Source organism: Lynx rufus, unplaced genomic scaffold (genome assembly GCF_022079265.1).
Source record: "Lynx rufus isolate CCGP_SWC_20201006 ecotype Redwood Valley unplaced genomic scaffold, mLynRuf1.p SCAF_2, whole genome shotgun sequence".
Lineage (NCBI taxonomy): Eukaryota > Metazoa > Chordata > Mammalia > Carnivora > Felidae > Lynx > Lynx rufus.
In genome coordinates this window covers 204,157,982-204,228,786 of record NW_025814834.1, presented here as the reverse complement: position 1 = coordinate 204,228,786, position 70,805 = coordinate 204,157,982, and the positions used below count along the sequence as shown (strand labels likewise).

At 44.8% G+C, this 70,805-nt stretch overlaps 1 protein-coding gene and 1 long non-coding RNA gene across 6 annotated transcripts; both read left to right on the top strand.

Moving 5' to 3' along the window:
• Positions 1-15,039: 15,039 nt before the first annotated feature.
• Positions 15,040-46,783, top strand: SRRM1 (serine and arginine repetitive matrix 1). Of its 5 annotated transcripts, none has more exons than XM_047083229.1 (18): positions 15,040-15,142; positions 18,032-18,121; positions 18,375-18,497; positions 20,625-20,795; positions 21,365-21,480; positions 22,804-23,007; positions 23,647-23,841; positions 24,164-24,283; positions 26,132-26,406; positions 31,570-31,650; positions 32,666-32,749; positions 35,238-35,382; positions 35,772-35,813; positions 39,531-39,641; positions 41,969-42,433; positions 43,008-43,203; positions 44,715-44,924; positions 45,736-46,783. In XM_047083229.1, the coding sequence occupies exons 1-18, from the start codon at positions 15,122-15,124 to the stop codon at positions 45,838-45,840; spliced, it is 2,754 nt and encodes a 917-aa protein (XP_046939185.1). In that variant the 5' UTR covers positions 15,040-15,121; the 3' UTR covers positions 45,841-46,783. The 5 variants fall into 5 exon arrangements, with proteins under 5 accessions (XP_046939185.1, XP_046939184.1, XP_046939182.1 ...); XM_047083228.1 differs by having other exon boundaries at positions 32,663-32,749; XM_047083226.1 differs by lacking the exon at positions 35,772-35,813.
• A 5,761-nt stretch (positions 46,784-52,544) lies between these two features.
• On the top strand, positions 52,545-56,305 carry LOC124514521 (uncharacterized). Its single transcript, XR_006962622.1, has 3 exons — positions 52,545-52,615; positions 55,483-55,815; positions 56,188-56,305. It is a non-coding gene; the product is annotated as an uncharacterized LOC124514521 (long non-coding RNA).
• Positions 56,306-70,805: the final 14,500 nt, after the last annotated feature.

Sequence of the window (70,805 nt, the reverse complement as noted above, 5' to 3'; positions counted from 1 at the left end):
CTGGCACAGGTCCAAGCGAGCAGTGGGAGATGGGCGGGGAAGAGAAGAGAGGCTCCAGTATGAAGGATCTTCAGTGCGTGGTTATTTTAAAGGCAGTGGGGAGCCACTGAAGGTGCTTGAGCATTGGAGTGACAAGATCAGATCTGTGCTTTCGGGAGACTAATCCTGCTATAGTGTGCAGAATGGGTTGGCGTGGGAGAGACTGGAGGCCGGGAGAACAATTTCGAGTCCATTGCAAGAAGTAACAGGCGCATCTGTGTATCTGTTAGTTTTTAAATGCTTTTTCTAAATAGCCCTCTAATTGTAAAGCTTCGTGCTTTTCCCTTTTTTAAGTAGCTCTTCGTGGGTGTGCAGTAACCCAACAAAAATGTCTCCAGGAATTGCCTGGGGCCCACTGGATGGGAGCACACAGCAGGGGCATTGTGTCAGCTCTGTAGCCTTTTGTCCCAAGACACCCATTCCCTGCACAGAAAATTTCCTGGCAAAGAAGAAAACTGCTGTGGTTGAGCAGATAGTACTGTCCCGGACTCTGACAGTCAGCCCACGTTCGGGTGAAGCAGGTAGAAACATGACTGACCTTCAGATCTCTAGTGATATGAACCCCTCGGTCTGGGGACAGCCCAGGTACTGTCAGAGAGCGTTCCCTCCCTGCTCAAAATCTCCTCTTGAGTGAATTTTAGTGGGGCCCCTTCAAGAATGCTGTGATGCCTTAATGGATCTCCAAGAAATGTAATTACCAACTTATTCCTTCTTTGCAGCTTTCCAGTTCTTGCCTTGGTAGTCACTTGAAAGTAAAAGAGATTTACAAAAAATATTTTACACATTTATTTATTTCTGAGAGACAGAGAGAGACAGAGCACAAGCAGGGGAGGGGCAGAGAGAGAGAGGGAGACGCAGAATCCGAAGCAGGCTCCAGGCTCCGAGCTGTCGGCACAGAGCCTGAAGCCCACTTCAGATTCTGTGCCTTCCTCTTTATCTGCCCCTTCCCCGCCCGTGCTCTCTCAAAAATAAACATTTTTAAAAAATTGTTTTAATAAAAACAGAAATTATCCTTGCCAGATCCACTCCTTGTTCATCTCCTCTACTCACAGCAGGATGAGGGATGGCCTATCACTCCTTCCTGCTGGAAATACTTTCTCACTTGGCCCCCAGGAACCTTCCCTCTCTTAGTTCTGCCCTCAGCGACCATTCCTTCCCCGTCTCCCGTGCTGGCTCCTCATAACCTTCTTTCCTTCTTCTTCTTCTTCTTCTTCTTCTTCTTCTGTTTATTTATTCTTGAGAGAGAGAGACACACACACACACAGAGACAGCACAAGTGGGGGAGGGGCAGAGAGAGAGGGACACACAGAGTCCGAGCAGGCCCCAGGCTCTGAGCCATTAGCACAGAGCCCGATGCAGGGCTTGAACCCACAAACCGTGAGATCATGACCTGATCTGAAGTCAGGCGCCCAACGGACTGAGCCACCCAGGTGCCCCCACCTTCCTAACTTCTGAATGACGAGCGCCTCAGGGCTTGGTCTCAGACTTCTTTGCCGTCTGTCCTCACTCTCTCGGTGACTTCCTCTGATCCCGTGATGTAAGTACCATCTATATGCCGCAACTCTCAACTGAGCCTCATCGGACCTCCCCCCAGATTCTAGACATAAATGGCCAACAAACCACGTAATAGCGCCACTTGGATATCTAACGCGTATCTCAAACAGCCCAAAGCAAACTCTTGCTTTTCCACCTAAAGCTACTTCTCCCCAGTCTTTCCCATCCTGTGAAGAGCAACTCGGTTCTCCCAGTTGTTCAGGCCCAAACCCTCAGCCACATCCCTGATTCTTTTCTTTCTCTCACACCCACCCATTAGTAAATCATCTGCTCTATTTTTAAATTGTGTATCTTTTCCCACTTTGCAACTTGTCTTTTTCCTCTTTGTGGTATCTTTTGATGAACAGACTGTAGTCATATTTATCAATGTCTTTTTTTTTTTTATGGCTAGCACTTTTAAAACCATCTTGTTTCAAGAGGTATTCCCTATCCCTAGTCTTTAAAGATACTCTCCTGAAGCTTTTTTTTTCTTTTCTCTTCTTTTTTTTTCTCTTTCTTTTCTTCTTTTTTTTCTCTTCTCTTCTCTTCTCTTCTCTTCTCTTCTCTTTCTTTTCTTTTCTTCTCTTTTCTTTTCCTTTCACCTTTGACATCTTTTCCATAACCCTACTCTAAATCACCATCACCTCTGTCCTGGGTCACTGTAATAGCCTCCTCCCCGCTCTTCTGGCCTCTAGTCTTGCCTCTGCACAGTAACCACGATGATCTAAGGCTGGATCGCTTCAGTCCCCTGCTAAAAAGCCTCTAAGGGATTCTCATTTCATTCCAAGCAAAATCCCGGCCACCGTAACCTCTCTCACTTCCCGTAGCTCCCTCTCTCACTCCACTCCAGCCACACACTGATCTCCTTAATGCTTCTAAAACATGTCAAACACACGCCCATCTCAGGACCTTTGCACCTACTGTTCTCTTTGCCTGGAATTCTCCTCCTCCACATAGCCACAGTGTGGCTCCTCCTCTCAAAGCAGACTCAAAGGTCACTTTATCAGAGAGGACTTTCACGGCCACCCTTTGTCAAAACAGTACATCTTGTTCATCAACAGTGTCCGTCTCGTGTACCTCATTAATTCTTCCTGATTATCTGTCTTCTTGCAATAGAAGCTCCACAAAAACCAGAATTTTGTTGTTTGCTGCTGTATTCCCAATGTCAAGGGTGGTGCCTCACATAATAAATAACGAAAAAATACTTAACGAATCCATAATTGAATGAATGAATGTGCCTTAAAAAAAATACAATGTTCTTTTTTTTTTTAAGTTGTATGTATTTATTTTTTAAGAGAGACAGAGAGAGGAGCAGGGGAAGGGCAGAGAGACAGGGGACAGAAGATCTGAAGCAGGTTCCAGGCTCTGAGCTGTCAGCACAGACTCTGACACAGGGCTCGAACTCACAGACTGTGAGATCGTGACCTAAGCCGAACTCACGGACGGCGAGATCATGACCTGAGCTGAAGTCGGACGCTTAACCCACTGAGCCACCCAGGCGCCCCTTCTCATCCATCATCTACACAGTTTGCCTCAAGATCCAACTACACACACAAAATAAAAGAAACATTCTCAAATATACACCCTTACTCATCTGTATGTGAGGTCTTTTTGGTATGGGGGTGGAGAAGGGGGAACATTTTTATGCCTTGGCGTAGAATTGCTGAGTCATAGAACACACATTATATTTAATTTGACTAAGTACAGCCAGAAGGCCTTCCTTTTAGAAAGGCACACAGTTTATACCTCCAGGTATAAACAGGGAAAAAGCACACACAGTTTCTACCTCCATCAGCAATTAGTGGAAAATACCCTGTTTCCTCCATATCCTTATGGGCCCTTTGAATTATCTTGGGTTTCTAATTTTTTGGCAATATTATGGTTATAAAATATTATCTAATTGCTGCTTTAGTTTGAATTTCTCTGATTACCAAGAAAGGACACTTAGAGTTTTAGTTCTAGAATCTGTGATATTTTAGATTTGGGGGGTGGGGGTGGGGAGGAGTTCAAGTTTTTAGACACTAATAAAATTGTTTAAGTCATTTATTCGCCTTTACCACCCCCCGCATATGTCATTGCTTTCTTCTGCATTCAGTTCTCTTCTTTAGGAGTGATTTCAAAGAAGGTTTTTATGTGGCAACATTTCTGAGGCCCTGAGTAAATATTTATTTTACTCGAGTATTTAAATGACAGTATAACTAGAGATAAAATTCTAGTTTCAGAGTTCTTTTCCTCCATTACTTTGGAATATTACTCCATTGTGTTTTTGCATAGCAGCTCTTAAGAAGTCCTTCTGTCAACAATCTAACCATATTGCCAGGAGTTTCCCCCACCCCTGCCATACTGTGTCATATTTGTAAAATACCAAATAAAATATGTAACATTAAAAAAAAAATGGCTCTGAACACACTCCACTCAACTCCAGAGTTGGAGCATTATCAATACTGTTTAATAATTTACTTCTGTGTTCTTTCCCTATCTCCTCCTCCATTCTGACCCCGGGGGGGAACCACTTTCCTGAACGTTCTTCACCTTAAAAATAATTTTGTCGTAAGGGCATGCTTCCCTGAAACAATAGGTTGTTGAGTTTTGCTAGCTTTTTCTTTTTTTTTTTAATTTTTTTTTAATGTTTTTATTTATTTTTGCGACAGAGAGAGACAGAACAGGAGCAGGGGAGGGCCAGAGAGAGAGGGAGACACAGAATCGGAAGCAGGCTCCAGGCTCTGAGCTGTCAGCACAGAGCCCGATGCGGGGCTCGAACCCACAGACTGTGAGATCAGGACCTGAGCCGAAGTCGGACGCTTAACCGACGAGCCACCCAGGCGCCCCTTGCTAGCTTTTTCTTTTCATTTTTTGATAAATGAGCTCACACTGTGCATAGTCTTTTGCAACTTGTTTTGTTTTTTTCAGTCTCAATTTAATTTTTTTAATGTTTATTTATTTTTGAGAGAGAGAGAGAGAGAGAGAGAACAAGCAGGGGAGGAGCAGGGAGACAAGGGAACAGAGGATCTGAAGCCAGACACGGGCCTAGCGGAAGACGGACATGCGACCGACTGAGCCACCCAGGTGTCCCTTTCCAGTCAATTTTAAAGTTGTACCTATTTTGTGCCATGCACCTGTACTCCATTCCATTTCCTTTGAAATTCCATTTTAAAAACATACTGCCATCTATTTATATCCATGATCCTGGTGACAGACACTTATGTGATATCCGGTTTTTTGCCAGTAGGAAAAATACTGCTTTGCATATTTTTTTTTTAATTTTTTTTTCAACGTTTTTTATTTATTTTTGGGACAGAGAGAGACAGAGCATGAACGGGGGAGGGGCAGAGAGAGAGGGAGACACAGAATCGGAAACAGGCTCCAGGCTCTGAGCCATCAGCCCAGAGCCCGACGCGGGGCTCGAACTCACGGACCGCGAGATCGTGACCTGGCTGAAGTCGGACGCTTAACCGACTGCGCCACCCAGGCGCCCCACTGCTTTGCATATTTTGCACATGGCCCCGGTACACACATGCACTGTTTGGAGTGGAAATGCTGGGTCATGGGGTTTGCACATCTTTGATTTTATTCGATAATGCCAAATGACGGATAGTATTTCACAGTGTGGGCACCGATTTACTCTCCTGCCAGTAGAATATGAGAGTTCCAGTTAATCTGCATCTTCGGTAACACTTCGTATTACCAGACTTCTTAATGTGGAAGAGGTAGTCCAGTACATATCAATTGGCATCGTGTGATCTTGATTTGCTTTTCCCAGATCGCTAAAGAGATTGATAGACTCTTCTGCGGAACGCTGGCCGGTTCAAGACTTTGCCCATCTTTCCATTGGGTTGTTGGCTTTTTTCTTACTGGCGTGTGACCTTTTTGAAAGAGTGTATTCTACCTACGAACCTTTTTTCAGTTACAGTGACATTGTCACAAATGTCTTCTCCCAGTTTGCAACTTGTCTTTTTTACTCTGTGGTATCTTTGGACAAGCAAACATGCTTTAAAGTCAATGGACATTTTAAGAATTTAAGAACAAAAAGTTGGCTTTTAATTTTTTTGTAAATGCTTGTTTATTTTTCAGAGAGAGAGAGAGAGAGAGGGAGAGGAGCAGAGAGAGAGAGGGAGACACAGAATCCAAAGCGGGCTCCAGGGTCTGGGCTGTCAGCGCAGAGCCCGATGTGGGGCTTGAACTCACGGGCCATGAGATCACGACCTGAGCCAAAGTCGGACGCTTAACTGAGTCAGCCACCCAGGCACCCCAAGTTGTTGCTCATTTTAAATGAAGTCAAGAATGATTTGAATCACTGATGGCTTAGGGCCACTACTGCCCTGATGGTCCAGGGCCCGACACAAAGAAAATTCACCCAAGCTCCTCTGGCTTTCCCTTTCTTTCACCCAGTTTGGGCGCAGACTGGGAGGCATTTGATGACCGGCTACATTCCCTCCTCCAGTTATTTGTTTAAACGCCTACAGATAAGCCATTAGTGATGTCGTGGTCCCAACTCTCAGCAGACAGACCAGACCCTAAAAGTGAGTTCTGTCGTATGCGGCTGTGTGACTTTAGGTAACGCACTTCTCCTTCCTGGGCCTCCTTCCGCTCATTTCTACAATTGGGATAGCGATGTATTAATTTTCAAGAGCTGCTGTAACAGATGACCACAGACTGGGCGATTTGAACCACAGAAATTTATTTTCTCACAATTCTGGAGGCTAGAAGTACAAGGTCAAGGTGTTAGCAGGGTTGGTTTATTCCGAAGACTGTCTCCTTGGTTTGTAGATGGCCGCGTTCTCCCTGCACCTTTGCATGGTGTTCCTGTCGTGTGTCTGTGTCCTGATTTCCTCATGTAAGGACCCAGTCGTATTGGATGAAGGCCCACCTAGTGACCTCACTTTAACTTAATTACCTCTCTAAAGACTCTATCTCCAAATACAGTCACATTATGATGTACCAAGGGGTGAGGACTTCAACATGTGAATGTGGGGTAGGGGGACACAATTCAGCCCGCAACAGCCTACGAGGTATTATTGTTAGGACTGAGTTAGCTAATGCGTTTAAAGCGCTAATGATGGGGTTTTTGGGGTGATGGTGGGGGTTCGGAGCTGACGGCCAAGAAAGAATTCTTGAAGACGTCTTTGGTGCAAAAGGGTGATTTTATTAAAGCACGGGGGATTGGGGCACCTGGATGGTTCAGTCCGTTGAGCGTCCGACTTCGGCTCAGATCATGATTTCGCAGTCTTTGAGTTCGAGCCCCGCGTCGGGCCTTGTGCTGACAGCTCAGAGCCTGGAGCCTGCTTTGGATTCTATGTCTCCCTCTCTCTCTGCCCCTCCCCCGCTCATGCTTTGTCTCTCTCTCTCTCTGTCAAAAATAAACATTTAAAAAAAATTTTTTTTAAAAAGCACGGGGGACAGGACAGAAAGAGCTGCACCGAGGCTGTGAAGGGTGACTGATTACACACCTTCAGGTTGGGAGGCGGTTAGGGATAGCATAAGTCTCAAAGGAATTTTGGAAACAAGGTTTCCAGGACCTTGAGGGGGGTAGGTGTTGTTAGGAAAATGTCATTTATTACTGTTTAGTGAAACCTCAGTCATGAGACCCTTCAGATGTATATCAGGGGCCATATGCCTGGAGTATAATTGCCAATATATACTTGGGGGCTAACGATAAAGGAAGTTTGCAAAGGAATTTTTATGTGTTTAGGGACACTCACGGGATCCTGGGGGCGTCAGGATAATGTTAAGCCAAGATTCCCTTTTGCCCCTGGCAAGGTGTCATCATCGAGGCAACTGAGCTCCTAGAGGGAGGCCACTCTGCCTGTTTCAAGGACTCCTCGATGGGCTGTAGGCAGTAAGGGAACTTAATTTTTCATTTGCCTTTGTTTCTCCCATCACCGTGGCAAGCACCTAAACCCCCTTCCATCTTGATGAGGGTGATATGAGGCCTCCAGGAAACAGAGCCTACGGGTTTCTGGAGAAGAGGCTATGGATAAGATTGTCCTTTTCTTGCCGTTTACTAAGTTATCCGTAAACTGAAGGAGACTTCCGTCCTGCGTGACTGTGATCTCTGACGCGGGATCGTGGGGCAAGCTGAGGGCAAAGTACAGGCTAAGAGCACCTCCCCGCCAACACCACGTGGGATACATGTGATATTCCTCAGACACTCCTGGCTGCCCAAGGACAGGGGAAAGGAAAGAAAGTAAATGGTTGACTGACTCTTTTAAAAACATGCCAACACAGGGGCACTGGGTGGCTCAGTCCGACTTCGGCTCAGGTCATGACCTCACAGTTCATGAGTTCGGGCCCCGAGTCGGGCTCTGTGCTGACAGCTCGGAGCTTGGAGCCTGCTTCAGATTCTGTGTCTTCCTCTTTGACCCTCGCCCACTCATGTCTGTCTCTCTCTGTCTCTCTCAAAAATAAACATTAAAAAAATTTTTTAAATAAAAAAATAAAAATAAAAATAAAAGTAAAAATTAAAATTAAAATTAAAATTAAAATTAAAATTAAAATTAAAATTAAAATTAAAATTAAAAAAATATGCCAACACAGGGGCACCTGGGTGGCTCAGTCGGTTAAGTGTCCAGCTTCGGCTCAGGTCATGATCTCACAGTTCGTGAGTTCGAGCCCCACCTCGGGCTCTGTGCTGACAGCTCCAAGCCTGGAGCCTGCTTCGGATTCTGTGTCTCCCTCTCTTTCTGCACCTCCCCCGCTCATTCTCTCCTTCTATCTCTCTCTCTCTCTCTCAAAAAATATATAAACATTAAACAATTTTTTTTTTTTTAATATGCCAACACAGTGCCTGAATATAACATCTGTGGGGGAACTTTCTACGGGATGGAAAGCAAAGCAGGCAGTTACACTGTGGTTATTACATGTGCCTGTTGCTGTTATCTTTCTGGCTATATTATAAGCTCCCTGAGGACTATCTTAAAACTTCCCTTGTTATACCCACGAACTACATGGTGAGCACATAGTCAGGGCTCAGTAAAAACCAACCAAACCACAGTTGTCTTTATGATAGTTTACTTCCTTCTGAGAGGATAGAACGCCATCTAGTGAATCTTGTATTAGACTCAGAAAGTGAGATTCAGAAAATCCCAGACTGTTGTTCCATGTCTTACATAGCTGATATTTATATATGCAAAAGCAACTAGAAATCTCTTATAGTTTGAGCTTGATATTTTTTCATTTATTAGTTCCCTAAAATTTACATCCAAATTAGTTAACATATAGTGCAATAATGATTTCAGGAATAGAATTTAGTGATTCATCACTCACATGTAACACCGAGTGCTCATCCCAACAAGTGTTGGAATGCCCCTTGGCCATTTAGCCCATCCCCCCCACCCACAACCCCTCCAGCAACCCTCAGTTTGTTCTCTGTATTTAAGAGTCTGTTATGGTTTGTCCCCCTCCCTGTTTTCATATTATTGACAGCTTGATATATTAATGACAAATTCAAGTAAGCTTTTATTTTCCTTTATTGCCAAGAGATTTCCGGCTTTCGTAGAGTTAACCTCATAGTGAATCTGATTATTTATAGAATGGAAATGCCATAAATAAAAGTGTCATGCAACTATGAATGACAATAAAAAAAAACATGGAGACGGCCATGAGAAATTCAGCAATCATAAAGTGTCCATTTAGTATTAAAAATGTGCAGCATAGGGGCACCCGACTGGCTCAGTCAGTGGAGCATTCAACTCTTGTTCTCAGGTTCATGAGTTTGAGTCCCACATTGGGTGTAGAGTTGTTTTTTGTTTTTTTTTTTTTAATGTGCATTATAGTGAGTGCAGGAACACTATAGTGCCAAGAAGCTATTATTCCTGCCTGTACTATGATGCCAGACTTAATTTGACTACTAAAGACTTTAACAATAAAGTTGTAATTACAGCTGTTGTCAAAATTTTATACTTTCTTTATACAAGTTTATTCTGTATCCAAAAGTTTGCTCTATGATGGCAATCTTCAGCTTTAGCAGAATATTGTTTTTAATACTCAACTATTGTGCATATGGCCAAAGTGTGTATTTGATGCACATATACTTAGAACCTATTATTTGTCAAACTCTGTTTTGGGCACTGATGATAAAGAGAGGAGACATAGTTCCTACCTTCAAAGAGTTTTGTGTGGTGGTAGGGGGTCGATGGGGTAGGAGTAGAGATGAACACATACGTGATTAGAATATAATGGAAAATATGCTAATAGGTAGAATATGAGGAATCTGTTTGGGAAGGTCTACCATTGGGGTTTTGGGGGCTCAGCAACCCCCTAAAAGATACTCAGATGGAAAAAAACAAAACAAAACAACTCAGATGGCAAGTACTAAGTCCCACTACCAGAAATGCTTCCTGGAAGAGATTACATCTAAATTAGAAGGGCGCCTGGGTGACTCAGACAGTTAAGCATCTGACTTTGGCTCAGGTCATGATCTCGTGGTTTGTGGGTTCAAGCTCCCTGCCAGGCTCTGTGCTGACAGCTCAGAGCCTGGAGCCTGCTTCAGATTCTGGGTCTCCCTCTCTCTCTCTGCCCCTCCCCCACTCATGCTGTCTCTCTCTCTCTCTCTCTCTCTCTCTCTCTCTCTCAAAAATAAACATTAAAATTAATTAATGAATTAAACCCTAGAGGAAGAATTAGAGCTGGCTAGTTAAAAAGGATTAAAGGTAGAGGGACAAGGTGGGGAGGGCAAGGGAAAGCCTGGAAGGGAGGTAACAGTGGTTCTGGATCAAGGGAACAGAATACGTGCAAAGGTTTCTGAGGAGAGAGAAAGAATGCAATCCTTTCTAAATCAAGAAGTATACAAACTCTTGTACTTACATATTCTTTTTTATTTTATTTATTTAAGTAATCTTTACACCCAATGTGGGGCTCAAATTCATAACCCTGAGATCAAGAGTCTCATGCTCTTCTGACTGAGCCACCCAGGTGCCCCTACGTTTGCAACTTACAAATACTTATCCCAGTAGCCAGCCTCCAAGATGGCCCCCAACGATCCGCAGCTGCTAGTATCCACACTCTTGTGCTGTCCCCTCCAAAACCGATTACGAGTAACCTGTGTCACCAATAGGATAGTGTGGAAACTATGGTGTGTGTCTTCTGAAGTTAGGCATTAAAACACACCATGGCTTCTGTCTTGCTCTCTTTTGGATCATTTGCTCTGGGGGATGCTACCAGGTCATGAAGACACCCAAACAGCCTATGGAGAAGTCATTGTGGCAAGGAACTGGGGCCTCATGCCAATAGCCATGTGAGTGAACCTTCTTGGAAACACATTTTCCAGGCCCAGTTGACTGTAACCTAGGCCAATATCTTGACTACATTCTCTTGAAAGGCCTTGAGCCAGAACCATCCAAAGAAGCCACTCCGGATTCCTGATGCACAGAAATAGTGCATGATAGATAACAAATATTTAATGTTTCAAGTTGCTAAATGTGGGGAATTATTCGGCAATAGATAACTAATACACTCACTGATGTGCTCAAAGACCCCTTCCAGAGCAAAATGCATCAGCTTTTATCCATCAGGCATTTTCATTTCAGTTATGGGATTATTTTAGTCCGTGGCTTGTTTGCTAAATTTGCACTTGGTTTTTGAGATATTTTGTGAAGACCGTTCATCTGTTTTATCTAGGAAACACAAATGCAGAGCTGAAAGAAAGAAGCAAATGACAGAGACAGATGTAGAGACGAGAACAAAAGCTGAAAGGGGTGAGAAAATCACACAAGATGCACCTCCTGGAGGGATGGTTATCTTCAGGACCAGTGGCTTTAAAGGACAGAGGGAATAGGGACCAGGTGAAACACTTCTATCAGGAACAGCAATCAATGAACAATGAGGAAAAGTGGTTGATGAAATGAAGAAGTCTTGGACTCTGGGCCTAGAGGATCAACACTCAGGTTGGCTGCCCATTAGCTTTTAGAGGCTCAGAACATATTTGAGGACTTAAAGACCAGACCTAGCAAAGAACCACCAGAGGCTCACTGGGGATGGCTTCTTGGCTTTAAGACCCATTTTGATCTGCACAGCATCAAAGTGAGCAGGAGATAGTGTCTGCAAATACCTTCACTGCCAAGTACTTCTACACTGCACCTTCTGGGAGAAGGCTTATTTGCCTCAGCAGAGTTTTCAATGTGGACTCCCCTTATAGAATCAAAGGTTACTATTTCAAAGAACAGACTCACTCATTGGTAGAAATGCCTGTCGTTACTGGTCCTGACTCTTACTCATGCATTTATTCACCAAATATTTACTGAGCTCTAAGAATGTGGCAGATACTCTTCTAGACACTAAGGCTTTGATGGTGAACAAGAAACTCATAGTTTCTTCTTCTTTTTTTTAATGGGGGCAAAACGGTAAGCATGTAAACAAAATAGATAACAATGTCAGATACTATTAATTGCTATGAAGAAAAAATAAAGCCAGGTATGATAGAGTGAGTGGGGAGAGGGTTCAGCTATTTTCAGAAGGCTGGTCAGAAAAGGCTCGTTTGAGGAAGTGATATGAGTCACCTCCTAGTAACTTTAGATTTACCAACATACAGACAAGAAACTGACTTTTGAAACCTAACCTGTTCGTAATTAGACCACATCTGTAGTTCAGTGTGGCTGCAGCTTAGAAGTGAAGGATGTGGCCAGGAAGAGGATTGGTCCATGTGATGAGTCTGAAGAAGGGAGCAATAAACAAATCATAAAGGGTTTTGTAGGCCACAGTAACTAGCTTGGGCTTTATCTAGAGGACAATAGGGAGCCACAGAAAGGTTTTCAAATTGAAGGGTGAAAGGATTAAGACTATTACCTTAGAAAATCACTCTCAATATAGGGTGGAGACATCAACTCTGAAGGGAGGGGAAATCTTAATAGGTTGTGGCTGCAATGGCCCAGACAGTAATCCAAATTAAAGAGGCAATGGGGCAAGAAGGAGAGCAACAGAAATGAAAAGGCAGGAGTCTGAAGAGTATGAATGATGACAGATAGAAAGGTAGGCTCATTCATTGAAAAATGGGGGAAAAAAAGGGTTGAGGCAAGTAAAAGAAGATGAAGACATTTTGGGACATGTTGAGTGTGAGGTACCTATAGGACGTCCCAAGTGAATGTCAACAAGAAGTTGCACATATGGGTCTGGGGCAGAAATTTGTCTCAAATATATAGGCTTGGAAGATGAAATGGTCATGGAACCAAGAGAAGACAGATAGGTCATCTTTGCTGAGTAAAAAGTAAAAAGGGTCAATGGCAGGACTGTAAGAAAGCAACATTTATGGGATTGGCAGCACAAGAGCAGAGACAGTAAAGATAAAACACAATGACTGATCAGAACCACAGATCACAGTGAGATTTCATAGTTCCAACTGGTCAACTGGCTTGTTCTGTGGAAGCCAGTTAGCTCCCCATCTTTGATGCTTTGACAATGCTGTCATTCATTCAATAAATTTTATGCAGGGGTGCCTGGGTGGCTCAGTGGGTTAAACATCTGACTTTGGCTCAGGTCATGATTTAATGACTCATGGGTTCCAGCCCCCACATCCGGCTCTGTGCTGAGAGCTCAGAGCCTGCATCCGATTCTGTCTCTGTCTCTCTCTGCCCTATTCTGCTCATGGTCTGTCTCCTTCTCTCAAAAATAAATAAACATTAACAAAAAGTTTAAAAAGTAAATCTTATTGAGCCTCTACGACCTGCCAGACATTGTCCTAGGTGCTAGGGACGCATCAGTGAGCAAGAAAGACAAATGCCCTGACTTTAAGGAGTTTACGTTCTAGTGTGGGGAACACACAATAAACATTAAAGATAGGTAAATAAATATTACAGGATGGTAAAAGCTATGGGAAAAAGCAAAGTAGATTAGAGGCATCAGGGTTCTGGAGAGTGTGTAAGCAATTTCCAGGAGGATAGTCAAGGTAGACCTCATTGACTAGGTGATACTTGAGTAAAACCCTGAAATTTACCAAGTAGATATCTGATGGTAGAGCGTTCTAGGCAGAAGTTACAACCAGTGCAAAGGTTGTGAGGCAATAGCAAGCTTTTAGAAAGTTCAAGCAGTGAGCAGTGTTAGGGCCCCAGGAAGAGGATCACAGAAATAGGGGAGCCATCAGGTAGGATTTTAACCTTTGTTCTGAGAAAAATGAGGGACTTTGGGGAGGTTTGGGGCTTAAGAGCGACATGACTAAGGGTTTCTAATAGGATCACTCTGACTGCTGCATTTAGAAAAGATGCTCAGTGACAAGGGTAGAAGAAGGGAGACCAGTTAGGAAGCCGGTGCGGAGGTTCGGGCAAAAGATGACGGCACCTCGAGCCAGGATCATAGCTGAGTGGGTTTCCCGGCAGTCTGGAAGTGGGGTGAAAGAGAAGTCGGGAGTAACACCAAGGCTCGTGGCCTCAACACAGGAAAGATGTTGCCATCTACGGAGGCGGGGGGACCTTGGGAAGGGCAGGTCGGTTTTCTGGGGTGCGTGAGGAGTGAGGGGGAGAGAAGGGTGGGCATCAGGGGTTCGGTTCCGGGACACGTTAAGTTGGGGATGTCTCCAAGTGGAAATGCCAAGCAGGAAGCTGCCTGTACCAGCGGGAAGACCGGGAGAGGAGCCTGAGCTCGACTTTTGTTAGCACAGAACTCGTATTCAGAGCCGCGGGAACGACATCCACACGGTTCGGGGCGTGATGCGAGCCATGGCAGGGCGGGCAAGGAGAGCGTGAGCGCGCAGGGAGAGCTAACTTTATAAAATATGGCCAGAGGGACACGCGCCTTCCCGCGCTGGGCGGCGAGCCGGCGGAGCCCTGCCCGACCCGCAGCCCCGGGCCCGGGCGCTCTCGTCCGCTTCCTGCCCGTCGGCGTGGTTACCGGGCGGCCGGAGCCGAAACTCCTCCGACGGGCGTTTGCATTTTCGGCCAGCTCCCAAAACGAGGCAGGTGTGCGCCGACCAGGGTTGGAAGCCCAGGAGACCGGGGCCACGGGGCGGACTTCATTCACACTACACAGCTCCACCACGTTAGAGCCGATCTTAGTCACCCGTGGACTCGTAAAACCAACACAATCACAACTTTCAGGATGACAGGAGAGGCCGGCAGGCTTCTCTTCCGCGCGCGGGCCGCGCCGCCCGCGTCACTCTGAGGTAACAGCCTTTCTCTTCAATCGCTCCATGGAGCCCCCAGGGCGGGAGGCCTCCTCCACTACGGGTCGAAGGATGGGTCAAGTGGCGCTGCGCGAACAAGGCTGATCCAGTACCACAAAAGGATTCGCAGGGCGGGGCTACCCAACTCTCTCTCTCCCTCTTTCTCTGTCTCCCTCTCTCTCTCTTTTTCTCTCGTTCTTATTGGCTGCGGTCGCGAGACTCTCCTCCCCGGCCTGGCTACTCGGGAGTCTCGGAGTCCGGCAGCGGCTCGCCCCTTGGGCGCGCATGCGCACGCGTGGCGGCTGCTCCCCGCACTGAGCAGGCGCGGCCTCGTGTCGGCCGAAGGGGCGGGTGGAACGGCGCGCACTGCGTCCCGGCGCTCGGCTTTCCCTGCCGGTCCCGCCCTCCGTCGCGGCGGCGCGGTGTATCTTGGGATAGGGAGCGATCTCCGAGCGAGGCAGCAAGATGGACGCGGGATTCTTCCGCGTAAGTAGAAGCGCGGGGATCTGGGGTGAGGTGAGGGCCTCATCGGTGAGGCCCGACAGGAGGCCTAAACTCGGGACGGTGTGGCCACCGAGGGGAGGCTTCGAAGATCCTGACGGCCCTCCGTGCCGGCGGACGCTCCCCCCTGCCCTGCGGCGGAGACCGGTGCGCCCCTGCGCAGTCTCCTCCTCCGGGATCGTCCCCCCTACGCGGCAGCGACGGTCGCCGGAAAATGGCGGCGGGAATGGGCCAGAGCCGTACCTCGGCGCTCGCCTGCCTAGTGGGGCCTGCAGGCCGAGCCGCGCGCGCCGCCGGGTCCTGGGGCCTAGTTGGGCCGCGAGGAGGAAGTCCCTGGGGGGAGGCCGGAGGGAAGCCCTGAGGTGACTGGCGGCGGGAGGATTCTGGAGAGTACGGGCTAGGGGTACCGCCCCAGGAGAGCGCGTTAGAGAGAGGAGAGGACAGGAAACGGCGTTCAGCGGCTTCTCTCTCGAGAGCGGCGCCAACCACCCCCTCCCCCGTCGTCCCTCCTGGTCCTAAGTCTTCGCGAAGGCGCGGGGTCAGAGTTCGCGGGAACTCCCGCCCAATTTGATATCCCTTTAGGGAGGGGAACTCAGATAATACGCCGTTGGAACGTTTGAATCTGAGACTCTAAGGGCAGCGGGTGCAACAAAAAGTGTGCACGTGTATGGAGGCAGGGGCACGGGGTAGAGCCCCTCTCCCTCCCGCACGCCGCTCCCCACCCCCCACCCCCCACCCCCGTTTGTTTCTTTCTTTTGAAGTCCGCTGGAGAAAAGGGGCCCCTTACCTACCTAGATTGTCCCAGGGCCACGCTCCCAGCACCTGCGGGCGGGGGAGCTACCTCGTCGAAGTTGGTGCTCAGGGCCCAGACTTTATCCGGCTGGTACTGCAGGGCCTGTTTGCCCCGTATTCCGCTTCTGTAGGAAACGAGTACCTAGGAGAGACCTAGATGGATGGGAAGTGACACTGATAGGACTAGAGTTTGCAAATGCTTTTCAGTGCCGAACCGACCCTATAGAGACCGGTGGTTTTGGTCAGAATCCATACTTTGTGTAACATACGTTGCGCCTCGCTACTCCCTGGGGCGTATAATAACGCAGTTTGCATGTTTTTAAAGGGAAAGTTGAAAGAGGGGAAGACCAGGACTTGAGAGAGCATAACTCTGGACACTCTGAAGCCGACGTTGAGATTCTTGAATTGGCTTTAAATGTGCCGATGAGTTTTTCATCAAAAGTTGCAGTATTATTCCCAGCCAGTTATTTGACTTCTTAAGTTGTGCGAAGGATAACTGCAGTTATTTCCATAATGATAGTTTGAATTGAGAGTACTTACCACATTTTCATGCTGTTAATGAACTCTATTTTCTAATTTTCATAAAAGTATTTTGTAGTAAGTACTCAATATTTCCTGTGATCCAATGTAATATTTTGACACAAAAGCCTATTTTGATTTTTTTTTCTTGTTGTTATGAACTTTAGTGGAAAGGAGTTCCAACAGAAAAAGAACAAGGTGGTTCATAAATAAAAAAATTTTTTTTTTTAACGTTTGTCCATTTTTTGAGAGAGAGCCTGAGTGGGGGAGGGGCAAAGAGAGAGGGAGACACAATCCAAAGCAGCCTCCAGGCTCGGAACTGACAGCACAGCCCCCCGCCCCCCAATGTGAGGCTTGAACTCATGGACCGTCACTACCTGAGCCAAAGTCGGACGCTTAACCACCCAGGCACCCTAGTGGTTGATAAATTTTAAAACAAAGTTTGCTTTTGGTGTTACTAAAAACCTGGACGAAAGGAGGGGGAGTTATATACTACCTATAATTTCTTCAAGGAGTTGACTGGATTTAAACTGAGTTGCAAGAATTTAGGGCAATTACTTTTTAGTACACTGCCAACAAGATAGTAAACTGAATTTTTCATTTAAGATCAAAATGATGGCTTTCATTTGTTGAACTTCTGGCACATGCCAGTTACTTTACATATATTATTTTGAGTTATACGGCCCTGCAAAGTAGATTTTAGCAAGTAAGAAAGCATTGTAAAAGAGGTTAAGTAATGGGCTTTGAGTCATGTGGCTTAAGTAGTGGCAGAATTGGGATTCTAATCCAGGTTCTTTACCTTCCTAAACAAAATTTTCCCGATCACTTTCCAAGGGACAGTGGCCAACTCCGTGAACCAATCAGTAGATTTCACATCACATAGCCAGTTATTTTTTTATTTGGTCCACTTGGAATGAGAAAATGCAGATTAACTAGTGATCACTTGATAATCTCATGTAGTATTTGTAAGCTCTCATTTTTCCAAATTTATTGCTGAAATTAAGTTAATTATTAGGGTAGACCTGTAACAGATTCCATGTTCTCAAAGTTATGAAAACCAACATACAGTCCCAGGGTGTTTTCTTTTTCCTTTTCCGCTTGTTCATAGGCATGACCATAATTTGCAAGCATGCTACTGGTTTTCAGAAGAGGATGAAATTTAATGGTGTTGTTTGGAAGTATATTAAGTATAGTAAATATTTCAGTGTGTTCTTATTTACACAAAAAAGCCTTAAATGTCTTTTAACATAGAAAAAGGTGTAAAAAGATACACATCAAACTTAACTTGGTTATGGGGGAGGTGCTAGCTTTATGCAATATTGCCATATTGACCTGTTACAACAAGTTTATGTTTTGTAATTTTTAAATACAGTCAAATTTTTAAAATGTCAGCTTCATTGGGAAAAAAGTATGCATTCTGCACCTATGAATATTAGCTGTGGTGTGAATATTAGCTGTGGTCTTTACCCTATTTCTACTGTAAAGGTCATGGCCATGATTAACTGACAAAAATCAGGAATTTAACTTTGAACTCTTAATTAAAATGTGTTTCTCTTCCCACAGGGAACAAGTGCAGAACAGGATAATCGGTTCAGCAACAAACAGAAGAAGTTACTGAAGCAGCTGAAATTTGCAGAATGCCTAGAAAAAAAGGTATTCTTCTAGATAAAACTGTTTTTGCACCTTTATAGCACAGTTGGTTCATTCTGGGACTGTTAAACATTTTCCACATTTTAGCAACAACAACACAGAATAGCACAGCCACATAAGAATGAGCCATATTGTAGCGTGTCACACCAAAAAAATTTCATAGGTTAAAAGGAATTTTGTTGGGCAAAACTCTTCAGTGAGCTTTCTTTTAGGATTGTGAACCCTGTACTCAGTCATTTCTTGTATGCTTTATCAGGTGGATATGAGCAAAGTAAATTTGGAGGTTATAAAGCCTTGGATAACAAAACGAGTAACGGAAATCCTTGGGTTTGAAGATGATGTTGTGATTGAGTTTATATTCAACCAGCTGGAAGTGAAGGTAATAATACACAAATGGCTCTTATTTCTGAATATGTGACATAATTTTGTGAATCTATGGAAACTGAATTTTTCTATGGAGTGCAAATATAGGAGGGTTGTTTTACAATGTTTGTTGTGAAAAGAATTCACTTTGTAAACAACTATTAAGGCTGGAAGTTTAGTGAAGGTACATAGTTTTGAAAGCTACACAGGTGAAAAATCAAACTTATTGTTTGTAATTTTGCTGTTACATGTTAAGTTACTTTGACAGCAATTTTCTAATGATAATGTGATTTATGATTTAAAAGGCCTGAACCAAAATGGAAGTTATTCCTTGCGTCTGAAGTATAGCACCATCACCTTATTAGGTCACAGCAGAGTGAGTGTCCCAATGTCGCTCTGACCCAACTCCCTTGATGATGCAGTGTGTGTTTGGAGGTGAGTTGTGTAAAGTGGCCGAACATCAACAACAACAACAACAAAAACACAAACAGGAAAGAGCAATTGGGTAAATCTATACACTGCTCTTTAAAAATACTATTATGAGATGGACGTTTATGTGAAGCATGAGGGGCAATTCTGATTTGATTGGATATTGTTTTTAAAATAATCAAGTAACTGAAGTCTTTAGTTGTAGCTGCATGTCAGCTAGTCATCGATTAACATTTTAGGCACAGGCTTTTTGTTTACATTATGCTTAAACTTCAGGCTGAAATAAATTGGCAGCATTATTAGAACCAGTTAATATAATCATTCCTTTCTTCATACGTGAGATAATATGAGATGATGATAGAACTGATGTTTAAAAACGATTTTATCATAAGATAGTTTGTTATTTTGCCGCAACAACCCAAAGGATAGTAAGATATACCATATGACCTTTTGGCAAATATACCAATGTGAATTTACCTTTACGTTAATCCTTTTCCCAAAGAGTTCGCCCTTGTGTTTTGACAGAACAGTTGGCATTTCAACTGATAAGGTATTTCTATTTTAAAAATAATTTGGTAATTACATTTTGTTGTGAATATTTTTAAAGATTAATTTTAAGAAAGCACTGCTTTTAAAATGTATACATTTTACTTAGAAAACCAGGAACATGGGAAAACTTTTTAAAATGATGATTAAAGATAGATTTTATTGGAGAAATGCTTTACTGATTTGTATTTTAGTGCATTTTTAAAACCTAAGTATCTGGTAGTATTCCCCTTGTAGTGAGCATGAGATTAAAGTTTAGAACTTTTTTAAACAATCTTTTCTTTTTTTGTGGTTGTGTACTCATTATTGCTTGTTCGTCTTTTGCAATTTAGATAAATGATATAACATTAAACTCAAGGTGGTTGAGTTGCAGTAGGGAGTCGGAAGCAAGCCAAGGGAACATCTTTCTCTACAGGGGACTTGGCGATTCCAAACCCCCAAGGTTCCAAGAAGAAACTGAAGACACCTGGAATCTGTACTTGCTTTGTGCTATTGAGCTGTGCTTGTTATATGGACCTTGTTGCTTGACCAACAGATTTAGCATTTAAAAACCCAGTTATTTTTGAGAAAACTTGACCTCTTAGCCCTTTGTGGACAGTTGAGAATTCGAGGCATTGTTATAGTAGATTTTCCTTATGTAGAAGTCAGGCTTTCAGCTTAGTCTTCAAAAGTTACAGAGTGCATGCATAACTTGTTAGTTTTCATAACTGGACGGTAGATACTTTATAGAAATCTATCTTATAGTGGTAGAGAAGTGAATAGTTTATGTACTTTTCCAGTTTCTCATTGGGGGAAAATTTCCAGGCAAGCAAACACTTTCCTTGTTAGTAAATGCAGGAATTTGTGGATGTTCATGATGGTTTTTAAAGTTAATAAATGTAAGGCCCACTAACAGCCACATAGTCTAAAAATACTTACGAAATCCACAAAGGATTAACAGGCTGCTCTGATGCTTTTGGTAGAGTGAGAGAGAATTTGGTAATCTGTGCTAGAGATTATATTGCTGAGAAGCTATTAGAGAAAACTATTTTTTAAGTAGTAAAGAATATATATATGTATTTAAGCCCCTATGGTAGACTTAAAAAATACTAATTTATATGAGTTTTAGGTTGGTTGGTTGGCCTGTTTTGAAGTAACCTGTTTCTCTTCCTGTCATGTCTTTTTGCAGAATCCAGACTCCAAAATGATGCAAATCAACCTGACTGGGTTTTTGAATGGAAAAAATGCTAGAGAATTTATGGGAGAACTGTGGCCCCTGCTCTTAAGTGCACAAGAAAACATCGCTGGAATCCCTTCTGCTTTTCTAGAACTGAAGAAAGAAGAAATAAAACAAAGACAAGTAATAGCCTTTCTGTTTTGTAATGTTGATTTGAGGGCATGGTATCCAGACTGCTAACACACTTTAAATCTTATGTGACCTGGCTAGGATTAGCATGTTGTTTTGCTTTGCTGTAATATATTTGGACATTCAGTTTTGGTTCTCCACTCCTTCTCCCCAACCCTAATCCAAACACTGAAGTTGAAGTTTAAGATGTCATTTTCCCAGAGTCAGATGTGTGTGTGTGTGTACATTTTTTTTAACGTGAGTACTTCTAGCTTAAGAAAATTGAACTTTAGTAACAGTGTAAAAGTGTAAGCATGGCTTCTTCGTATGGGCAGTGTATGTTAAATCACAAAAGAATAAGTTGAACATGAAAATTATTTTTTTAAGTAAACTTGAAAATAACTATTCTCTTTCATTCAGCTGGTAGGGATTAATTTTCAGCGAGAATAGTCTTGTTGAAAAGCAGGAGGCTGATGAAATGATTTATACGGCATTGGTGTTTATCAGAGGTGCAAAGTCTTCCTCAATTTGTTTAGTGATCTCAGATGTTCAGCTATGTTTCTTTGAAAACTTGATCTTTGCAGATTGAACAAGAAAAGTTGGCATCTATGAAAAAGCAAGATGAAGACAAGGATAAGAGGGATAAGGAAGAAAAAGAAAGCAGCAGAGAAAAAAGGGAGAGGTCTCGGAGCCCAAGAAGGTATAATGTAACGGATGCATATGTTTTACAAATACTTCAGATAGTATTCTGTGTGTAGAAAGTTACACAGTTAAAAAGGAAGCTACCAGCACTATTCAGAATTTCTTCCATCATGTAGTTTTCATGATGAACTAAGGCTGGTCTCTGGCCCAAAATATTAAAGTTTTGTTTGAGGCAGATCATTGGACTATAATAATTGTCTCTTAAATCTTGGTGAATTGTACAACTGTCAATTTCTAAATCAGAATCTAGACTTGCTTTCCATATTGCTTTTCTTTAAATATAGCATTTAATTATTTTAATCTTCTCCAGTTCTTTTTCTTTCCTTTTAATTAGAAATCTGTACCCATTAGCCATTCACGTTATACTTCTCTAATGCCCTGTTCTGCTTTTCTTAGATGGTTGTATTGAACCCAAAACAGATCATTTATTTGTTTTCTTCTTCCTTCCAATGAGACTATGGTTAGGTTTCCATTTTTAAACCCATGACTCAGCTTCTACTGTATTTGTGGTGAAAGGTGAGAATTCTACTAGGGTTTTCATTTTTAGAGTTCTGCTAATTTTTTCACAAATCTTCTGGAATTAAAGGGCAGAGGTAATTTCTTTATCCATTTTAATTTGTGTATTTGGTATTAAAACCTCCTTATTAGGGAAGCAGTATTATTTCTAGTGTTAAGCACATCACAGTGGTAACTAGGCTATTGATGAACCAGGTCTGCTGTTTTACTTTTACGTTAGGGAAACTATTATTGAAAAGGAAAGGGGACTTCTCCTTTTCCTAAAAGGCTATGCAAATATGACATGTTTCTTTTTTCTTCCAAAGAGCACATTAATTGCACTAGTCATTTTTCTGGAATACCTAGATTACCTGACAAACTCTATGGTGGGATCTGTCTGCACCCCAACTCTTGTTTTGTTGGGTTTTTTTTGGATTTGTTGTTAGGGAATATCTCTTTACTTTTAAGCATTCTCTTCCTCTGAAAAGTTGGTCTTTGGTCTCTTCATCTCTGGGAATGATTAAGAATCTAAATCTAGAGTTCCAGGTCAAAGCTTTCCTCTTATAACTGGTATACCAGACAGTGTTGTTACCTTTTGTTTGCTTACCTTTCTGGTTTTCTTTTGGCCCTTCCCATATTAAGTAAATATGACAGGATATCTTCTTTTCATAAGGAATCTCTCACCTATAAAGAACAGTGGTATAATTAAAAAGATTAATTTCTCACTTTGCCCTTGACCCTCTCCCCCAACCAACATTATTCAAAAACCTGAAAAAAATTGCTTTTATCCTAGACACAAACCTGAAAAAAATTGCTTTTATCCTAGACGCAAATCCAGATCTCCTTCCCCTAGAAGACGATCTTCCCCTGTCAGGAGAGAGAGAAAGCGCAGTCATTCTCGGTCTCCCCGCCACAGAACCAAGAGCCGGAGTCCTTCCCCTGCTCCAGAAAAGAAGGAAAAAACTCCAGAGCTCCCAGAACCATCAGTGAAAGTAAAAGAACCTTCAGTACAAGAGGCCACTTCTACTAGGCAAGTAGATAAAAATTTATTTATAAATAAGAATTTTAGGCTGTTGCTAACTGCCAGTATAATTCTGAGTTACAAACATAAAATTACTTGGTTATTTCCCTTTTGTATTTTTTAAATCATAAGATCAGCTTGTTGACAGATTCAGATTCTGTAGGAGAGTGTAAATAAAATGCCCCAAGGGCACCTGGGTGGCTCAGTTGGCTAAGCGTCTGACTTCAGCTCAGGTCATGATCTCACAGTTTGAGGGTTTGTGAGTTCGAGCCCCGTGTGGGGCTCTGTGCTGTCATCGCCGAGCCTGCTTTTGTTCCTGTCTCTGCCCCTCCCCAGTTCATGCTCTCAGCTCTCTGTCTCGAAGATAAAAACACCAAAAAAATTTTAAAAAGTGAAATGCCCCAAAGGTGACCACTGCTATTGTTGGTTGTATTGTTTCAGATATCTTATATCCTGTAACTTGCTTTTTTCGCCAGTATTGTGGACAACTTTGTACCCTTAAGAATGTATGTGGTTAGAATTGTTAGTTGCATTTTGGCTTTCACTGATGTGTATATATCTTTTGGAGCTGGGGAGAAGTCCTCATGGATTTTGGCACCATCTTAAAAAGAGAAATAACCATATTGCATCAACATTTTGTTTCTACAGTGACATCCTGAAAGTTCCCAAACCTGAACCTGTACCAGAGCCTAAAGAACCTTCTCCAGAGAAGAATTCCAAAAAAGAAAAGGAGAAGGAGAAGACCCGACCAAGATCTCGGTCACGTTCCAAATCAAGATCCCGGACACGGTCTCGCTCTCCTTCTCATACTCGACCTAGACGGCGTCATAGATCCCGATCAAGGTGAGTTAGGGCTGTAGGAGTGACATAGATCTTAGGTTTTATGTGCTCCTCTGCTGAGTGGAATTAGGTAGATAATTTCAGAGCAGTAGAGAGCATTTAATTAGTACAAATGTTATTCTTTGGACCTACAGAGAGAATTTGAGGTCACTTTTGTGTGCTGTAGAAATTTGTGTGCACACTCTTTGCCATAAAAATCTCTACATAAATGGAAAATCGAATCCTTTGAAGTCGGTTTTTAAAATGTAGGTGTTAAGAAAGCCGTCTCAGGGACTTCGTTCCTTGTTCTTGTTTATTCAGGCCCTAATTCTGTTTGTCATGGCAGATCATACTCCCCGAGAAGGCGGCCAAGCCCGAGAAGGCGGCCATCTCCTCGAAGAAGAACTCCACCAAGACGAATGCCACCTCCACCCAGGCATAGAAGAAGTAGATCTCCAGTGAGACGGTGAGGGTTTTCTTTTTTCTTATACTTTTTCCTTTATTTTCTTTTCCTCCTCCTCCTTCTTTTTTTTTTTTTTTTTTTATTTGGAAGTGTCAGTATATGAAAATGCAGCACGTGTTAGCTTTAGGCTCATGTTTGTATTTGTGTTCCCCTGAAGAAAGCTCAGGAGTGTTACGAGGTGATGCCTAAAGAGCCTCTCATTTGAGGTTTAATTATGTCGCAAAAACCACGCTAGTGCAGTGTTGGGGGTGGGAAACAAGAAATTCACATTTTACTGATACTTGACGTTAACTTTTACCCTTTGAGACCCCACCCAGATCTCCTAGCAATGAGGGAATCTGCGGCCCTCCCACTTTCCTTGGATTTAAATTATCACTGGCTTCTAAAAAGCAGATAACTACAGAGCCAGTAAGCTACTTTCACCAATATTAGAATAACCTATTTGCATTACATTTTTGTTTGAAGTGTTTTTTTCCCATTACAGAAATGAGTGCTTATAAAATTTCAAACAAATAAGTTGAAAATTACCCATAATCCTATTCCATGGATATAGCCATTTTTAGCAGTTTGGCATCTAGTCATTTTTGAAGAGATCAGTCAGAAAACTAACCCTGTCAGTACCAATGTTCTTTTTTAAAGAGTCGTTTTAAAATTGGCATAAGGCAGAACATTTGGGTCTATCCCTTTTAACAAAAAGATTGTTGCTAAATCTGCCCAAAGTAGAGGTTTGGTGCACCGATAGAGTTTTCTGCCTTCTTGACCTCCTTGGAAAGAGCTATGATGATTGCGTTTCAGATTATAGTTAGCACAGAAGTTTTTTGTGTTTGAGTCTTTAAGTTATTTGCGGGAAAATGAATCCACTTGGAGAAAAGGGGGAAATAATAAGGTCCATAGTTGTTTGTTTCTGTAGTCGGGTTTTTCGGAGTCCCATATTGTTTTAAAAGAAAATATTTGGGGGGAGGAGGTGGTTGTTGTGAACTCTTTATGACTACTGCTAAAAATGATAGACTTGATGTTACTGCTGATAAATGAGACTGATGATGTAAATGGTCAGTTGATTAGGCATCCCACTTTTCTAAAATTGGTTATATTCTTTTCTAGGAGAAAATTAATGCCGGTGCTCTCTAGTACGAGATTAGCGGAAACAGCTATTTCTTATATTGGAGTTTTGCAAACAGCGTGTTTTAATTGTGCTTACTGAGCCATTTAGCAGTCAAAATATTTTGCAGATTGTGTAAGATTCCCTTTCAGCCAGCTTTTATCTCACACTTAAGGTAGGGTTTCTTTTTTTCAGGTTCTCAGGAATTCTTCTGCCAAAGGTGAATTCTGCAGGTACACATAATTGCAACAGAACTTACCACAGTTTTTGCCGCAGAATTCGAGAGGCCCCTGCTTCTAAGTTTATGTAGCTAAATGAATTCCTAACTGCTGCACATCTTTTTTTAAAAACACAGCCTAAAGGTTGTTTGACTTTGTGCTCTTAAACGGAAAATACTTCGCCACCCAAATTTTGTATGCAAACTCCAAACAATGATACCATTCCTAAGGAAGAAAGAGACTGGCTAGTTACTGTATTATAGCTTTCAACATGACATATTTTATAACTGGACAGACAACTCAAACAGAAGCATTCATCAGAATAAGTTATTCATATTTAGTCTCAGAACTAGCTGTTTCCTGTCCTAGGTCATGGTTTTGTTTCCCATTTTTTTTTTTAAACTTAATTATGTGCTTAGCTACATAAACTCAAAAGTTGGATAAAAATAGCTGTTTTTTGTGTAAACTGTACATACCTGTAAGGTCGTTTTTGACAAGTATGCGGTTAACGAACGTGAATCCTTTATTCCACAGAAGAAGGCGTTCATCAGCGTCCTTGTCTGGAAGTAGTTCGTCATCTTCTTCGTCTCGTTCCCGGTCACCGCCAAAGAAGCCTCCTAAGAGGACATCCAGCCCCCCTCGGAAAACTCGTAGGTTATCTCCTTCAGCAAGTCCTCCGAGGCGAAGGCATAGGCCATCACCTCCAGCAACTCCACCGCCAAAAACTCGTCATTCCCCAACACCCCAACAGTCAAACCGTACAAGAAAAAGTCGTGTTTCTGTTTCTCCAGGGAGAACTTCAGGTAAAGGTAAAAATCAAACACACAAAAACAGTGTATGTTCGTTCTTTCTCTGTTTGGCTACAAAGTGCCTAGTCAGTTGTCGCTCCTGCCCCTTCCCCCTTCACGGTAAGAAGGAGCTGGGTAATATTTGTGGGTGATATTCTTTGTAAATTTGCTTTTCACCTTTTCTTTCCTCTTTGAGTTCTTGGGGTTTGTTGAGTTCTTGGGGTTTGTTGAAGCAGAGTTTACGTGTAAACTTGTTTTTAGCAGTTGCCCTCTGGCATTGAGTAAGTGGAGAAATACATTACCAGCCGCAATATTTGCATGTGATATTCTTTGTAAATTTGCTTTTCACCCTTTCCTCTTTAAGTTCTTGGGGTTTGTTGAAACAGAGTTTATGTGTAAACTTGTTTTTAGCAGTTGCCTTTGGCATTGGGTAGGTGGAGAAATACATTCATTAGCAGCCGTGGGCTGAGTTGGGGGAGCTTATCAAAGTCCCTGTTGTCATGATAAGGGATCATTTTATTACTATGAGACCAGTTAATTTTTTTCCCCTGAAGATTTTTTTGTTTGATATCTTATTTGAGGACTCCATATTCTGTTTGAGTTCTTTCTTGGCCACATTGTGCTCGCTAGGGAAGAACATGGTGTCCCCTTAAAAGCCTATTTGTTTTTTAATTTAGGCTCCAGGCAGGGTTCTTCTGAGTGTTGTCCTTGCTTTATTCTGCAGATTGATTTCTGAGGAATTTATGATCTGTGATCTGGCCAGGCAAGTAGAATGCCGTATTAGTCTGAGTGAAGGTTGTGGTGTATTGGGGTTTGTTCCTTTGGGTTAAATACACATGGAGAAAGGCGGTAGGATCTCTCTGAATTGGGCCTCTGGTGCTGAGGGCTGAGATGATAGCCTGAAGGGTGAGTAGTGGGGCAGGGGAAATCCTAAAAGCTGCTGTAGTAATTGATTTTTAAGAAGCAGCCTGTAGGTTAATATATACTGGGCTTGCTCTGATCACATCTAAATTTTCAGGTTAGAACAAAGAAAATGGGGATGGGCAAAATTTTGACATTGAGGTATAGACAAGCTAGCAGAGTGACAGGGGGACTGGCAGGTAATGCTGTCACCTATAACAAGTAATGTGTAGATTATTTTCTGAATCTTAATTGGGTAATTAATTATTCTGTGGTCATTTTTGTTGCTTTGGCTCTTTAGACCTAGACGGACACCTGGATAAGAACAGAAAAACATTTGAGTCTTCCAGGTTTAGACCTAATTTAAGTATGGGAGGGGGCCTTAGGATCACTTATTTTCATAACCTCGTGTCCCGTATTACCTTCAGTTCGTACCTTTTTGACAAGTATGACAAATAGGAAAATTTCAGTGGTTTCTAGCAACTGTGTCCAGTATGTTAAGTATTTGTACTTCTGCATATTTTTTTGTCCTTCCTTTGGAGCCAGAAAGCTCTCTAGTGAAAAAGTATTATAAAGTTCACACCTGTTCCTTTGCAAAAAACATAGCAAGGTATGATATAGCCAAAGAGTAATAAAAGTATCTGAACGGGAGGATTGAGTCTTTGTTAAAGTAGGTAAGAGTTCACTTTTTGCAGAGGGCATAGGCACTAACCTCTTGTGTCCTGATACATTGTCAAGGGAGTGGGCCAGTACTTTAAAAAAAAAAAAAAAATTCATGGTAGATACGCACGTTGGAGAGAAATAAAATAAGTCCTGGTGAAGATGAAGAGCTAGTTATGTTCCTTTGGATTCTGGGGCAGGTCTTCCATGTGCAAACAAAACACAACCAAAGAAAGGCACTGTGGGCAGTAGAGTCAGAGACTGCCTCGTGTCCTTAAGCTGAATTTGGCTCTGACTACTTGGAGGTAACTTTTTATGGTAAAATGATCCCAGTCCCCTGTGATGAAATTTCAGAGGTAGAACAGATTTTTGAGATTGTCATCAAGAAACAGGTTCTCAGGTTAAGCGATTTGGTCAGAGTCAACCAGCCAGGTCTAAAATTTGGGTTCTCATTTCCCAGTTGAAAAATGTATACTTTGCCCAGCTTTCCTACCTCAAAAAGCTTGTTTTGATGTCTGGAGTGGGGAGATGGAGGGCAAGGTGCAACTTTAACTTTAGATTCTGTACCTGGTAGGATGATTTCAGAAATTCCTTTCTTGCAACACTCCACTGCTTATAAGATCAGTGACACCATTGAAATATAATAGATTTTACTGTAGTAGTTACCAATCGGGACTTTTAATATTGAGCAAATGGAGTGGGAGGGAGGCAGGCAAAGTATTTTCGGGAATTTAAAGGTGAATAATTTGTGGAGTACATTGTACATTCTCATCCGAAAGGGTCTTCAGGAAGCATTTTGTAATCAGTGGCATGTTAGTTAAACTGGCATTATCTTAGTACATAAAGCAGTATGTTGAAATCAGTGAGATATTTAATGAAATATGTTTACAGAGGATCTATATCTATTGTGACTTTAGGATGAGATCCATTTAGCCATATAAACTGTATTCTGCAGACAAAATTATTTTACCAGTTCTAGTAACAGTAACTTTACAAGTGATCTTTTGGACAAGTCTGGGAGATTAATAATTAATAGGACTATTGAAGTAAACTTAAAAGTTCTGGTTTTACAGTTGACTTAGAAGATTTCTGACTTTATGCTAGAATGATTTTGCCCCTTGAATTCTAAAAATAAAACATTAACATAATAAACTATCAGATCTTCTTTAGATCAACAAACTCTGATGAAACATTAACTATGTTAATAATGCAATGATTCAGTCATATTAAGCCAGAGTAGGCATATATAATAGATACTTATTTTAATGGTATGAATATATTGATAATAGACTTTAAACCATTAGCTAAAGAGATTGGATCAAGGTAAAACTCCAAATGTGTATTTCTGTGGGGGAAAAATGTGTATGTTCTAGTTCAGTGGTGTTTATTCAGTTGGCATTTGCCAACTATCTTGCAGATATAACCACATTTTTAGTGTATCATAGGGGAAAATGCATTCTGACATTTAGACAGCTTCTAAACACATTTTAGAACCCAGTTCTTTTAGGAAGTAACTTAGACATGGGGGGGGGGGTATAAGTAACTGGATGCCTCTAATAATTTTTCAAGAATTGAAGATTAACTGACACTTTGAAGTGGAGAATACAGACCAGAAAAATAGCCTCAAGTCCTTAAAAGTTTTATTTAAAAGCATGTGTATTTTATTCTTTGAATTTGTTAAAATACACGTTTTGAGTACACTTTTGCTTCTGTGGTTTTTAAAGTATTTTTTAATAGTTTTTTTATGTTTATTTTTGCAAGAGAGCGCGCACACACACATGCACACACGCGCGAGCGGGGGAAGGGCAGAGATAGTGAGAGACACAGAATTTGGAGCAGGCTCCAGGTTCCAAGCTGTCATCACAAAGCCCAACATGGGGCTCGAACTTGTGAACTGCAGGATCATGACCTGAGCCAAAGTCGGGACACTTAACCAACTGAGCCACCCAGGCACCCCCTTTTTAAATATTGTTTTAAGTTTATTTATTTAGATGGAGAGCGAGTGAGCAGGGAGGGGCAGAGAGAGACGGAGAGAGAGAATCTCAAGCAGGCTCCACATTGCCAGCACAGAGCCTGACCATGGGTCTCGAACTCTCGAACCATGAGATCATGATCTGAAATCAAGAGTCAGATGCCTTGACTGAGCCACTTAAGCACCCCTTGCTGCTATATTTCATGATAACTGATTAGATATTAACCATTTTTTACCCAATCCAGTAGTTTGTCCAAAACACTAGTTAGAATAATTAGTAAAATGCAGATCATTTTTGAAGTATTGTGGTAAATTCTTTAGTTTCAGTACTTTAGCAAAGATGAGCTTTCTGTTTTAGATCACTAGCTCTCTAAGTTACTGCCCCTTAGACTAAGCCTTTACAGCATTCTGAAGAAGAGTGTTAAATGAAATGTATTTGCATTCTAGGTCAACATCCCATGGTAATTGCTTTAGTCAAACAGAACAGATATGAGGGTCCTTAGGGGATCATATCTGTCTTCAAATTTAGTTTTTAGCAGGATGCTCTCAAATGATATTTCAGGTTAATCTGTGGTAAGCTTACTGGTTATATCTGTGTATACTTTTGATTTTAGTTGAAGGCGTGGACGGATATTATAAATAGGGCAGAAATTATAAATTGGTGGAAATTAAAGCCTATGCTCTAGAAATAGAGTCTTGGGTTCAGATCCTAGTTCACTTTAATTATCTATGTGACTGTGGTTGAAGTTACTGCTTTTTAAGCCTCACATTTCTCCTCTTGTAAATTGGGCTGGGGGGGTGGGGGGAGGTGGTATTACTAGCAACAGCAACAACTGCTTAATACAGCAAGCATACAAAAGATTGTTGCATAATAATTTTCCATGCAACTTGGAAAAGAGAGGTTGGGTTACTTATAAGGTGCTCACAGCTCTCTTACTACCTTAGGTATATTTCAGAGCTCCTGCCCCCTCCCCCCTTTGTAAACTTTGGCAAGAATCCTTCAGCCATAGTGTTTAATTATTTTTGTTATTGTGAGGGCTTACTTTTTTTATAGGTAGTTTAAATCCCTCATGCTATTATGAAGGTTGTATTTCTACATAGAGTCTTTAGTCTCTTGGTAGCCAACTCCTACCTCTTCTCCGGAACAAATTTCTTTCTCTGAAGATTTCATCAAATCTTATTTCTTAACCATGTATCATTTTTTACTACTTTTCTGAACCCACCTATAGCAGATGCTTGAAAGCTCTTGTGCTGATGGGGCCTGTGTAGTTGAGCGCATGTGATTTAGGTTGTGGGGTGGAACCCAGAGGTTTATTGAGTTGAAGGTTACACAGATCTTCTATGCAGAGCTTTTGTTGCTGAGAAACAGCAACTCCTGATTTCTCTTAACTGGCATTTCTCTTGGGAGAATCTTAAGATTCAAAAATCATTACGGAACCTTTTAAGCTTTTCACCAAACGTCTAAAAATGCTTGCTTCCCTTCAGGTAGTGTTGAGATAATGACAAGGTCTTGTGGAATTATGTAATTAGCAATAAATTCTTTATAAGAATAGTCTTTCTGCCATTAAGACAGTGTCTTGTGAGGTAGCTTTGTTTTTTGTTGTTTTGCTATTCCTTATATGTAAGGTGGTTTTTTTTCTCATTATTTTTAGTGACAAAACACAAAGGTACTGAGAAAAGAGAGTCCCCTTCACCAGCACCTAAGCCTAGAAAAGTAGAGTTATCTGAATCGGGTAAGTTTTCGTGTGTTTTTTTGTTTGAGCCGAATTATACTTTTTTGCACATTTGGTCAGCCCCTCTGGTTAAAGATTAATTATAGAATATGACTTAGTGGTTAAGAGCTATGGTTCTGAAGTCAGACCAACCTGGGTTGAATCCCCAGCTTCACTACTTAACTACTTTTTTTTTTTTAATTTTATTTTTTTACATTTATTTATTTTTTGAGAGATATAGAGAGAAAGAGCACAAGTTGGGGAGGGGCAGAGAGAGAAGGAGACACAGAGTCCGAAGCAGGCTCCAGGCTCTGAGCTGTCAGCACAGAGCCTGACATGGGTCTTGAACTCACAAACCGTGAGATCATGACCTGAGCCGAAGTCGGAGGCTTAACCCACAGAGCCACCCAGGTGCCCCACTACTTAACTACTTTTTTTGTTTAATTACTTAATTTATTTGAGTCTCATTTCTTAAATCTGAAATGCAGGTAACAGTACCATCCTTTAGGCTTTTGACAATTAACTGAAATAATGCTTATAAAGTTCTTAGTGCTTAACTTGACCTATAGTAAATAAGTTTATTTTTATTATATTTAGTGAACATAGTTTAAAGTCAGCTTTTTATTTATTTTTACTTATTTGTTTGTATTTTTAATGTTTATTTTTGAGAGAGAGAGAGAGAGAGAGAGTGAGTGGGGGAGGGACAGAGATGGGGAGACACAGAATTCGAAGCAGTCTCCAGGCTCTGAGCTGTCAGCACAAAGCCAGACAGGCTCGAACCCACAGGCCATGAGATCATGACCTGAGCCAAAGTTGGATGTTCAACCACCCAGGCACCCCTAAAGTCAGCATTTTAAATTGGGATTTTAAGCTTTTTGTGGTTGTTGTTAAAAAGTGTGTGTGTGTGTGTGTGTGGTTGTATTGCTTGACCCAATCGGATAAAAGTTTAAGAGACCATTTTCCATTTCAAGTATGTTACGTGTTCTGTATGTGTAACTAAAGAAACACTTTTCTAAATGCATCCATCTTTCAGAAGAAGATAAAGGTGGCAAAATGGCTGCAGCAGATTCTGTGCAGCAGAGACGTCAGTACAGACGACAGAACCAGCAGTCTTCATCTGGTATGGACATGGATTCATCTGTTTTCTACCTGTATTTCCTGATGAAAACTACTTAAAATATAAATATCCATCAGTGTAGTGAGTGTACTTAGGAAAAATACGTGCTTACATGGAAATCTCTTTAAGGGGAGGAAGTATTAGTTTTTGGTTTTTAGTTTTCAGTCTTAAAGTTTAATTTTCTTTTAAGTTGTTATGAACATAGTAGATCTTTATAGTACAAAAGTAAAAACAGAGATATAAAATTTGGGAAAGTAGATTTTTTTTTTAATGTTTTTAAACATTTTTATTTATTTTTGAGAGATAGAGACAGAGCATGAGCAAGGAAGGGGCAGAGAGAGAGGGAGACACAGAATTCAAAGCAGGCTTCAGGCTTTAAGCTGTCAGCACAGAGCCCAATGTGGGGCTCATACCCACAAACTGTAAGATCATGACCTGAGCTGAAGTCAGATGCTTGACCAACTGAGCCACCCAGGTGCCCAGGAAAAGTGGATTTCTTTTCCCAATCTCTAGTGTTACTCCTTAAAGCTTTTTTTTTTTTTTTAATGTTTGTTTATTTTTGAGAGAGAGAGTACGCCTGCATGCTGCGTAAATGGGGCAGAGACAGGGCCAACAGAGGATCCAAAGTAGGCTCTACGTTGTCAGCACAGAGGGTGAGGCAGGGCTCGAACCCATGAACCTCGAGATCACGACCTGAGCTGAAATTAAGAGTCAGACGCTCAACTGACTGAGCCACCCAGGTGCCCCTCCCTAAAGTCTTCGTTCAGAAATTTTCTGTGCCACGTATGCGGATCTGTGGTTTTAATTGGCAAAAAACGGGCACCTGGGTGGCTCAATCGGTTAAGCGACCCAACTTCGGCTCAGGTCATGATCTCACAGTTTGGGGGTTCAAGCCCCACATCAGCTCTGGGCTGACAGGTCAGAGCTCGGAGCCTGCTTTGGATTCTGTGTCTCCCTCTCTCTCTCTGCCCCTCCCCCACTCACACTCTGTCTCTCTTCAAAAATAAACATTTAAAAAAATAGGCAAAAAACAAAACAACAAAAAAATTACGTAAGCTCAAACTTTAGATTATGTTGTCTCCCTTTTTAACTTAATAGAGATATTTTTCCCTGTTCATAGATCTAATTTTTTAAATCACCAAAACTTTTTTTATTATAATAACATACTATGATTTATTGAGTCAGTCACCTACTTAGAGATGTAGGTTGTTTCTGGGTTTTTCTGTGTGTATTTTGTAAATAATTGAGTAAATAATATTTGTTATTTAATTAATAAAAATTAATTATATTAGCTCAGTGGGTCTTTGTGACCAAGTCTAGATGTGCTATTTTTGCTTTTCAATTATAAGATAGAGACAAAAACACCCCACAGCAGCATTGGGTCTGTTAAAAGCCATAGAGCTTTTGCAGTTCTTTTAACATGAAGTTAATCATAGAAAGGTTTTAAAATGCATGTAGGTCTTGGGTGTTTTTTGGTGCTTGGGACTTTACTTTAAATGTAAGTTTTGATATTTGGGAATAATTGTTATTTTAAGTTCAGGAAACCCTGTGCAAACAGTTGGGTTTTTCTCTTTGCAGTCTTGGACGTTTGCTACCAGGCCTGTAAGGAAAGGCTTGTTACATACATTTTTTTTTGTTTGTATGATAAGTGCTAGGGATGTGGAAATAAGTTCTTCAGACCCTAAGATGACTTTCAGTAGCTTTAAAAGTGCCTTAAAAAAAAATTTTTTTTTTTTAAATAAGTGCTCAGGGCACCTGGGTGGCTCAGTTGGTTAAGTATCCAACATCAGCTCAGGTCATGATCTCACAGTTCATGGGTTCGAGCCCCGTGTCAGGTTCTGTGCTGACAACTCAGAGCCTGGAGCCTGCTTCAGATTCTGTGTCTCCCTCTCTCTCTGCCCCTCCCCCACTCACACTATGTCTCTCTCTCTCTCAAAAATGAATAAACATTAAAAATTAAAAATAAGTGCTTAAAGTAAAAGAAACAAGTAATTGCTTGAAGTGCTTTTTTTAATGTTTGTTAATTTTGAGAGAGCACAAAGAGTGGGGGAGAGGGAGAGAGAGAATCCCAAGCAGAGAGATCCCCGATGGCAGGACTTGAACTCACAAACCATGAGATCATGACCTGAGCCAAAATCAAGAATCAGATGCTCAACTGACTGAGCCACCCAGGTGCCCCACTTGAAATGCTTTTTAAGCTTAGTTATTTGGCAGATCACTAGATTCTTAAGGGACGCTTATGTCTTGTTGGAGTGTGCTATGGGAATGATTTATATAATTGTATAATAATATATGTTTATGCTTGGCTTTCAAGTCATTGACCATATATTGATAGTAACCTTTGTTTAGAACTGATGGCTTACATACGTGCTCGCTATATTAGGGACTTAACTTGCTAATTTGGACACTCCTATCTACTTAGATTCAGAAAATGTGGGCAGACTCTTAAGCATAGGTGTAATGTGGTTTTTTCTTTATTGTGTAATTATAGATTCTGGCTCCTCTTCTTCCTCAGAAGATGAGCGACCCAAAAGGTCCCATGTGAAGAATGGTGAGGTAGGCAGGCGGCGGAGACATTCCCCTTCCCGGAGTGCCTCTCCATCACCTCGAAAGCGCCAGAAAGAGACTTCCCCTCGGTAATGTCTTTTCTTCAGTAGTCTTCACTGGTGTTCTGTGTAGTTGTGATGAAACTTCGTAACTTATGGGATGGGCTACAGGTTTATTTTAGAAATTGGTTAATTCCTTCATTTCAAGGGCTCCTAGAAGGAGGTGGTCAGATTTGGGAGGTTTTGGAATTTTTCTTTGCTTTATTTGGTGGTTACCACTAGTAATGAGGTGTTAAGTTTTGTACCACCATGTCATATGTCTGCATGACTAGATCAGTTAAATCATAGCATTAACTTCTGAATATCTTTGAACATGTAAAAAAAAAAAAATGAATCTTCATTAGTGATACTTAACTCCATTGAAGTAAATAATTTGGTGAATGGAATTCTTGACCTTTGTTTTTCTCCACTGCTCTCAGGATGCAAATGGGAAAGCGATGGCAATCGCCAATGACTAAAAGGTTGGTTAGACGCTACTTTGTAAATTAGGGTTACATGTCAAAGTTTTAGTGACTTAATTTGCTGTTTAGGTAACCTGATGCCATTCCTAGGTATACAGTGGGTATGGTTGTGGAGAAGTTCCTCAGATGTTTAAGTTTATTAAAAGTATATTTCTTTACATGTCAAATTAATGATAGACTTCCACAGTGTTCATTTTAGAGTACCATTTGAGCTTAGATTTTTGCGCAATTACAGTACTTGGATATTTTCCAAGAGATAGGATAATAATAATTGCTCCTTAGATTTAGTGGGGAGGGACTTTGTGATGACTTTAGGGTAGACAAGAAAAATTTGGGAAAGACTAGAAAGACTAAAGATGAAAGTGAGGCTCTGGCTCTGTTGAGTGTTTCCCACAGTAGGAAAATAGGTTGCATATTTTTATTGAACCTTTTTGATCAGGTATCTGTGGGGTTGTAAAACGTAACATTTTAGAGCTTAATAAATAGAAATAGAAATCTCTAATTGTAGCTTATCCCATTAAGTGAGAAAAAGAAAACAGGCCCAGAAGTGGTAAAATGAGTTTGTTAGGGTAGTAAGTAAAGTGACAAAGCCAGATCTTCGACCTGTGCTATTGGCATTATACCATTATACTGTCTTCACTGGTCTTCTGCTTGGGGGGAAGGGGGGTCTTAGCTGCCACTGAATTTCTGAGTATCTTTCCTGAAATGATCACATTGTCCTATTTATGGCTCACTTTTTGAAACTGTTTTGTTTTAGGTAGTCTCAATTAGTAAGAGTTCTCTTGGAAAGATTCTTTGGAACTAGTCAGCAATGTTTGCGATGGAACAAAGTAGTGTATTTGTGCTGCAGAATACTTGACAATAAAAAATAAAAAACCTTTAAGAGAAAGATAAACTTAGATGCTAAGGTATTCTGTTTCCAGCCATAATTACCCCTGACTTCTGTGAAAAGTCTAGTACAGCAGCTAAAAAGTTGCTTTACAAAATCAGGTTAGTGGTAAGATTTCTTTTTTCCACCTGTTCGGGAACTACTTTCTATATTAGAAAGCAATTTCTCCACAACACTGATGTTCATTATCCTGCTCCAGGGTGTTTTGGTTTTCCTCTTTAAAAAGGCCTCGAGTTTTAATGATGTTAGAAATTGGCTATCAGGTGTCCAGGATTTAAAGATGGAGGAAGAATTCTTTGGAATCATGCTTCAGTATTTATTCTGTTTATTTTTAAGATTTTATTTTTTTTAAGTAATCTCTACACTCAACACGGGGCTTGATCACAACCCCTTGATCAAGAGTCACACGCTCCACTGACTGAGCCAGCCAGGCATCTCAGTAGTTACTGTATTTTTAAGAGGGGACATACAGCCTGGTTGTTTTTTTTTATTATTTCCTATGTTAAGTTTGAATTTTGACAAAGTAACATTTTCCATGTTTGAAACACGTGTCTCTGGGAGTGTCTCTGGGATCGAACACTCCTCAACTTAAAGGATAACGAGGTACATTGATCATAGTATTAAGAGGTTGGCATCACATCTCTATTTCTTGTCTTCATTGCCAGCATGGCTAGTGAAGTGAGGTTGTTCTGAGAGCAGGCTGGCCCCTTCTGATAAAACCTGTCTTCCTGCATACTTGAGGGTTAGTGACATCACATATTGAGACTTACTGAAACCGGTTCTCACGCGATTTGAGGGCACACTTTCCTACTCAATTTCTGCACGCAGTTGAAAGCTTAGCTTGGCATCATTCAGAGTAACACTAGAAAATGCTTAGCTTTCTGTTGTTAGAGTAAGCGGATGAAATCTATTAAGGATTCAGAATTTCGAATAATACAGTGAACAAGCTTGACCAAATCTTGGAAATATATTAAACCTGGCATTTATGTCATTTTTTTTTTCTTTTTTTTTTTTTTAGCATATACGGAAAAATTGAAATAGATTGATCTCAAAGAAATCAGCTTTTTGTTTTAACTCTTAAAATGTGTGCCTTACCAGCTCAGGTAGAACTCTGTAGCCTTCGGATCATAGAGCCGTGTGGTGTCAAGACTCCAGTCTTAAGCGATTATTAGATTTTTCTGGCATTCCTTAAGTTATGCTAGTTTGGTTATGGTGTTATTTGTTCTTTTTGGTTATTTTCCTACATAGAAACAGGACATTGAAGGTCCTCACTGGAAGGGACCTTTTGGTTCCTCTGAGCCTTTCATTTTACAAGTGAAGATGAGGCACAAAATAAATATCTCAGGCCATTAGTGTATCATAATAGATTCTAATCTGAGTCCCAATTTTTTAATGAGAGTTTCTGGTTAGATTTAAAGAGAAGTTACATAATCAACAGTAATAGCCTCTTAGGTTATTATATTTACTGATAACATTGGGAGTTCTTTATATCACTTCATTTTCTAAGTTTGCACCTGTAAACTTTCCTTTCTTCTTTTTAAGTTAAAACCCAAATGTCTTCTCCTATTTGAAATCTTGCTTACCTGTTGAATCAGTACTGTGGTCATCTTGTCTCCCCAGGTCCTGTAATTCTCAGGTTAACCCCGCTAGTAAAGTGGTTTCTCCTTTACTGTATTTTCGTATAATTAGTAGTTCAGTATCTACATTTCATTTCATCCAAAGCTTTTCTGTCTAGATAGATTGCCTTTTATAGTTTATTATAAATCTGTTCCAAGTGAAGTCTTAGTCCCCACGAGGCATAAACAAATTGAAATTGAAAATTAAATTGTGAAAATAAAATTTAAATGAATTTCAGAATTTTTTCTGTTCTGTTAGTAACAGAGCACTCTTTAGTTTTAAAGGGAGATCAAGACTAGTAAACTGTAGAAAATATTTCCAGATTCACAGGAAACCTCAGTCCTATGCTGGGCAAGAAGTTGAAAACTACATTATGTGATTATGGCAAACTGGCTTGGTGTATATTTTAATATAAATCTGGGGAGATTGCTATGAGTTAGTCCAGTTGATACAATTTTATTTTTCATGTGTGCATTTGTGTTTGTTAAGTGTGTAACAGCTCAGAATTAAGGTTCCTAAGATTGTGTTTCAACCACACTGCTCCCAATGATAGCTTTAGTGCTCAATTTTTAATCCTTTGTTTTTGAGATAGTGTTTTTAGTTAATAGTAAGCCAACTCTTGAATAGTGGAAATACATTTTTAAAAATCGAGAACTTGGAACAGTGACATATAGATCTGGGGCCATAAGTCCCCAAATTTAAAATTTCTGAGTTAGAACATTGAACTTTACTGGGTTTTAAAGCAGTTGTTCTGTTTCTGATAAGGAAACAATCACCTAGAGAGCCTTTTTAGCACATACTGGCTAGACCATACGTAGTCTGGGCCTGGTGAGCACAGACTCAGATTAGTCTAGGTAACTGATGTGCATTCCAATGCTTTCAGGCAGTGTTTTCGAACTTTTTTTTACCCTGTGTCATGTTGAGAATTTCTATATCATGACCCAGACTCTGCATATGTATATACTGAAACAAAAATTTTACAAAACAAAATTTACCGTTAACAAGTAAAATTATGATTTTCTAAAATGCTGGTTCTCAGACAGAGCCTTGCTAATGATCCTGTTTAGTATGAAAAACATTGCTCTGAGGGATAGAGGAACAGTTGACTGCACTTTTGGTTAACAATGATTAAAACTATATCATCTGGATCACTTAATTGTAAATGCTGCTGACTCCAAATAACTTGTAATTTTTTTTTTTTTTTTTTTTAGTGGTAGACGGAGGAGGACCCCCTCCCCACCACCCACCAGAAGGCGCCGTTCTCCTTCTCCTGCCCCTCCTCCTCGAAGGCGCAGGTCTCCCACACCGCCACCTCGACGAAGGTATTTTATCGGATTTGCTAGTTGTAGCTGATGGGAACAACTTAACTTTTTTTTTTTTTTAATGTTTATTTTTGAGAAAGAGAGACAGACTACAAGCAGGGGAGGGGCAGAGAGAGGGAGACACAGAATCGGAAGTAGGCTCCAGGCTCCGAGCTGTCAGCACAGAGCCTGACGCAGGGCTCAAATGAGCCATGACATCATGACCTGAGCTAAAGTCAGATGCTTACGTGACTGAGCCACCCAGGCGCCCCTAAAATGGTTATATTTTAAGGTGTGTGAATCACATGTCAACAAAGATGTTAAATTAAAAGGTGAAGTCACTCTATTTAGTGATTATAAAGGGAAAAATACTAAGTTTACAGTGCGGAATTCTGTCAGATACCTCCTTAAGTAAGGATTCAAAGTTAGCAGTAACACATAGTGGTATTATATAATTCCCAGATACCTCTGTAGCAGCCTTACCAATTCTACAGAACCTCAGTCAAATTTATTAGGATATATCAGACAAACCCAATTGAAGGATATTCTACAAGATAACAGGGGCGCCTGGGTGGCGCAGTCGGTTAAGCGTCCGACTTCAGCCAGGTCATGATCTCACGGTCCGTGAGTTCGAGCCCCGCGTCAGGCTCTGGGCTGATGGCTCGGAGCCTGGAGCCTGTTTCCGATTCTGTGTCTCCCTCTCTCTCTGCCCCTCCCCCGTTCATGCTCTGTCTCTCTCTGTCAAAAATAAATAAACATTGAAAAAAAAAAAAAATTAAAAAAAAAAAAAAAAAGATAACCGACTAGTACTCTTTAAAAACACCAGTCACGTAAGACAGGAATAGTTATGTATTGGCAGAAACTAAGGACGCATGATAACTAAGTATAATGTAGAATTCTGATTTTTAGAACCTGGAACAGAAAAGAGGCATTAGTGGGAAACTGTGGAGTTGTATTTTAGTTAATACCAAGTTAGTGCTAGGATTAATTTCATAATTTGGATAATTTTTTTGTGGTTACGTGAGCTGTTAAGTGGCAACTCTCCATTATTTTTGTAACTCTTCCATAAATCAAAATGGTTTCAAAATAAAGGGGGGAAAAGATTTGTAATGATATTACTCAAATACGTTACCAAGCAATATGAGTGCCCATTATATGCCAGGTAAAGTGCTGTAGGTGTTTTATATACTTCATCTCTAGTCCTTGAGGTGAACTTGCTTGGTAGGTGGTATTGTTCCCATTTTTCAGGTGAGGAAATGGAGGTTCCCATTACCATGTTGAACAAAAAGTGGTCTATTGTAAAGCTGAAGATATTTTTAGCTCAAGGTCTGAACATTTCAGGAGCAAATTAGGCAGTTGGAACTGAATGTTCTATTCAGGTCTAATTTTTAAAGAGGCATGTGAGGATTATGTAGGAAATAAGCACTAAGAGGAAGTCCAGCTTGGACTTCCTCAGCGGAAGCATTGTTCTAGTAGGTAGACTTACAGTGAAAAGTGGTTTTTGAGACATAAAATGCAAGTCTGTCCTTGGCAGGGTGGGGTGGGTGTAGAGATATCTTTTAAAACTTGTGCAAGTGAACTCTTGTTATTAATACTAAGTCTAAATGCTAGCTCAAGAGAGCACCACATAGAAGAGCTCTTTAAAGTATAGATTTCCTGGGGCTCCTAGGTGGCTCAGTCGGTTGGGCGGCTGACTTTGGCTCAGGTCATGTTCTCACAGCTCGTGAGTTCAAGCCCCGCGTCGGGCTCTGTGCTGACAGCTCAGAGCCTGGATCCTGCTTCGGATCGTGTGTCTCCGCCCTCTGCCCCCCCCCCCCCCCCCCCCCGCGCGCGCACTGCGCTCTCTCTCTCTCTCTCTCTCTCCCTCTCTTAAAAATAAGTAAACACTAAAAAAATAAAATAAAATAAAGTACAGATATCCTAAGTTGCCCATAGTAGAGTCCTGCTAATGTATTTGGCTAGCTATTGCATGATGATAAGGATGTTCAGTTTATGCAAGATTCTCTTCTCAAAAAAACATTCAGATTCCATATGGATTACGTTAAATGACATAATAAACTTTAATTCCAAAAACTTCAGATTTCTCCATTAAGCAGAATGTCCTCTTTTATAGTCATCTAGGATAAACCCACTAAGTGATTTCTTTTCCTTTAAATGAGGATAAAGGCATAGTGTTTCCAATTAAATATTTTTTAAATTAATTAATTTTTAACTAATTCCAATTTTTAATTGGAAACACTTTCTACCTGGTGCTAACTACAGTGGCGCCATAACTGCTGGTTAGTTTTCTGTGCATCCTGTTGCCTTATTCTACTGGACCTTCTGACTTAATGGTGTATTTTTCCTAGGACTCCTTCTCCTCCCCCCCGGCGCCGCTCACCTTCCCCAAGAAGATACTCTCCTCCAATACAGAGGAGATACTCTCCTTCTCCGCCTCCAAAGAGAAGAACGGCTTCTCCACCTCCCCCTCCTAAACGTAGGGCATCGCCATCTCCACCACCAAAGCGCCGGGTCTCCCATTCTCCACCTCCCAAACAAAGAAGCTCCCCGGTCACCAAGAGACGTTCGCCTTCGTTATCATCAAAGCATAGGAAAGGGTCTTCCCCGAGCCGATCTACCCGGGAGCCCCGGTCACCACAACCAAACAAACGGCATTCGCCCTCACCACGGCCTCGAGCTCCTCAGACCTCCTCAAGTCCTCCACCTGTTCGAAGAGGAGCATCATCATCACCCCAAAGAAGGCAGTCCCCATCTCCAAGTACTAGGCCCATTAGGAGAGTCTCCAGGACTCCGGAACCCAAAAAGACAAAGAAGTAAAAATATTTTATGCTTTTTTTGGTTGGGAACACTAATTTGCATAGCCTTTTATGTTTGGAAGCCTTTTTTCCCTTTACTGAGAAATTACAGAAAATAAGCTGGTGGGAATACAGGCTTGTGAGGCAGGTTAAAGGTACTATTTGCAGATTTGTTTTCTGTTTTCAGGATAGTTCCTTTTGGCACACACTAAATGCCATAGGATTTTGCTTGGTTGTTAGGGGTTGTCTGGTTTATTGAGGGATGTGTGTTTCCAAAACTGAACTCTGAAGTAATGCATAGAACATTTCTTGCAGGGCTATGTATGACTGATAAAAGCAGTCTTGCTTACAAGGAATTGGGCATTCTTAATTTCATATAGGAAGTATTAACAATGGATAGAGGATTATGGGACTTAAACTATTCTCCAGGAGACTTAGATGATACGTGTTAGTAGAATCAGCTGGCAAACTAAGTACTCTAAAATATTTAAAAGTGTGTGACTTGGTTATATAATGGAAGTGGGTTATTTTCTCTTGGGAAAGACCTTTGTTCTTGGATATTAAATGTTTTGTTCTTCCCCTCTATTTCTAGGGCTGCCTCACCAAGCCCTCAGTCTGTAAGGAGGGTTTCATCCTCCCGATCTGTCTCAGGATCTCCTGAGCCGGCAGTTAAAAAACCCCCAGCACCTCAGTCTCCTGTCCAGTCTCAGTCACCCTCTACCAACTGGTCACCAGCGGTACCGGTCAAAAAGGCTAAAAGCCCGACACCAAGCCCATCTCCGGCAAGGGTATGTGTCTGCCCTGTTTTATCTTTACAATTTTATGTGGTCACTTGGAAGCAGAGACAGTTTTTTTTTGTTTTTTGTGGCTCAGAGCAGCAGCATTTTCTTTAGTTCAGATGGACTTCAAGGAAGCACAGATTAAGTGGTGGTGGTTGCATCATAGTCCATGCTTAATATTCTAGCCACCCACTAATTGACATTATGTCTAATACTGTTAAATTGTGTAACCTTGGTGGTTAAAATTGGACTGTATTTCTGCTTTTCGACACATTTGGGGACTCTTAAGATCACAGAATCAGTAAAACTTTCAAAATTAGATCGTGTGTGTTAGTATGGCTCCTTTGTCATAAAGGAAAAAATTCTAATGTTAACAGTGGTTATATGTTAGAAAGAGAAACGATGAGTAATCTTAATTTTTCTTTACATGTAGTGCTCTTCTTTTTTCTTCAATAGGAAATACATTTACTTCTTTAACAAAAAATGAGTCGTAAAGCCTGAGAATTACTGGCTGAAGTGGGAAACAGCTGACCCTTGAGCAACGTGGGGCAGGGCCACTTCTCTGTGGAGTCTTTTTGATCAGTACAGAACAGCACTGTGCATGTGTTTCCTCTTCCTTATGCTTTTCTTAATATTGACTTTTCTCTAGTTTACTGTATTGTAAGAATACAGTATATGTTTAACATACAAAATACGTGTTAATCAACTTACCAATAAGGCGTCTGGTCTACATAGGCTGTTAGTAGTTAAGTTTGGGGACGGGGAGTCCAAAGTTACTGCAGATTTTCAAAACTATGTGGGGGATTTACATCTCTTATCCCCCACATTGTTCAAGGGTCAACCGTATGCATTGACAAGCACGCTACCTCCATTCTGGAGATACGAGAAGTCATACGGTGGCTAGAGACCTGGCATTCATACAAGCGTATGTTTAGAATAATAGCTGTATTTCTTCAAATCCTGCTACCTTTTGGGCTCTTATTGTGGATGGTTTACAGATATACCCATTTGATTCTTCTAACAGCTTTATCAGGGATTGCTGAACCAACTTTAGGTTGACAAAAGGGGCTCAGAAAAAGGGGATTTGTCTGAGGTCAGATGATTAACAGGTTCGGGAGCCAGAATTCACCTCAGACCCAGTTGAGTTCAGAGACATCTTTTCCTTTGCACGTGCTGCTTTTCCTTACATCTGGAGGTGTCCCCGGATCCTGGAGCCCTGACTTGCAGCTTGTGGCTTGGAGACCTGGTGTAATGTGAAGTTAGTTGGGGAAAATCATATAGAATCCGTTCCTTCGGGGTCCATTCTGACTCTTAAAATCCACGAAGAGCATCTTTGCTTTCATTGTGGTTCTCTCCAGAAATCGTTTTCTTGGTAGGAATTGGCCTCGGGCTTTTCCACTCCCTGAGGCCTTAAGAAATCCTGGGATTTGTCCATTTAGTTATTATCTTGAAGGAATAAAATGTTAAGTTGGCCAAAATTTTAGGTTGATTTTATTTTTGTTACTTTTCTGGATTTTTAGAACTCAGACCCAGAAGGAGGTGGAAAGAAAAAGAAGAAAAAGAAGGACAAGAAACACAAAAAGGATAAGAAGCACAAGAAGCACAAAAAACACAAGAAGGAAAAGGCCGTGGCTGCAGCCGCTGCGGCTGCTGTAACCCCTGCAGCCATTGCTGCTCCCACAACCACATCAGCACAGGAGGAACCAGAAGCGGAGCCCGAGCCTAAGAAGGTGTGTATGGATGTTGTCTTGCCGTTTATACAGATGGCCAGATATTTGATTTTGAGAGAGGGCACAAGTGGGCGAGGGACGGAGAAGCGGGGCTCAAGCTCACGAACCGTGAGATCACGACCTGAGCCGAAGTCAGATGCTTAACTGACTGAGCCACCCAGGCATCCTAACTAATTTTTTACAGTAATTGACTCCTCGGCTGTTAGCTGTCTTCTGGTCTATTCCTTGATGATCTACCAAGAACAGGAATTTGCCAAGACTAAGGAAAAGAGTATGAATGGCTACCAAAAGCTTAATGTGTATTTAAAAAATAACTTTAAGGTATAATTAACATGCCATCTACTCATTGACAGTGCGTGATTCAGAAGCACCTGGTTGGCTTAGTTGGTAGAGTATGCAACTCTTGATCTTGAGGGTCGTGAGTTTGACCCCCACGTTGTGGGTGGAGATTACTTAAAAATAACGCTTTTAACATTTTTTTAGTTTAGTTTTGAGAGGGAGAGCGCGAGCAGGGGAGGGACAGAGAAGGGGGAAGAGAGGATGCAAAGTGGGTTCTGTGCCAACAGCAGCAAACCCGATGCGGGGCTTGAACTCACCACGAGACTGTGACCCGAGCAGAAGTTGGATGCTCAACCGACTGACCCACCCTGGCGCCCCAAAAATAAAACTAAAAAAAAAAGAAACTATATGATTCAGGGGTTTTTAGTGTATTCAGAGTTGTGCAGCTGCTGCCACGATGTGGCTCTGCCCTGCACCCCACACCTTTTCGCCAGTTTCTCAAGACTCACCAGTGTGACTCCTCTGGTTTTAGGAGACCGAAAGCGAGCCCGAAGACAACCTCGATGACTTAGAAAAGCACCTGCGTGAAAAGGCGCTGAGGTCGATGCGGAAGGCTCAAGTGTCCCCACAGTCTTAGGTGGGAATGTGTGTTACGATGTACATTTTATTTGGTTTGTACGCAATTCAATTTCAAAATTGCTAAAATGTGTTTGAGCTTTAGACTATAACATTTGTTGTAATAATTGCTAGGTTGAAGTTCACCATGTAAAAAAAAAGGGCATGGATTTACATTGCAAAAGGTGTCCACAGTGTATTAGTGACATTCTTTCATTGACAGCTGACATAAATTTCATTTAGAGTGAAATATTTTAAGCCAAAAAAAATCCCCTTTTTAAAAAAGGGGGTTTCAATATTGTTGGCATTCTTATGGTTTCTTTAAAGGCCTTGGCTATTCCCAGAGGTTTTCCTTTCTTTTCGGTTTTTTGTTTTTTTCCCCTTTATTTTTTCTCATTTGAGTCTTAGCACCCATTTAAGTTATGATGCTTCCAACCTTGTATGGTTTGCAAGCTAGCCCAGAAATAAGACCACTGTTGAACTACCACAAAAGTATAAATGAACATTTCGATGCCACAATCTTTCCTGTTGCCTGTGGAGTCTCTGCTGAAATGAATCCAGATTCGAGCTCTAGGATGAGACGGAAAATGAAAGCATGTTGTTTGCCAGGACACTGTGGGTTTATATGGATGTGTAACAAGTTGATTTGGAACACTGGAATTTCATTCTATTCTGTTGTGTTTTTTTTGTAAAGGCAATTAACTAGTCCCAGGAAGGATCCTTCAGTTCTATAAAAGTTTGTTTTATGAAATGTCACGGCTCCATTCATAATTTTGTCTTGTTCTTCCAACTGGTATATACAACTTTCAGAGCTCTCTCATATTTGGAAGGCTGGAAGGGCCCAGACTTTGAAATAGTGTCTTGTTTTCACTGTTTTTGTTTTGTTTTTTTGTTTTGTTTTTTTTTTTAAACTAAAGCTATATAAAGCTTGTGGATTAAACAGAATAAATTTCTAAATTTAAAAACGTTTGCCACTCACTTTTACTTAATCGTCTCAATACTGTGGGAACCCACCTTTTTTAAAAAAATGTTACAGTTAAGCCTATATTTTTACCCTCTTGGCACCTTTGACACAGTAAAGATTGAGCAAGGAAAGTAAAAGGTGGTGAAATTATTCTGCCGTCTTTATTTTAATTCATGTGGTACATGCTATAAAGGGCGAGTGTATGGTAATATATAATGGACAGGGCAGAGTCGACTCGGCACCTCAAGCAGAGCAGTATCTATGTATATGCCTACACATAGAAAATGCCTACACATCTTAACTTCAGGAAACTTCGGTGGGATGGTTTTTACCTGAAGGACATGGTCATAAAGGGGCTGTTTTTACCGTGGGTTTTTAGAGTAATTTGTAAAAAGGCAGAAGCTCAGTTAATGAAGCTGCTTCTGTAGTGAACTAGAATCTATGATCGATAACAGAATCTTATGTGTGTGCTGTAACTTAAGTCTAAGCATCTTTCACGTGACTTCCTTTCGATTTTACAATTCTGTTATTTAAGGAAAGCGCAGAATGTGCAGTTTCTAAAATGGTCGTTGATGACTTAATCCCTTCCAGTGTGAGCTAACCAGTGAGCATCACTGGGTACTTGGACCTATCTAGCCAGTCATTCATTCGGTCGGTCCATTTATTTACTTTTCCCGTTCATTCAATATGCCTTCATTCTCCACTTGAGATTGCTCGGTAGGGTTAGCAGTAGCCTCCATTCTGCCAAACTGCACGATCGGTTCTTGATCCTTTACTGGCCCTTGGCTGGATTTGGCTCAGTCGCTCATGCCTCCTTTGAAACACTGCACTTGGGTGCTAGGAGATGCCACTGGTTTCAACCCTAGTTTCCCTCCTGTCTCATTAGTTGGTCCTTTTATATCTAATGGCTTCTTTCAAACATAACGTGATGGAAGTTTGTCTTAGTCCTTGGTGGATTTCCCTACATTTAATTCCTCATCCCTTGACTTTAAATGTCCTCTTTCTGTTAGTTTGTCGGTTACTTTCTAGTCTGAACTTCCCCCTCACCTAGACCCTGTCCAGCCACCTACTGGTTACCTCGCTTCGGGGGTCTAAAAGAGATAACGTATCCAAAGTAGAGTATTTTTGATGCCGCCCTCTGGTCTTCTCCCCATCTTCTTCTTTCGGTCCACGTCGACTTCATTTACTCAGAGTTGGAGTGAGTACTGTTAGGAGCAGTGTCGTCTACGCTCCAGTACTTAGGCACAGAGGCCATCCCATTCCCAAGTCCTAAGTCAGATCACAGTACTGCTCAAAACCCTCTGATAGCTTCCTGCCCCTGAGGAAAATCCACATTTTTTACTGTGGCCTCCCAGACCTGACACACCGGGTTGAGTCTGCTTTGGCAACCTCCTTCATCCTTCAGTCTCGCGCCGAACCTGCTACCTTGCTCTCCCTGTGACCCATCAAAGTTGGTTGCTCTTTCAGGACCTTCACACCCACTGTTCCTTCATCCTGGGAGACACTGCTCCTGACCTTGTGGCTTATTTCCTTCCTTGGCTGTCCTCAGACAGTCTTCCTGAACTCCCCTTCTTTGTCTTCATATATAGCAATTATTAGTACCTGAAACGATTGTGTTTTTGGTCCCTAGGAACTCTGGTCTTGTTCGTGACCGTGTTCCCAGTGCCTGCTACACAGTAGAAGCACAAATGTTTGACAAATGGATGAATGCATTTAACTGACTTGTCTCTGCACTTGCCAGGTGCAACTAGGGTTTGAGGTAAAGAAAATGAAAAGACCGCGATTGCTGCCACCAAGGAGTATTTGCCCGCTGGGGCTGTAACCATGCAGACACTTCGTAGTGGACAGAACGTCATACAGACTCTGGTAGACCAAGGTTTCTACCGTAGCCTTCTGTGTCACCTCCATCAAGTGGTACTTGACCTAAGTCCTGCCATTTCCTCTTCTATAAGGGGAGTAATGGTGGAATCCACCTCAGAGTGGTTTCAGGGTTTTTTTTAATGTGTTAGTTGATAACGTATAATCCACTGATAGCACAAAGAAAGGTTCCCAAATTTTTAGCTAAGGACATGGATCCATTTTAGTAATGCAAATTTTAGTTTACACGTCTACAAAAGATTTTAACCAATCACCGCCCTATTCAATGCAATTTTCTTCCTTTTTGTTGTAACTCAGCCTAAAATTTCCTATTTTAAAGTGTACAACTCATTGGTATTTAGTATATTCAAGAGGTTGTGCAACTACCACCACTGTCTATTCCAGAACATTTTCATTGTCCTAAAAAGAAACCTGCTGCCCAGTAGCATTCACTTCTCATTCTCTTGACAGTCCCCTCAGCCCCAGCCCCTGACAACTACTTCCCGTCTGTAGATCCATCTATTCTGGACATTTCATTGGAATCACACAAGATGTGGCCTTTTGTATCTGGCTTCTTTCATTTAGCATAATGTTTTAAGGTTCAACCATGGTGGTACTTTTTTTTTTCTTTAAGTTTATTTATTTCGAGAGAGCGAGAACTCCAAGCAGGCTTTTATTGTCAGTACGCAGAGCCAGACGCAGGGCTCGATTCCACAAACCGTGAGATCATGACCCAAATCAAGAGTCGGACGTTCAATCGACTGAGCCACCCAGGCACCCCAGGACTTCGTTTCTTTAATTCCCAAATAGTATTCCCTTATGTGGTTATATCATGTTTTGTTTGTCCCTCCATCAGCTGGACATTTGGGCTGTTTCCACTTTCAGGCTATTAAGAATAAAGGTGCTAAGAACATTTGCATGTAAGTTTTTATGTGGACATGTTTTCTCTTGGGTATATACACCTAGGAGTGGAATTGCTGGGTCATACTGTAACTTAACTTCTTTAGAAACTGCTAGACCTTCCCAAAGCAGCTCACCATCTTACATTCCTACCGGGAGTGTATAAGGGTTCTAATTTTTCCGCATTCTTACCAGCACTTGTTATGTATCAATTTATTATCACCAGCCTAGTTGGTGTCACTGTGGTTTGATTTGCATTTCCCTGATGGCTGGTGATGTTGAGCATCTCTTCATTTGTCGATACACCATAGCACTCTTTTAAGCTGGTTTGTATCTACATGAAGATTTTTCTGAAATTTCTGGAGGTTGGATCCAGGTCTCTCAGGGTCTGTAGAGGAGAGCTAATAATTCATTTGTAAAGTGCTTTGACATGTGCTCATACTCCCTGCACAGGTTGGGGCTAAATAAAAATTAGTTCCCTTCTTATAAAGAAGATCAGAAGACTCAGACAGTGTGACTTGCTTAAGGTGAGGGGTAGATGCAGGTCTAGTTAATATTGTCCTTCCTCTGGCGCCTGGGTGGTTCAGCTGGTGAGGCATCCAACTCTTGATTTCAGCTCAGGTCATGGTCTCACGGTTTGTGGGTTCAAGTTCCATGTCGGGCTCCGCACTGGCAGTGCAGAGCCTGCTTGGGACTCTCCCCCTCTGTCTCTGCCCCTCCCCTGCTCGCTCTCGCTCTCTCTCTCTCTCTCTCTCTCTCTCAAAATAAATTAAAAACAAAGTACTGTCCCGGGGCACCTGGGTGGCTCAGTCGGTTGGGCGTCCGACTTCAGCTTGGGTCATGACCTCACAGTCTGAGTTCGAGCCCCGCGTAGGGCTGTGTGCTGACAGCTCAGAGCCTGGAGCCTGCTTCACATTCTGTGTCTCCCTCTCTCCCTGCCCCTCCCCTGCTCATGCTCTGTTTCTCTCTGTCTCAAATAAAGACACTAAAAAAAAAATACTGTCCCTCCTACCATCTGATAAAGAACCCAATCTTTTTCTCAGGTCTGTCTAGTATATCATAAAAGGTTTTTGCCAAGATCCCCTTTTATTTCGGGTGTATCAGGGGAGGGGCAGCCAGCATGCTCCCAAGATCCCGGAGAGTGGCAGCATCCGTGCAGAGGGCTGTAGACTCTGCTAACCAGAGGAAGCAGTCATAATCTCTTCGGGTAGGAGCTACTTTAAGGAAGCGTTTTGGAGTCTGCACGTTGAGAGCCAGTAGGGGATTATAATTTTACGATTACTGGATCACAACCAGCATTAAAGGAAAAAAAGTGAAATAGTAAATTTGGCTGTGAATTGTAGCAGGCTAAGTATCGTTTCATGACGTGTCTATTCCCACGCGCACATGTGTAAGTGGGCTACTATGTAAAATGTAGTCTAATTCGTAGTCAAAGTGGAAAGCCACTGCCGCACGCGCCGATCATCTGGTCCACCAGTGTTTAAACTGCCCTGCAGCACCCTAAGTGTGGGGGGGGGTTACGGTTCAGATTTTCTCTGTAAACCGGGGCTGCTGGTCATACCTACCTTTGTGGAAGGACAGAGAGATGATAAAGGTAAGCCTTGCAGGTGCTTGACTCTGATACGTAGGTATCTAGGTACATACAAACACGTATTTTTCTCTTTCAACTTTGGGCTTTTCCTGTAGTGTTCTGTCTGAATAAAGGGATCTGCAACCAAACACCGTGTGAAAACCACCCATCTAGCCTAGCCCGTGTCTTCTACAGAAAAAGTACAAAGAGGAACAGACTGCCCCAAGGCCCCACACATCATAGTAAATAATACTCCCCCAGGTACTTTCCCACTTCATCGCCCTGCCTCGGCTGGGGGCTGTGAATGGCACCCAGCCTTACGCTGTGGTGGGAGGAAGCAGACCCACTGAGATCTGCCAAGTGCCTCGGGAGCAGGGGTGAAGCAGCTTTCCGTGGGTATCGGTAATATGGAAGGAGAAACCCCATCTAGACACATGCAAGTTGGTGGATCCGAGAGTCCGACATCTGTTCTTTCAAGATCCTCCCTAGTGCACAACCAGGCAGGGACCCTTCTGGCATTTTAAGCACAGAGGCTTTGGCCTACGCAGCCAACATGACCAATGAGGGGTAATAAGTCTGAGTGGGCTCAGCCCCACCAGGAGGGAGAAGCCCACCCAGACCGGCAGGATCTACCCAAGCAGCCAGGGTTTGCTGAGCACCTGGCAGGTGCTCAAGGCCGGTTCGGGGCTCCTATCCTGTGATCGCCCGCTTCAATTCTCTTGTTTTTCTCTTGCCATTCTCTGGAATGTTCTCTCCTAATGTCCAAATCCTTTTTGGACTTAGGAATGTATATAAGATGATATTTTCTAATTATAAGGAAAACATATGCTGACTTTCAGAGAATTTGGGAAACAAAAATATAGAGAAAAAAATTGTTGGCAATCATACCGTCCTAATATAACCAAGGGCACCTGTGTCAGGTCAAGTTCTCTACCTGACTACGCCCAGTGCCCACTGAGCTCCCCCCGTCTAATATATGGAACAAACCAGGTCTTTTTCTTACCTATTTAGAAGTACATATCAGGCTCATACCGTATATATACAATAATGTTTAATAATTCTTTTTTTCATTGGGCATATCCTAAACTAAAATTGCAGAGTACATTGTAAATGTTTTCTATAACCAGGACATTTGGAAATTCGATAAATCACCCCATGCCATTAGCAAACCACAGCTACAGTTCTCCCTTTGGTATACGTCTTACCTAGTGATTTAAAAAGATTTTTAGATGCTTCTCTGTTGAAACCCTTGGCTCTGTAGGAAAATTAGTAACGATGGTATGCCCCTCATAGGGCTTGGGGGAGGACTAACATGAACAAAACGTAGTCCCTGCCCCATTGGCGCTCACGGCATTTGACAGGAAAGGGGTGGGAACAGAGGGCCGGTCAGCAATGATAAAACCATATGACTGGAGGCATAGGATCCGGACAGCAAGGCGGTGCAGAAATGAACAAGGACAATGTTCTGCGGCCAGCTTTTCAACCACGGGCGCTGGGACCGGGCAGGTAACTTCACCTCCCTCAGCCTCCCTTTCCTCTCCCGTAAGTTGGGCACGGATTCAGGTTAGACGATGAAGGGCTTGGCTTGTGCCCGGCACATCAGGAGGACCCCGCCAACGGGAGTTGCGACCATGTTTCGTCAAATCCCGGGGGCCGGCCGTTGTAGGCTGCAATGCCATCCATTACGCTCTGCATCCCACTCATTTGTAAAGACGCGTCGCGATTTCACAGAGTTTACAACGTAGAGGGGAAAAAAGTTCTTACGCTGTGTCACGTTCAATACGGTATTGTGCACAGAAGGGTCTGCCACGCCGAGGAAGGGCTCCTGACCCAGCCCTGCGACACACTCGTGTGTCGCTCCACCTCTCATCCCTCCATCTCGGGGTCTCTAACGCCTGTTTCAGCGGCTTTCTAACATTCTTCCACCAGGTGGCGCCCCGACCCCGGCTGCCTGCAGCGGGAGCTGCCGCCCTGCAAGGGAGTCCTCGGGGGGCTTCCCCCGCTTCTCTTTTCCCTTTCCCTCCATCCCTGTCTTGCTTCCTGGCCGCGGGAGGCCCCAGTGCTCAGAGGCTGCCCGCAGGGTTCCAGAGCTTGACAGCCACAGGGGCCCTCGCAGCCCCCTGGCTCCAGTACATCCCAAACTGGAATTTCTTCCCGGCTACCCCCCAGCTCTCTCCAGTTCTGACCCCACACACCTTTGGTGGCTGGAAACGCACTACTCTAGGAGGATCCTCTTCTGGAAGGAAGCCATGTAATGGTCATGCACTTCGGCTCCAACGTCCCAGCTTTGCCCCTGGTTTAGCAGGTGTGACTTAAACCCCGTCTGTTTTATGAGTGAATCCCCGGGGCCTGGCACAGGCGGGGCACTCATTTGGTGAACGAGTTAGTGAACAAGCTCCATTGTTCTGAGCATCAGTTTCCTCACCTGGGAAATGGGGCTAATCAGAGTAGTTACCTCATAAGGTTGTGAGGAGCGAAGGAGACGACGTGCAAACAGGCTTAGTCTCAGCAAATACGTCTTTCATTTTGGGTTCTTGTATACCTATGGATAGCTCCACTCTTATTTGACAGTTCTCCTTTAGGGGCACCTGGGTGGTTCAGTCCGTTAAGTGTCCCGTCTTTGGCTCAGGTCAGGATCTCACGGTTTATGGGTTCGACCCCCGCATCGGGCTCTGTGCCGACAGCTCGGAGCCTGGAGTCTGCTTCGGAGTCTGTGTCTCCCTCTCTCTCTGCCCCTCCCCCGCTCGCACTCTGTCTCTCTCTCTCTCTCTCTCTCTCTCTCAAAGATCAAGAGACATTAAAAAAAAAAAGTTTTCTAGAGCAAATTGCATCCTGATTCCCAAAACTTGCACGCACTGGCCTTGGGCTGAGCTCTGTCCCTCTGTCCCTCGGAGGCACAAAGAACATTTACTCCCTTTTCCAAATGATTCATCTCGGCCATGCACACATGAACTGCCTGTGTGCCAAGCCCTGGGGTTACCGAGACAAAGACACAACCCCATAGTTTCTTCCTTTGGGGGTGCCTCTCGGTCTGGCCGCGACAAGGGACAATTGAGCGGTAGTGAGCCCTCGGTGAATATTTTGAATAATAGGACTTATCTATCGAGCCTTCACTGCACCTCATTTCCTCCTTCCACCTGTGTGCCTGGGCGCGCCAGCCCCATTTTACAGATGAAGGAACTGAGGCACAGAGACGTCACATAAGCTGGTGAGTGGTAGAACCAGGATTTGGATCCTGTCTGACTCCAGAGCTCACACCTTAACTTCTAAGCCCCGCTATCCCCATACCCTGGAGGATGCCGTGGGGCCGGGGAGGACCCTCCTGTTCCTGATCATTCCACCACCACTACCTTGATGTCATGGCGATTTCGCGGCTTCCCAGCGTCGGTTCCCCATCTCCCCCGCCATCAGAGCCGTGTTCGGCCCTCTTGGGAGGCCGTGTGATTGGGTGATGGTGGTACCTCTAGCTCCAGAGTGGGCTCAGAGGGCTTAGGCCAAGTACCGCATCACCACACTCCCAGGGACAACAGTGGACACTTAAGTCAGAGCCAGCGATTTGTCCGGAGAAGCAGCAGGGCTTGCTTCCCTGGACAACCTGGGCCGGGGATAGGAGGGCAGAAGCACGGCAGCCATTGCCAAAAGAGAATTCCTTTCGAGGATGAGGCCCACGTACAGAGGAAGGCAGCACCCAGAGACTCTGTAGAGACATAGAAGCCAGTCCGTGGTTTTATTAACTATTGTTGTGCAACGAATCACTCCACACGGTCGAAGAGGCCTAGACGGGTGGTTCCGGCTCGGGGTCTCTCACGAGTTCGTAGGGAGAGGTTGGCGAGGGCCGCGCTCATCCGCGGTCTTGACTGGGCCCAGAGGATCCGCTTCCAAGATGGCGCACTCACGTGGCCACGGGCGGGAGGCCTCGGTCCCTCGCTAGGTGGTCCTTTCCGTGGCGGACGGTTTCCACCGGAGTGAGTGAGGAGAAAGAACGAGGCAAGGAGCCAACGGTCTAGTCTCCGAAGCGGTGTGCTGTCATTTCCACTTTTTTTCTAGGCTCTGGTGACTAAGTCGGACCCACAATTCAAGGGGGAGGATAATGAGGCTTCCTGTGAAGGGAGTGTCAAAGAACCTGTAGACTAGTTTTAAGTCATCGTTGTGGCGCCATCACTCGAGCTTCTGGAGCAGCTCATACCTCAGGACCCTTCTCTGAACTCTCTGATACGTTATGAGTTAGGTAGGTAGTTTGTTAGTGTTGGTTAAGTCCCCTTATCGTTTAAGCTAGTTTGAGCTGGGTTTTCTGATCCCCGCAAATGAACGAACCCTAATTAATGCCCCCAGTGCCTCACGGGGAGCGGTTTTATCTTTATTATCTCCTCTAGATCTGCCTGGTTTGACTGTGTCCCTCTGAAGTGCGGTGCCGAGCGCCGGGCCCAGGCTCCAGGAGACGCAGGACAGGCCCTCCGTGCCTTTGGTCCTTTATCCTACACCAAAGTATGTGCCCCGGCTCCGTGGCCACCGGTGAAGACGGCCGTGGGAAACCCCCACTGCTCCTGACTCCTGACCCAGCACGTTCTTCTCTCCACTTGCCGCTTCTGTTAAGACACGACCTTTACATCCTGGATTTGCCCTTAAACATTGGGCAACAATTTGCAGGCTTCTCCTGGTCAGTCCTCCTTTAGGGGACGGGGACGGAGGAATCGCAAGAATTCTAGGTCAGTCTCCCACCCTGCCTTGCTGTGTGACCTTGAGCAAGTCCCCGCTCCTCTCCGGGCCTCGGGGTTCTCTCCGTATGAAAGTAGCAGATTGGACTTCACGCGTCTGAGATGCTTCGGGTTCTTCCTAGTTCCCTTCTGTCCAAAGGAGACCGGAAATTTAAGGAGGAAGCCTCACTCAGTGAGGAGCTGGGACAAGGCAGAGAGCCGCAGGCCCGACATGGTTTCACCTCCAGGGCCCGTGACAAAACAGCCACTGTCATTTACTGAGTGCTCTCTGCCCACCGTGTGCCGAGTACCTCATGTGTGACCGTCGTGTTCATTCTCACGTCAACCCTAATGGGTGGTTACTATTATTACCCCCTTTTACAGATAAGGAAACTGAAACCCGGAGGGTGAAGGAACTACAGAAAATGCAGCAAAAGTCAGTAGAGTTGGGACTCGACGCAGCTTGAATGTCTCAGAGCCTGCCCGTGCTTTTCATCACGCGACGCCCCCTCTTGGTATTTACAGGGGCGTGAGGGTAGGAATTGGCTGGAGCAAAGCTAGGCCGGAGCCTTGGGTTCTTGAACAAACTCTGAGCCCTTCCTCATTCCGCGGCCAGGGAAAACCACGCATCTCTGCGGGCCTCTGTTTCCTTGTCTGTGAAATGGGGATAATGATTCTCCTCTGCATTGTGAGGATTGGGGAGGAACATTTTTAGTGAAGAAGGATGTGAGCATTCCTTGTGGGCTGCAAAGCGTTGTCTAAATGTAAGACATCGTCGTTTTCCTTAATCCCAGCGCAGGAGGTGGGGCAGGAAGTGGGCAGGCTCACGAGGCTGGGCCACGCGTCCCAGCGGGGCTCTTTCCGCCCCCGCACACTCGAAGTCCCCGGGAGAGAGGAGGCAGGGCGGGATGAAAGGCCAAAGCCCTGGGTGCTTATCTAGAACTTTCCCTCCATTCCAGGGCCCTCTAGGGGAAGGGAAACTTCTGGACTGTCACCACTGAGTTCCAAGCATTCCAGAGGGCTCACTGGCGAGGAAGTCTGTCATCGCCTGACCCAGCATCAGCCTTAGAAAGGCCTGGATGGGTTGGCTATACTCCTCCCCTCGCAGCCCTTGTCTTTGCACTGCCCTGGTCTGACTGACCAGGACCCAGCCTGAGGTCCAGCCCCCACCATCCGTCCTACGGAGAGAAACACCAGACTCCAGGAGGGAAGACCCACTTCCCAGCCCTCCTGAGGGGCAGCAGCTTTGGAGTGAGGACGCCGGGGTTCTAGTTCTGGTTCAGCCCCTTCCCCTCTCTGGGCCTCAGTGTCTGCACTTTGAAATAAGGAACTTTAGCTTGAGGGGACTGGCCTACTGCGGTCCTGGGGCCTGAGTCTCGTCCTGGGTTCACACAATAGCCACCTCCCACACCTGTCACAAAGTGCTGCCCCTCGGTCCCTCTTCCTGGGCTGCTGGAGAAACAGTGTTTGTTTTTATTTATTAAAAAATTTATTTTAATGTTTATTTTTATTTTTGAGAGAGGGAGAGAGAGCGTGAGCAGGGGAGGGGCAGAGAGAGAGAGAGGGAGGGAGAGACAATCCGAAGCGGGCTCCAGGCTCTGGGCTGTCAGCCCGGAGTCCGACGCGGGGTTCGAACCCACAAGCCGGGAGATCGTGACCTGAACCAAAGTCGGACGCTTAACCGACTGAGCCTCCCAGGCGCCCCGAGAAAGTTTCCTCTACACACGCTGTCCTCCCGGTTGGCCGTCGCCAGTGCTCCAGCCCGGGGATTCGACACCAAGCCATCTTTATAATTTTGTGTCTCTGATTCCTCCTGAATTCCAGGTCTTTCTTGCCTCCAGCGAGACTTGAGTGCTCCTTTAAGCACAAGAGACCGGGGCCCGCTTGCTTCTGTGCTCCCCTCAGAGCCCAGGGTAGGGCTGAGCACAGAGTATAGCAGACCAGTAACTGACGGTGTCGCCGGCTCCTCCCTGAGGTCTTTGACGAACACCCACCGGACCCCCAGCGTCTAGTGGAAAGAGTCCGGCTGCACAGGAAGGAAACCCGGCTTCTGCTCCTGGCTGCACCCGGCTCGGTCTGCATGACTTCGGGCAAGGCCCTTTCTCGGAAGCCTTTGTGGTTTTTCAGATTGCGCTCAGTGGAGGCCAGGCGTGCCGTGGATATTCCTGAGTGGTGGGGAGAGGCCAAGGGCACGAGCTGGCATTCCAGGCCCGGCTCCCACCGCCCAGAGGGGCTCCGTTCTCCACTTTCAACGCTTACACACTCAGCTTTCACCTGAGATGTCTGTTCGGTTTTGTTTTCTACAGCTTTACTGGGGGGAAACTGATAGGCAATAAACTGACGTATTCAAAGCGTACAATTTGAAAAGCATTGTCCATCAACACAATGAAGATAGTGAACACATGCATCCCCCTCGGGAGTTGCCTCATGCCCTTTAATTCCTCCCGTGACCCAAGAACCACCGATCTGCCTTCTCTCATTAGATACCAGTTTGCCTTTTCCTTTCTTTTTTTGTTTATTATTTTTGAGAGAGAGAGAGCGCGTGAGCGGGGAAGGGGCAGAGAGACAGGGAGACAGAGGATCCAAAGCAGGCTCTGCTCACAAACCACAAGATCGTGACCTGAGCCAAAGTCGGACGCTTAACGGACTGAGCCACGCAGGCATCCCAGTTTGCATTTTCTAGAATTTTATGTAAACGGAAGCCTGCGGTACGTGCTCTCTTCTGTCTGACTTCTTGTACTCAGCGTGATTACTTTGAGATTCATCTCTGTTGGCACATGTATCCGTGGTGCATCCCTTTGTAATGCCGAGTAGTATTCTGTCGCCTGGAAATGCCCGTTTCTTCATCCATTGACCTGTTGAGGGCAGTTTGCATTGTTTCAGTTTTTAGCTATTATAAATGAAGAGCTATGAATGTTCCTTCACATAAGATTTTATCTGAAGAAGTTGCACTACTGAAAGGAAGGAAGGAAGAAAGAAAGAAAGAAAGAAGAAAAAGAAAGAAGAAAGAAAGAAAAAGGAAGGAAGGAAAGAAGGAAGGAAGGAAGGCACAAAGATAGGAAGAAAGAGAAAGACTGGAAAAAAGACAGAAAGGAAGAAGACAGGAAGAAAGAAAAAGACAGAAAGACAAGAAAGACAGAAAGAAAGAAAGAAAGAAAGAGGAAGGAAGGAGAGAAGGAAGGAAGGAAAGACAAAAGGAGGGAAGACAGAAAGACAGGGAGAAAGAGAAAGACCAAAAAAAGACAGAAAGAAAGACAGACAAGAAAGAAAGAAAGAAAGAAAGAGAGAAAGAAAGAAAGAGAAAGAGATAGAGAAGGGAAGGAAGGAAGTCACAAAGACAGGAAAAAAGAGACTGAAAAAAAGACAGAAAGAAAGACAAGAAAGAAAGAAAGAAAGAAAAAGAAAAAGAAAGGACAAAGTTGGACCAGATGACCGCTGAAGTCACAGGCTTTTAAGGACCTGGAAGCTGGACGCGGGCCAAGCTAGGGAATCAAGGATGAAGGGAACTGCCGTTTTGAAGCTGCTCACTGGTTCCAAGCATCTGACCACATTTGTTCATTCAATCGCATCTGTGAGGCAGGTGCCACTGTTATTCCCAGTTTACAGACCAAACAGCTGAGCCATAAGGCAGTGAATGTAACTGATGACACATCTTGGCCGTGACACCGCTGTGACTCAGACCGGAGGTCTGGCTGCCCCGGAGTCCGGGCCCCTAGCCACCACGTGTCTGTGGAGAGAAGCAGCACCGGTCCCCTGGCTTACTTCGATTCACCGTGTGGTTGGGGGTGATACTTGCGTTGGCGCTCCCCGTGCTGGACCCATGGGGACCACCCAGTCAGCCTGGGACGCCCGCTGGGGAGCTGGGGCCAGCCCAGCGGGAGCAAGTGAGTCAGCCGTGCTACCCAGGGGCACCTGGTCCTGGCCTCACAGAAGAAAAACAAGAGGGAGCCCCTGCTTAGGCAGAGGCCACTGGACTTTTCACACGTGTGCCCTCCTATCATGTTTACAGCAACCGTGAGGTGGGAATCATCTCCACTTTCCAGAGAAGAAGACTGAGGCTCAGGAGAGTCTATCTGCTAGGATTCTGTCAGCTTCAAGCAACAGATAAGCCAACCCCAAGTGGCTTAAACGATAAAGACATTTATCTGACAACCCCCCCCAAAGTTCTAGATTTGGCGAATTCCAACTCGGTAATCCAGGGACTCCACGGGCCACCGGGACAGGGCTCTTACCCTCTTCGTGAGCTCCTTTCTTGGCACCTTGGCGCATCCCTCTCTCACAGTCCCCAAATGGCCGCAAAGGTGTCAGGGACCCACAATGGCGGGTCCGGAGGCAAGCAGCGAACTCTCTCTTCCCTGTGACACATTGTAAGAGAGGGGAGACCCTCCCAGGGCGGCCCCGCAGACTTCCTCTTGCCTCCCATTGGCCAGGGTTGCCTGAACCAACCATTGGGTAAGGGGACAAGACCTCTTCTGGAGCAGGGGTGGAGGTGGGAGGTAAGGGCGTAGGGTGGTGGGGGCTCTCCTGGGGCGGGGCTTTCCTTGGATGGGTCCTCCTGGGGCAGGTTCTCCTAGAGGGGAGCTCTCCCGGGGCGGGGCTCTCCTGGAGTCCCCTTGCGGGGGGAAGGAAGGGGGGAAGGAGGGGAGAAGGTAGGGGGGAAGGAAGAGGGGAAGGAAGGGTCTGCCTCAGAAGAGACGAGACTCGCTCAAAGTGATCCATCTGGTTCAAGGCAGAGCTGAATTCTAAAACACGCAGAGGCATTTTGCCTCGCCTGTTATCCTTCCAACATCTTTGTTATCCTCATTCCATAGAGGACAAAATTGAGGCTCCCGTTGTGGAACCCGGGCCAGCGCCACCGCTCCATCAGGAGCCTGTGTGTCATAAAACGTGAACACTTCGTGTGCCAGCCACGTATGATTCCATCACCTATGATGTAAGGTACTATTATTATCCCCATTTCACAGAGGGAAACACAGAGGCGCGGAGAGGAGAAGAAGCTTGCCTGAGGTAACACGGCCAGAAAGTGGTGGGGCAGGTATTTTAACCGCCTGGTGTTCCAGGATCCCACCCCACCAAAAGGTCGAGGGTGGAGTGTGAGGGAAGCCCGGGGAGGTGAGTCAGAGAGGGTGGGTGGGGCAGCCCCTGGGCCAAATAGGGAGAGCTGAGCAGTAACAGGGGAAGGGTGGCCAGGAATGGGGCTAGGGCAAGGCCAGCTGGCAGGCCCGGCGGAGTCTGCAACCTGAGCCCAGGAGCCATCACCGCCCACCCGCCTCCCTCTCGGGTTCCAGGTCCCCTGCCCAACCCCCTCCAGGAGCCTGAAGTACAGATTCGGGTTTTATAGGCGGGGGCAGGTGCGTTTTGTGGACAGATACAGCCTAGGGTTACCTCAAAGAGTTTTTTTTTTTTTTTTTTAAATTTTTTTTTTTTCAACGTTTATTTATTTTTGGGACAGAGAGAGACAGAGCATGAACGGGAGAGGGGCAGAGAGAGAGGGAGACACAGAATGGGAAACAGGCTCCAGGCTCTGAGCCATCAGCCCAGAGCCTGACGCGGGGCTCGAACTCACGGACCGCGAGATCGTGACCTGGCTGAAGTCGGACGCTTAACCGACTGCGCCACCCAGGCGCCCCAAGAGTTTTTGGTTCAACTATTTTCCAGATAAGGAAACTAAGGGCAATCTGTACAAAGGGTTTTGTTTGTTTCTGTCTGTTTTTTTCACTGCTTCATCCCTGCTGCCTAGAACGATGCTTGGCATAGTAGGTATTCAGTGAACGTTTGCAGAATGAATGAGTGAATGCGGTTTTCCTAGGGCACGTAGCCTGGCAACAGAAAGCTGGCCATCAGAAGAGTCCCTTCGGGGGTTGCCCGGGTGGCTCAGTCGGTTGAGCGTCCTACTTCGGCTCAGGTCATGATCTCACGGTCTGTGAGTTCGAGCCCCGCGTCGGGCTCTGTGCTGACATCTTGGAGCCTGCTTTGGATTCTGTGTCTCCCTCTCTCTCTGCCTCTCCCCCACTCCCGCTCTGTCTCTGAAAAAATAAACATTAATTTTTTTTTTTTTTAAATAAGAGCCTCTTCTCTCCTCCCCCAACCCCTCCCACACAAGTGGGAAGACTGGGGGTCAGAGAAAAGTGGTTTGTCCACAAAGATATACCCTCACCAAGCACATGGGCTCTCACGGGCACAAAAGTTACTCTGTCCCTTCACACCCAGACACACAAGGTCACATAGGCCTTGCTCGAGCTGCAGGGTCAGAGGCCGCTCAGCCCAACCCACTTAGGCATAAATGGGGGAGGGGGGCGAGGGGGATATTGGCAGGATCCTTGAGCGAGGCAAGGGCAAGGCACTGCAGCCAGAGCTCCCAAGGGGCCAGAAACAAAACCAGAAAATAAGAAATGCCATTACGCGCCACCCCCTACCCCTGCCCCTGTCCACTAGCTTTGGAAGGGCTCCCCGCTGTCTCCAGCCCAGCTTTTTGGGTCTCCTCAGTTCAAGCACTCAGCGGGGGCTGGTGTCTAGGTCTCAATAGAAAATTCTAGAAGAATAAACCTGATTGACCAGCTGGGGCTGGCAGCCACCCCGGGGGGCCGGGGGCCACCGCCCACCGCCCACGACCAGGGCTGTGGGAGCAGGCGCGGCTTCTCTAAGATCAATGTGAAGGGTGGAGGAAGTGATGCCTCCCCAGTCCATTCAGCTGGTCTAGATCCCATCCCAGCCCCCATCTTCCCAGACAAGAAGTCTTGAATAATCTCCATGATGGAGCTCTTACTACCCACACAGCACAATGTTATGCATTGTCCCTAATTACTCATTACTCGTGGAAGGCTCTTATGTCATCCTTTCTTTCCAACGAGCCATTGCTCATTTGCTCAAGTCTGTGACTGCAGCGCTTACACAGGTTTAGGTCAAGGCTACCCAACCGTTGGCTCATTCTGTGTCTTTGGCTGCTATAAACAACTTTTCACCTCCAAACCCCCCAGAAGAGAGGATCCGATTGGTTCTCCCACTCGCCAACTTGTCAGAGCAGCCCCTGTTGGCCAGAGCATTCACACCAGCTGCCCCGGCCACCCCCCCATTGGGTGCCAGCCAACCTATAGAATGGCCGCCCAAGACCAGAGGCCTGCCCATCCCTGCTCTGTGATGGTCGGGGTCGTTTTTGTCTCTGGTTTACGCAAACGTTTTCTCTGCTTATCCTGATTTTCCTCTGGGCCTGGGCCAGTTCCCTGGGCTCCTGCCCCCACCCCAATTCTCTGTTCATTGTTTTCGGAGGCTTATTCTTCTCCTTCCTGGCGCTTCCCCACCTTTTTCCTGCTGATTGCACGTTTTGGACACAGCTCTGCTCATTTCAGGCATGGCCACATACACGGCTTCCTCTCTTTGAGCCTCAGTTCCCCCATGCGTATATTGGGGCGACTAATTCCCACCTGACAGGGTTATTGAAAGGATGTGTGAGGTCCTGTCACAGACTTGAACATTAAGCAAACTCAATGTCTGTTCTTTCTTTTGGCTTCAGCCCTGAAAGCTGTCAAAAGGCCAGAGAGGCAAAGCTCAACTAGGAGAGAGAAGAGGTCTGAGTTCAAGTCTCAGCTGGGCAACTGACTTGCTGTGTCACCTTGGGAAAGTCCCTTCTGCTCCCTGGGATCAGTTGTCAAATAAGGATCGGACCAGAGGAGCATTTCCCAGACTGCAGACGAACAAACAAACAAACAAGAGTTAAATGTGCTCCATAAAGAGAGAGAAAGAGAGAGAGAGAGAATCCTTGGTAAACATGTTGGGAAAAACCACTTAACACTTACTGGAATATTAAAGACTCTGACGCTGGGCTGTCCAACATGGTAGCCACTAGCCACACGTGATTACTGAAATTAAAATTAATTAAAATCAATTAAAGTTTCAAGTCCATTACCTCCATCTCACCAGCCACATTTCAAGGGCTCCATAGACACGTGCGGCTGGTGGTTACCATGTAGCATGGAAGTGATTAGAGGGTTTCCTTGCTTGTAGAAGGTGCTAGTTAATGGCACTGCAGTCAGAGGGGGCCGTTCCACCTTGACCAGAAGTCCCCGCACACAATTGGCCACACTACCCCTACGGCACATCTGTGACCAATGGGAGAAGGAATACCGCTCCCAGGACTGGGGGTCGGATGTTGAGTGAGAGGCTCTCTTAGGGCCCTTCCAAATCCAAGTGAAGCAGGGGGAACATTCTGGTAGCTGGATTCCCCTTAGGGGAGGGACCCGCCTGTGTTCGGCAGCTCTCTTGGCTACAAAGACACTGTAATTGTGGAAAGAGAGCCCTCCCTGAGTGCAGCTGGGATGCACTGGGAAGAAGGGGGCTGAGAAGTTCATTGTTCAGGGTGCTAAACGGTGTGGAGTTGAGAGAGGCAGTTGAAAGAGTCGGGGTGAGTGGGTTGAGGGTGGGGGAGGGTCTGGCAGCCTGGTGGGAAGATGCAGCCCAGGCAGGAGGGAGGATGGGGGCCTCAGGGTGGCTGAAGGACGCTGGAGGGCAGAGAGGGCCAACGTGGGGCTAGAAATCATCCGCACGCAGCCGCAGGCAGCGTAGGGATTCTCGCCCATCATGCGTGAATCACCCATCGGTGAGTCAGTACGAGTCTCCTGCATCTCGACACATGACCTTGGGAAAAATTGAGAGCAAGAGGCGTTGACCTTTGGGCTGCCAGTGGAGTAGAAAAAGCTTTCAAGGGAGTTGAGAGCTGCAGGGTGTTAAATCTAGCAGAAGAAGGTGGTACGGAAAGGAGGGATTGCGGAGTGAACGAGGGGAAACGACCCCTCCACAAGGGTCCCCAGAGAGATCAGGTGTGGTGGCTCTGAAACGTGGCCCCTAAATGCTCTGACCCTCCTCTCGAATACTGGTTCTGTGACTGCTTGACCAACAGAATACCATAGAAGTGACCTAAATCTTGGGGCGCCTGGGTGGCTCAGTCGGTTAAGCGGCCGACTTCGGCTCAGGTCATGACCTCACAGTTTGTGAGTTCAAGCCCCGCCTCGGGCTCCGTGCTGATGGCTCGGAGCCTGGAGCCTGCTTTGGATTCTGTGTCTCCCTCTCTCTCTGCCCCTCCCCCACTCGTGCCCTGTCTCTCTCTGTCTCTCAAAAATGAATAAATGTAAAAAAAAAAAAAAATTAAAAAAAAAAAGAAGTGACCTAAATCTTAAGAGACCGGTAGGTTCCACTTCCCGTTTCTAGAGACACTTATTCGTGGAATCCAGCCACCGAGCTGTGCCCAGGGCACACTGGAAGGCCACGTGTAGGTGTGCTGGCCAACAGTCCCAACTGCGATTCTAGTGACAACCAGTGTCAGCTGCCAGATGTGTGCGTGAGGAAGCTTCTAGATCACTCCAACTCCATTCACTGTGACTGCATACACGCGAAAAACCCTAAGAGAGAGAGAGCCCCTCATTAGGCCCACCAGACCCACAGAGCTGTGAGAAAAAAATAATAACATGATGTTGTTTCATGCTGCTAAGTTTTAGTTGATTCATTTTGCAGCAATAGTCTAACCAGACCAGGAGACAAGCTATGAATCCTGTCACAGTGGGATAGGCTAGGGGAACCAACTTTTTTTTTTTTTAATGTTTCTATTTATTTTTGAGACAGAGAGAGACAGAGCATGAGCAGAGGAGGGGCAGAGAGAGAGGGAGACGCAGAATCTGAAGCAGGCTCCAGGCTCTGAGCTGTCAGCACAGAGCCCGACGCGGGGCTCGAACTCACGGAGTGTCAGATCGCGACCTGAGCTGGAGTCGGATGCTCAGCCGACTAAGCCACCCAGATGCCCCTAGGGTAGCCAACTTTTCATGAAAGCTTAAAACATAGGGGGGGCCTCAGCAAGTCATTATACCTGGATGACCGGGGTGACATCTGGATGAACTCGGTATGAGATAAGGTTTCTGCTGTGACCTTGAGGAGGACCCAGAGACCATCCAGGTGAGAGAAAGGAAGGTGTCAGTGGTGACTCGGAAGTTTCTGTCCTGGGCAACTGTCCTCAGTGACAGCTGGAGCTGAAATTGGGGGGAGGGAGAGGGTGGGTGAACAGGTTCGGAGGAAGGTGATAAGACCACTTGGGGACGAACGGCGTTGCCTTTGCAATGTGCCTTCCGTAAATACCAGAACCTGCTGACAGAGTAATAAAGAGAGAGAGAGAGAGAGAGAGAGAGAGAGAGGAGCTTCAGCTCACGTTCCCAAAGCAAAGCTCTGAGAAGTCTGAACCCCCGAGCTCATTCGTAAATACCCACAGTCGTTAATTCATGTATTTACTCTGTGAGTTAGCCATTCAGGCAGGTGTAGTTAGGCGTAAGATCACAGACCCTAGAGCCAGACCGCCCGGGGTTCAAAGCCCACTCCCCCTCTTACAAGGGCACGGCCGTGGGCAGGTGACTCAGTCTCTGTGCCTCAGTGTCTTTACCTCTAAATGGAGATGGCAGCAACAGAACCCGTGTGGTCGTCAAGATTGAAGGAGTACATCCGTGGAAAATTCTTAGAACAGTGCTTAGAACATAAGTCCATATGACGTGTTAGCTGGTAATATTCGACAAATGATTTGGGGGCACCTGCTGGATGCTGGACGCGAAGCTGCACTGAGGATACAGCAGGGAACGAGGCGGATACAGGCCTTGGCCCGTGAAGCTCACGTTCAAGTCCTTATTCAGCAGCTGGACGCCCTATGTTTCTTCAGGCTTCCTTCCTTCCTTCCGTCCTTCCTTCCTTTTTCTTTCTTTCTTTCTTTCTTTCTTTCTTTCTTTCTTCTTCTTTCTTATTTTTTGAGAAAGAGCGAGTACACGAGTGGGGGAGGGGCAGAGAGAGAGAAGACAGAGAATCCCACGCAGGCTCCGTGCTGTCAGTGCAGAGCCCGATGCGGGGCTCGAACTCACAAACCACCGGATCATGACCGGAGCCAAAATCAAGAGTCAGGCACAGTAACCAACTGAGCCACCCAGGCACCACCCCCACCTCAGGTTTCCTTTCATACGTATTTTCCTATTTGACCCTCAGAAAGGCCCCAGGAGGTTGGTACAACAGTGACCTCATCCCCGTTTGACAGAGGTAGAAACTGAGGCCCAGAGAGAACTGATGCCCTCTTCCCACAGTGCCTCAGTCCACTGTCCCAAATCCGTGTGTCCCTTCAACAAAGGCTCTGTGACACGAGCGGTCCAGAGGCCCCGTGTCTCCTGTCGGCCGGCTTGTATTTCCTCTGCCTGGAAACTTTCAGTGGCTGAAATCTCAAAAGTGACCCGCCCCTTGCCCCTGAGCGAGAAGCTCTGGAGCCCCTTCGTGGCAAAGTCCTGGAGGCAGGAGGTTGGGGCACCGTGCCTGTGCTACCCCTCTCCCCTCTCAGCCTCCCAGGGGACGCGAGGGTGTCTCCACTTGGTGTGACAAACAGAACCCCGCCCAATACCATCTTCACGGAAGCCTGAAATTCCACTGTTCCTGATTCATTCTTTCGGGAATGAATTCCAGAACTAATTAGTTACTTCCAGAACTAATCTAAAGGTACTCGTCCCTATCCCCACTGCTGGATCCCTGAGTGGCTAAGATTTCTGGCCTTTCCTAGGCCTGGTTTACCTCCTCCCTCCATTCTATAGGCAGCCTCAGATCCTTCCAGCACATTCCTTTGCTGCCGTCGTTGCTGAAGCAAGCCAAGGTTGGTTTCTTTTTTGTTTTTTGTTTTATTTATCTACTTTGAGAGCGAGCGAGCCCAAGGCAGAGAGGAGCAGAGAGAAGGGGAGACAGAATCCCAAGCGGGGCTCCAACTCACGGACCTCGAGATCGCAACCTGAGCCGAGATCAAGAGTCAGACACCCAACCTACTGTGCCACCCAAGTGCCGCCCCCTTCCCCCCCCAAGTTGGTTTCTGTTGCTTACTCCTAAAGAGCTCTAATTGACATACCCACTTTACAGATGAGGAGAGTGAGGTGTGGAGAGGAAACGTGGATAAGAGGTAGAGCTGGGAGTGTGACCCAGGTGTCCTGCCTCCCACCATACTGCAGACTGGGAGCAGTTGGGTCCTAAGGAAAGAGGAAGGTAGGAGTATAAGTGAACAGGCCTGGACACAGAGAGTGTTGTGGTTAAGTGAGAGGTTTCGGAGTCAGACAGACCTTGAATCTGAATCCTCTGTGTTTTATTAGTTTTTTTCTTTAATTTTTTTTAACATTTATTTATTTTTGAGAGAGAGAGAGAGAGAGACGAGCGTAAGTGAGGGAGGGGCAGAGAGAGAGGGAGACACAGAATCCGAAGCAGGCTCCAGGCTCCGAGCCATCAGCACAGAGCCCGACGCGGGGCTCGAACTCACGAACCGTGAGATCATGACCTGAGCCGAAGTCGGACGCCCAACCGACTGAGCCACCCAGGTGCCCCTCTCTGTGTTTTATTAGTTGTGGGACCCTCGGACAAGTCATTTCGTCTTCTCAGAGACTGCCTTCCCTCAGCTGAAACGTAAGGGGAATGGGACCTTTGTACAGACACAGGTCTGCAGGGATACAGCTGGTTACAGCACTGGGTGCGTTTGGGCCTTCACCCGTCCCTTGCCTGGGTCCCCTGTGCAGTGAACAACCTGTACAATTGTACAAGAAAGCTCGACGGATAACATCGGCCTTATGTGGTTGTTAGGAGGACTAAATGAGATAATGCGCCCAACACTTAGTAAAGTACTCAAGAAATAGTAGTGAGCTGTTATGACACATCACCACAGGCCCAGTCTGGAAGGTCTCTGGCAGTCTGGGCTGACACCGTAAGAAACTCTTTCCTTTCTCACCGCCCACCCCCAAACCTCATAACCTTTCCTGGACGGCCTCGCTGCCCTGCCTTTCCCTCCACAGCTCTCCAAGTTTGGCCGGGCTGCTGGGGACCAGGCTTCTGGCCTGGTCTAGCACACCACGGCTTTCAGTTTGGCGAAGGCCCCAGATCTGCTGGGGGCCAGCTGGCAAGTCCCGCCTGTTCCAAGTTTCGGAAGGTTCCAGCAGCCAGCCTGCCCTCCAGGCTCCTCCCTCAGACTCAAGGCAGATGGAAACCAGAATGTCTAGCGTATACTTGGGGTCTAGCTAAGGCAGGCCCAGAAGCGCCCTGTGGTAGCCCAAGCCCCCTTAGGCCTCCTCCCCGCTCTCTGGAAAGGCCCAAGCGGTCAGAACAGGAATGGCTGCACCCAGGGCCTCTGGGAGAGCCACGTGAACCAGCCCAGCGCCTGCCAGCTCTCAGGCTAATCTCACAATGGCTCCTTTCACCACAAAGAGGAGCTGGCTTGCCTATAGCCCTCGAGGTGGTGTCCCGGGCCCCAGGGGCATGGAGTGGGAGGTCAGAAACTAAGGAAGGGGTTGCTAAGGCTGGGAGAAGTGAAGGTGCTGAGTCACCCCCTCCCGGCCACCTGATGTCAAGGTGACCACCCCGCACTGGGGCCACAGGAGTTCAGATTCTCTGGGGCCCGGGGCTGGAGTAGGGGTGTGTGTGGGGGGGGTGGGGGGTTGAGTAAGTGTGGGAGCAGATGGAGGGAGAGAGTTAGTCATGGAGTTCTGGGGGGAAGGGAGGCTGGGCCCTCAGCCCACACTCTTGCTGGCATCTGCAGGCCCATAGCAAGAGGGTAACGTGGTCTTGGTCCTTGAAAAGCCCTTCCAGTAACAACTGGGGCACCCCAGCCCGGTGTCTTCTGCACTTGGGCCTCTTCTCCATGCCTTCTGCCCCAGGCTTCCAAGATCTCTTAAAGGGACTGACGTCTTCCCTCAAGCATGTCTGCCCCCCTTCGCTCCCCCTTCTTCACTCCCAAGGCACAAATCTAATTTAAGCCGCTCAGTGAATTAAAGCCCTCGCCGGCTGCCCACTGCCCAAAGGACCATGGCCTCAGGGTCTTTTCCCTGCCTTCTTTGCCCACTCGGCCCCTGTTCCTCTTCCTTCTTTTTTTTTTTTTTTTTTATTTTTTTTTTCAACGTTTATTTATTTTTGGGACAGAGAGAGACAGAGCATGAACGGGGGACGGGCAGAGAGAGAGGGAGACACAGAATCGGAAACAGGCTCCAGGCTCTGAGCCATCAGCCCAGAGCCGGACGCGGGGCTCGAACTCACGGACCACGAGATCGTGACCTGGCTGAAGTCGGACGCTTAACTGACTGCGCCACCCAGGCGCCCCTGTTCCTCTTCCTTCTGATTTCCAAATCCTTTAGTTCCTGGGAAGCCACCTTTCCCCCACCCCCAGTTTCTGCCGTTTGGGTGGGGCTCACACCTAACCATAGGCCCCCGTCTGGCCAATGAGAATATTCTACCCCACCCCCACACAGTGCAGGGTTCCGGCGTAGTCATGTGACCCAAACCGCTCCAGGGAGATCCAGTTTCAGAATCTGTGTTTGAACATTGGGAGAAATGAATCTTTCCTTCCACTGGGCTTGGAACCGTGAGGGTGTCAGCCTGGGGCTGCCTCCATCTGGAAAGAACCTGCTCCAGAATGAAGCCAAGGCAGGGAGAAGCAGGAAGATGGGAGACCAGGTGCCGGTGGCATCATTTGAGCCCACTAAGTCCAGCTGTACCTGAAGCAGATAAGCTGCCTTTTTTTGTTTGTTTCTTGAGGTCAATACGTTTCCTTTTCCTTTAAGCCTCTTGGAATTGGGCTTTCTGTCTCTTGCAACCCAGGAGTTCTGACCAATACAGAGGCCCTGCCTACTGTGGCCTCCAACCACTTTTGAGCTCCTATCTGCCTTTTTGCTCTGGACTTGCCTTCCCCCCAGACACCCCATGTACTCTGTGACTTCTGCTGGGCTCTCTACTTGGGGCTGATTCGCTTTTCCCCTTTCATTAACTTGGTCAGCTGGACGTGAGCCGAAGTCGGATGCTCAACCGACCGAGCCACCCAGGTGCCCCTCTTTTTTTTTTTTTTTTTTAATGTATTCATTTCAAGAGAGACAGAGCGAGCGGGGGAGGGGCAGAGAGAACGAAAGAGAGAGAGAGAATCCCAAGCAGGCCCCACACTGCCAGCGCTGAGCCCCACACGGGGCTCAAACTCACGACCCGCG

What these genes read in the sequence shown, in the direction of transcription:
- SRRM1 (XM_047083228.1), top strand. Translation starts at nt 15,122, where the DNA reads ATGGACGCGGGATTCTTCCGC. An exon ending in AGGGAGAACTTCAGGTAAAG is followed by an intron (nt 26,407 to 31,569) that starts GTAAAAATCAAA and finishes CATTATTTTTAG; the next exon opens with TGACAAAACACAAAGGTACT. An exon ending in GAACCAGCAGTCTTCATCTG is followed by an intron (nt 32,750 to 35,237) that starts GTATGGACATGG and finishes GTGTAATTATAG; the next exon opens with ATTCTGGCTCCTCTTCTTCC.